Source organism: Lepidothrix coronata, unplaced genomic scaffold (genome assembly GCF_001604755.1).
Source record: "Lepidothrix coronata isolate B3197 unplaced genomic scaffold, Lepidothrix_coronata-1.0 Scaffold54, whole genome shotgun sequence".
Taxonomy (NCBI): Eukaryota; Metazoa; Chordata; class Aves; order Passeriformes; family Pipridae; genus Lepidothrix; species Lepidothrix coronata.
Genome location: NW_016690234.1, coordinates 4,718,077 through 4,790,165, shown reverse-complemented (window position 1 = coordinate 4,790,165; position 72,089 = coordinate 4,718,077). Strand labels below are relative to the sequence as shown.

The following is a 72,089-nucleotide window of genomic DNA, read 5'->3' as shown; positions in this document are numbered from 1 at the left end:
CCACCATCTTAGTGTTGGGAAGATGTGTGAGCTCAAATGAATTCACTGCTTGTGTGCTCCCCAGCACAGATAAACCCTGGCAGAGTTTTGACTACATTGTGTGAATAGAAAAGCAGCAAGGAACATCCTCCATTCCATGAGGTGGCCTGGTCTCACTAGGTCTCAAACTTTGCTCAGATAGCCTGGAAATGTCAGGTTCTGTTAAAATCAGCAGTCAGGGATGCAGGAACAACCTGTGACACATGGTATTTTAGGTGACATTGGATCATACACTGTTTCTATTCTTCAGAAACAAACTTTTTGAGCTGGCCCAAGGTGCCAGAAGTTTGTTACTCATAGCTCTCCAGACTATAATGATCAGTATGTTCAGTACATTTTCCCTGCCAGGTATCTGTTTAATCACTTTTTTTTTCAAAGGAGAATCTGGTGTTGCATATTTTGGTACATCTAACATTAAGAAATTAAACATGTATAGCTAGCTAATAAATTATGAAAATATGTATTTTGGTGACCTGACGTTAAGAAGCAGGATTTCATGTCATCTTCATCCTCTCATTGTGAGGCCTTCAGATTTGAACCCTGGCCACTGATATTTTTTAAGATAATAGAACTATGTTGACTTATCCTGCCAAGCATATGGTCCTTGAATTAGTGGAAGTTTCTGCATAATGTTTCAGAAAACATTTCCCTGATTTTAGATAATAGGATTTTGTTGTGGAACAACTACATGGGATACTTTATCTTATTCACATCTAACACAGACCCTTCTTTTTTTTTCTTCTTTTTTTTTATAAAAGAGGTGCTGAATTATTTTAGAAGAGATTAATTAATTGTAGTCCTTGAAAACATTCCTGTAATGTGCAGCTACATTCTAATCAGCTGCAGTTTGCTAATATTTCAATTTTCATCATCCAGGATCATCCATATGTATAGGAATTTTCTGAATATTCTGTTATTGTTGCTTGTTCTCTTTCGTTTTTAAAAATATTTTAACTAAAAAACGTGGGAGCAAACATTTAAAAAAATGCAGTGGTGGAGCTTTGAAAATTTATTGCACAGCTGGGGGCACTTAAAGAACTTAATTAACAAGCTCCAGCCTTAACATTCTCTCTCTTTAAGGGGGAAAAAAAAAATCAGTTAAGGTTTGTCCAATTAAATTTTAGAAGAGTTTGTTGATAAAAAAAAAAAAAAGCTGTGATTGTGAGCTTACAGTTTAAAAAGAGAAGCTCCAGAATAATGAAAACTTGCAAGCTGATTAATTCAGTGGAAAGCTGCTCTGTGCATAGTTTCCACAAACTCATAAGCACTTGGGCATTTTTAGCCCAAATTTAATTATAGCCTTTGATAATCAGGCTTCGCTCAAAAGAAATCCCCTTCTTCCCATAATACTTGATGATGTAATGCTCTATTATAACTCAGAACTCTTCCCCCAGCACCAAAAACAAGCCGTCTTCATGTCAATAGGAAAAAAAAAAAAGGTGACCTCTCCTCTTGGAGTTTTACATTGCATGTTCTGCAAATTGATATAGATCATCCAAGGCTGTGCTGGTTTTGGGGTTCTTTTTGTTGTGATGTGGGGTTTTTTGGTTTTGTTTTGTTTTTGTTTTTTTTTTTTTTTTAATTCGCTACTGACTGAAAACAGCTAATAAAGGCTCAGTTCAAAGCTGTCTATTTCTTAGTGGGGGGGAAAGATGTTATTCTGACATCATTGCTCTGAATGAGCAGCCTGTGGTTCATACAGTATACGCTCCCCTGGAATGACAAATTTTCTGCCTTTTTCTTGGGGGGAATGTTCAGGCGAAAGGAAAAAATGCATAAGAGAAGCAAAGAAAATTCATTTGTATAAGCTGGCCCCCCTACTGTGGAATTTTCAATTATATATATCTAATTATGGCTGTCAGTTGATGAATTGAGAAAAGACATTTTTTGTCCCCCCTCCTTTTTTTGTCTCTTCGTCATCTCTTCTGTTAGAATGATTATAGCACACTTACACAACTAATTGCCTTACTGCTTATTAGTGATACAATTATGCAGGCCAGACTCCTTGTGTGAACAACCATCTGCAGAGAAAAAAAAAGTGACACTATTCAAAACTATCCATAATTTAACCAATGTTATTCCAATGCACTGAGCTCAGACAATTGTTGGGCCTTCATATTTCATACCCACCCTGGAAAAAGAGGGTTGTGGGTTTTTTTTCTTTTTTCCCCCCTCTCTTTCTCTCTTTTTCTCTGTGCACTGATTCACCTCTTTAGACCCACTGTGAAATGGAAAGAAAGGAAGAGAAAAAAAGTGCTTCATATGTCAACAAAAAGGAGGGAAGTGAAGCATGGCTAATGCCCATTCCTCCTGTGGGCAATTTTTCTTCAAATTTTATACTAATAGGCATTTTTTTCTGCTTTAGAAACAGTTGAGAAAGTGCAGATGTCCTGACCACAGAAATCTGTGTATGTACATTTGTTGGCTTTTAAATGGTCTTAAAGCAACTGATGTACAACACAGAGCAGAGTAGAAAGTTTGCAGTGCATGTAATTGGTTCTTAGGAGAATGCGTAGGGAATGTCCTTCTGTCGCAGCTCCCAGAGTGGTAGGTGTTGGAAACCAAACAGGTGAAGATGCAGGAGTCAAAACAAAGCTTTGTGTGTTGCTGATTAAGCTAATGGGGAATATTTAAATGTCTAAAAGATACTACTTTTAAGTTGTAGCTTAGAGATAATGTCAAAATGGCTTCCCCAGCAGAAGAATCAGAGAAGAGCTTTATTTCTGTCGTTTACCTTCATTTCCCTGTACGGTTGCATTTGTCAAGTCTCTGAAATGTCAGTCTACCATTACTGTGTTTTCAGGATAAGTAGATAGAAAGTAAGTTGTTGTGGAAACCCAGAATTTCTTTTTTTTTTTTTTTAAGTCAGTGTGAGACTACGAAACATACACAAAAGAACAAGCACAACTTTGGTGTCAGTCCCTCTCGACGTGTGTTATAGAAAGCTTGTAATTCTTTTCGTTTATTAGAATATAATCCACCTGTAAAATAGGGAAAATGAAGATATTTACAGTCTGTCTTAGAGGTACAGTTACAATTTTCTTGGAGACACAGTTAAAAATGCACAGTTCTTATATTTCCAGGCTTTAAAAAATGTCAGCAACCATGTCAAGGAGAAATCATCAGATGTCTTGAAAGAGGAAACTTGCCATTCCCTCCTTATTGTTCCCGCTCTGTTTAGTGCTGTTTGACTGTCATCTCCACAGCAAATATAGACCAAAGAGTACATGATTCTGCTTTTTATTGCGCTTCTAGAACTTTTTGGCTCTATAGGTGAGTGTTCTGATATAAGCTGGATTTGGACCACTGGATCTTGGAGACTTAGGTTTTAGAAATTCAGTTGTTCATCTTGATTCATTCATAGTGAGTCTGGTGTCATTTATCTGTAACAATTTTAATGCAGTGCCCTGTTATTGTGAGCATGCCTATTAGAACAAGAATGAGCTCTATTTGTCTTCAAATAGGAATCCTGCTGGTTTGTTCATGGAGTCTCTCAGGGGTCTCCTTTAATCTCAGTGATTTAAATGCACATTCAAAACTGAGAACTCCAAATTCCTTAAAAATGGTTTACTTCAAATGTCCAATTTATATGAGGGGGGAGTTACAAATCCAGCTTCTCATAGTTCTAGTCCTGAACTTCTCAACTTTAAGACCTGTCAGCTATGACAGGAAGGAAGAGAAGCACTGCCTTGCAAATTCATGTTTTACTTATACATCAGTTTCATGGAATGGACTGTTTCTACTTTCAGTTTTTTATTTTTGTTTCAGGAGATGCATCCAAGTGCTTTAGTGGCGTCTCTGCAGTTTGTTTGATGGTGGTGGTATCTGCTCTGTGATTGATTTATCTTCAGTGTATCAGTATAAGTGTTCCTAACAATGCCATAAGAATCTTACATTGGACAAGGTTGCAGCCTGAATAACTCCATTCTGATCTTTCCTATTTGTTCTGGAAAGTAAACCCTATTTTTCTGCATTCTGAAATCAGGGCCTAAATCAGAGGAATGATAGTGGACATGGTTAATTGTTCAGTACCTCATAGAGTACATGCATACCAAAACACCTCGTGTTTCTGACTGTAAAATGTACTATTAATACTTCAGGCAACCTGACCTTCTAAGAAGCTTTACAGATTTCCTTCTTCACATAAGTATGGATGACAAAATGTCTTTGAGCTGTCTCAGCTCTGTAATAACGAGTGCACTGCTCCCGGCAGTTACGAGTTGTGCCTTGAGAGTAACATAAGGTATCACGTCTCTGTGGTACCCTGCAGAGAGAAAAACTGACAATCTAATTATGCAGATTAAAAAAAAAAAAAAAAAAAGGGCTTCTGATCAACATGGTATGACAAAACGTCTGGAAATAATCTGGACAATCACATACCTGAGCACTGGCGATCCCAAAAGACAGATTAAGACTTTCTGATGTTATAACCTATTTCATAGTTCCGGAACCTTCCCCATGATGTTGGAGAGGTTGTGGCAATAAAAGCTGCATTGAACAACAAGGGGGACAAAAACTCTGGTAGTATTTAAAATTGTATCTGCATGCATGCATGCAAGGCAGCTGAAGTATGCAGAGACAGCTTTAATGCTGCCGTGTCCCACACTGTGTGTGCCCTACTTAGCATGCTTCAGAGTTTTTTTGGATAATTTCTTGTGTGCATGTCTGGACTGTCTTGAAGCAATCTAAGTGGAGTATAAGATATAACTTAAGCTTATTTATCTACCAAAAGCACACTGCAAGTAGATTATTTTCTCTTTACTGGTTTTATCTGTCTCCTTTACCCACTCCTAAAAAACATTCAAAGCATGCACAGGCTTAAAAACCAGAAAATGGTTCCACAAAGGGTCTGGAGGTGTGACAATGGCTGAAGGACAATTATTTAAACACTATTCTTTACCCCTTTTAAACTTATTCAGCATCTGTGCTACTAAAATATTTATCGAATTTAATTACTTAGAGGCTGTCAGGAAGAATTATCCATAGGAACCTCTCATGTACAAACAAAAAAAATTAAACTAATAGCAAGCAAACAAAAATCCAAGAGTGAGAGAGAGAAAAGAAGCATGGAGGTTCATAAATGCTAGATATCATTTCAGATAGCTCAAGGTTTTCCAGAGGAGATCTTTATGTATTTTAGAAACCATCTAGAAAAGTGGGTAGGGCACACTGGTGACATGGGAAATCTAAGGAGGGTGGAGGGGGAGAGCTGGTGGGGTGATGTTTGGTTTGGTTTGCTTCTGAAGTTTCTAAAATTTTGATGAATACCTCTGATCACCCAGCTGTTGAGTCAGATGGATGTTGTACTTTCTGCCAGATATTTCATGGTAGATGACAGAAGTTATTGGTTTTCTTTCTTGTTGAAAACCAGCATAATTCAAGGTCTTAATTTTTCATGAAACAGATGCTTTGTTCCCCACTGAGTCCTGTCACTGAGCGTGCTGAGAAGGTGTGCTTCTTTTAGGAGTTCCATTAGTATCCAAACACCTTTTTTGGGTCTCCAATCATTTCTGATGTACCCTATTGGTTTTGTGTTTTGAAGAAATCCAGTGGATATGCACAGAATTCATAAACTCCCTTAGCTGTTACTGCGAATTATGTAATTTTAACATCCTTTACGAGTTCTTGGGGTATTTCCTTTGTAATCCACTTCAATGTAGAGAAACTTCCATAGGAAACATTGGATTGTAAGGGATCTTCCTTCTCTTCAGCTTCAGCTAGAGAGTTGAGAACACACAGGAATAATCGTAAGCTAGTATTTTACTTTCCATTTTCTCCTCCTCTACAGAGAATAAATTATCTATACATCATATTTCCCAATCCTTGTAGCTTCTGGTATAACACTGGGAACCAGCCTCACAAATGTACACGTTTGCTGTCTCTGTTTTGAACTTTGCCCCATGGATTTTGTGCTTCTCCTGTGGCACTCCATGACACCAGGTAGTAACTCAGTTGCATCCATGGGAAACTTGGGTAGCTCTGCAGAGTTTTCTTCCCCGTTCTCCCTTTGTGTGCTGTTCATGGGGATGGATAGTAAGATTGGGAACAGAGAAGTCTGTTTTGCCCCTTTAATATGAAAAGCTGCTCTCAGGGGTTTATGATCTGGTCCCAAATGGCATATTAGAATAATTCAGAAGTAAAATAAAAATATTTTTGACATTGTATAAGATAATGAAAAAAAATAATGGGTTTGGCGGTAAAACAAACCAGCTGAACCAAAAAAAAAATCAATCTCTTTTTACTCAAAATCACTAAGATGGCTCAAAATGTAAGAGGCTCAAGTTTTCTCTGGTGAGAGGAGAACTTTCAGGTGTTTACTTGGCTTTATGGAAATGATTCTAAAATAATGCTAAATATATACTTATATTCTGAGGTGAAAATTTGTATTTCTCTGAATTAGATCTTAAGAGCATTTTTATGGGCACTTTTTCTTGATTTTTTTTTTCCTCTCTCTGCTTCAAAGAGGATAAAACAAATACATGGAACAAACTGATCAAATGAGTAAAGACATTTCTGATGCTTAGATTTTTAAGACCTTACAAAAGTGTAGCAATATCCATTGGCTGGATATTCATCTAAACTGAAGTTAAATGAAGATTGGCTGTAAAATATATACTTTTTTATCATAAAGATTAACTGCTGAAGCCATTTTAGCTGTTGACATGGCAGGTTTGTCATCATGTCTTCAGAGACGCCACAGTTACTTTTGGTAAGTTCAGACACTGTGGATTTTTTTTCACGTTGACCAGATCTAATCTGGGCACTGACATGATTACACCAACACAGGGACCTTAAAGAAGTCATGCACCATCATCAGTATTAAAGTGTGGGGAAAAAATTTTTTAAAATCCTGACAAATGAAATAACTTGTATTGGTTAAGAAATCACTTATCCTGTCGTTATTTTACACAACCAAATACAGTGCTGGCCATAATCTGCTGCCTTTCAAGGAGGAAAAAATACATTACTTATGCAGAGAATGTTTCTAATGTAACAAAGAGAAGGAATAAAAATGCCTTACAACAGTTTTATTAAAAACAAATTCCCACAGTAAATACATATACACTCTAGTACCATGGTGAAACAGCCAAAGACATCACTGTTAAGTGCTATGGGAAGTACTTATAAATTACTTGAAATAAAAAACATTGTTGCCTGGACATCAGGGTTGAAATGCTGCAGTTTGTAATAAATTAACACAGAACTTCACTTCCCCTCCTCTAACAAAGCAGCCATTTGTCTGAATAACCCACATTCAGCTGTGAGTTATATTTTCACAACTGCAACTGCATTCATTTGCAAATCATTCTCCAGTTTTAATGCTGAAGTTTTAAATACCTTAAGAACTAATAAATAAAGCAAAGTAGAGCAAACAGTTGGCTTGTAGCCTAAAAACTGGCCTAATTTCTGGGGGGTTTTCTTTCTTCTTTTTTCTCTTTCACAGTAATTTTGTACATGTCTGACATTTCTTTAAGCTGTGTTTTGTTTTTAGTCTGAATGTTTTTTCACAATATTTAAATTTAGTGAGAACATTTCATATCACCAGCAAAAATAAAGACTACAGTTATACAGGTTTGAATATTAAAAAGCCTGTAAGGATTTCATTCCTTGACTAGTTTCAAATAATCTTTGAGTTACCTTGAGATTTTTCTGTTGTAAGTCACTTTTGTCTCTTGAAAACAGGTTTTTATTTGTATTGATCCTGAGCTTTATGCAGAAATTTTGCTCTGGAGTATGAATCTCTCATTTTCCTAGACTGAAATGTAAATCAGAGAGCTATTCACTGTAAGGGAATCTGCTTTCATTGCCTACTGGGTAAAAATAAATGTGATACTTTATGGATATTTAAATAAAACTCTTCAAAGTGGTATGATAGAAACATTTATTTACAAAAGTTGAGTTCTGAGGTTACTTTCCTGGCATTATTGAAGGCTGGTTTCTATAGACAGAATCTTAGGCTTTGTTCCACTTACTCGTTTTGTTTTGAATAAATTCCTGTGGACATGCCTGAAAGGGTTGGTAGTCATTTTCAGGAAGTGAAATTTAGGGAACAAAGTTCCTTGCAGTGTCTACTTGGGTTTAGAATTGATCAAGTTTTCGTAAAAGAGGATTTGAAAGACTTCTAAAATCTCTTTTCTCCTTTTGTGAGGGTAGCCCATCTGTGTGGTGAAGTGTTGCTTAATGTAAAGAGTGTCCCATGAATAGAAGTATACAACTCTAATGCAAAACCTGAATTTACAAAAATATCTTATGTTCATATTAGCATTGTACCTACTTCTTCAGAACTAAGGATATCAAGGTCAAATATTTGAAACTATTTCTTTTAACTGTAACTGTTTATTTTTAAAAGATTACAGCAGTTTTTGAAGAAAAAGCATTCTGGTCTGAGTTCCTTTCTGTACATCCTGCCCAAAACCCCCCAGTTAAATGCCTGTAAATCAGCTGTACACATACCTGGGTGCTTAAAACTTGGAAATCATCTCATCTCTCTGCAGATTTAAGCAGAGAAGTTGCAGTGTCTTGCTTCATGTAACATCTATGCTAATCAGAGAGTGAAGGAGGCAGTTCCACATACCTCTTCCCTCCTACCCTCCATTTAATTTAGAGTTAAACATGTCTTCTTGCTGATCCAATTTAAAGCCATTCTACTTTTCCCATCGGCAATAGAAAATTATCTATATTCCGCTTAAGAATGGAGAAGGAAAAAATGAAAAAACCTGGCTGACAAGATGGGAAGGGGAGAGACTGCTACTTTTGAGATTAGATTACTTAGATTACTTTAGCTGTGACATGAAACTGCTCCCTGTGAGATACATTGTGGAATTGAAGATGGGTTGAGAAAGTCAATTCATCTTTGAAACTGGGCTTACAGGTATAATGCTGCAGTTTCTCAAGCATTTCTGTAGTCCCTCTATTGAAGAAACTGCCTGCAACTCTTCAGCTAAAAGATTATTTATCTGCTTATTTATTTATTTGTTGGGAAAATTGGGTCTGTTTAAGCATCCATCCTATGGCCTTGCCTCTGATAAGTTCCAGTTATAGTCAAGACTATCTTAAGCAGGCAGTGTTTTTTACCTAAGGAAAGTACCCCACTACATCCACACACCCAGATCTCTGTAAAGTGGTGCCATGTGTACCAAGGATCGTTTTAACGTGTGCAACAGTAATGTGTGATACAATTATTAGGATATACTACAGAGTCAAACCTTACTTACATAACAAAACCAAATAATTCCTTCAATTCAAGCAAAGTTTTTGAGAATAAGTAAAGGCTTGCCTTGGAAATTTGTGAGGCATTTTCCTACGGCATTACTGAGAGGAATAAAGCCCTTGATGTGCACCTTTCATAAATTCTTAGCAATCAATAATATAGAGTAATCAAATTGCAAGGACATTTTCTGTACACACATGAATGTTCATAACAACCAAAAATTGAGTTCCTTATATTTAAGAGAGATTTGTATGAGGATAAAAAAGATTGGGGTTAAGATTAAGAGGTAATGATGTGACAGGCTTTAGCTAAGACAAAATCACTTCTCTAGTTAGCAGAGTAATTTCAGCAATACATCTTCTGTAATTTTTTTTAATCACTTAGTGATTACTTATGTGGTGCTATTTGATTCATTGGCCATCAGTACCTGATTAAGATTCTATGCTTAGGCCATCATTACTTTTCAACAGGCCACCCATATGGTGTTAGTGTTGAGCCAGTGCAAATCCCTCAGCTTAGCACTGTATATTCTGTTAAAGAAGACTACGTGAAATGCTGACATTAGCATATGTTCTCCTCTTATTCTGTTGACCTTTATCCATGGCATTACACTAACACTGGATCTTTGGAGTTGGTCCAGTAAGAAATTGGGTTGAAATGATAAAATTAGCCATCTGTCTATTAAAAACTTTACTGAGCCAGCAAGTTGGAACAAATGAGCACAATGATGCAATGAAATGTAACTATCAAATATTAGGTTTGCTTTCGTTTTGATTTTCTGTGTGTGTTCTTTTCTCTCAACTATAAATGGACTTTCTTTCCCTAAGTCTTGCATTGTGATTTCTTGTGGTTGATTTGAGTCTTTGTGTTTAAATTTGTTAGGTATTAATTCTAGAAGTACTGCTGAAATATATAGCTTCAAACATGGCTGGGATAGTGATAATTAGTTGTTCAAGAGCTACAATTTCCAAGAGCTTGAACACTTTCCCTCTTTGATTGCAAGGGCTCTGCTAAAAATAGGAATTACAGTAGCTTGGACTATAAAGAGCCTAGTGGAGCATTTTTGAAAAATAATTCATTTACTAATTAACAAAATGGTGTTTGTTTATTTACAGTACATAAAATGTTGCTATCAGGAAACAGCCTGCTAATACCCTGGCACTGCCCTGCTGTGCTGACAGCAGAACATCTGCAGTTTAATTTAATACATTTACTAAATGAAGTGGGTAAATAAAGGGATGCTAAACAGCTACTTCCCAGCCTCTGATATTTTTGCTTTTCTCCAGGGGTCAGAAGCACTGATGAATGATTCCTCATCTTTCCCTTTGTTGCCTTTACAAGAGACTCCCACGGGCCAACACTGTTCCAAAGGGTGCAATTGTGATTGATGAAATTACATTGGCCCATCATACCTCACTTTATCTGCTCATCTATCTCTTTAAATGCTCTGTATGTTACTGTCAGGGATTATTTTACTCAGAATATTACTTTATGCCTTTCTGAATGTACTTTTTTGAGTGTGGTGTGTGGTGACCAGTCACAGCAAATGGAATAACTAAAGAATGAGGATGAGTTTTGTCTAAATTCTGGACTAGTGAAATCTGATTTCAGCAGGTCAACAACTCAGTCCTAGCCAACAACATGATTACTTTTACTTTCATAAAAGCATGGTATTGATTTTGGGTGACTGCATTTGCTTCTTTTTTTTTCTTTTTTTTTTTTTGAAAGTATTTTCATTTTCTAGTAAAGTGAATTTAATGGATAATTTGACCCTTTCTTGAGATAGTTCTGGTAGCTTAAGTCACTCATAGTTCTTCATCCTGTTCCAGGCTTTATGTAGGTAGATGGTAAACCTAGAGTAAGAAAAAGATTTGGGTTAATAGGTGGATATTTTACTAAATATGGTTCTTGAACCAAAGGTATTTGTAAAATGTTCATCTTTGCCACAATCTTTTTAACCCAAATCCAGTTTGCCAGGTCAGTGTCAAAAACAGCAGTAACAGAAGCACTGAATTGGGTACTAAGAGGTGCTTAAGCCACTACTTCTTGCTAGAATAACTTATGAATTTATGGCTTGAATCACAGATTTATAGAACATTATTCATGAGCTCTAGGACAAAGCATAGAAGATAATACAGTTTTCCTCCTTTTCAGTTGAGTGTTGTAACCAAAATTCCACTCCTATTATTAAGTGTTCAAGTTTGTGGTTAGGAGTCTAGTTAGGAGAGGAGTCCTTGCCTCAAGCAGCACCTTTGCTGCTGTGTGGATGAATCATGATGTCCTGATGTTAGCTGCACCTTTTAATGGCTAGAGTCAGCAAAATAAAATTCAAAAGTTTGTGATTTGTAAAGTAACTTGGAAACTTTAGCAACATATCTTGAATGGATGTTGAAAATACTGGTCTGTAGATACTAGGTGGATCAGGCCAATAATGTACAGGTTTGCAATAACTGATTTAAAAAAAAAAAATCCAAATAAATATATTGGAATTCACAATATCTAATTCTGAAAGAGCAAGTTAGCATGTTAATGCCTCCTTCCCCTCCCTCCCATTAATCAAGGAATTTAGCAGGCTTATGGAAGAGATGTCCTTGATAGATGGTGAGTAGGATGAAAGGAAGTATTTTTTCATCAGCTAATACTAATCTATTCAGATGTCATAAGTAGTATTGGAATAAGTAAAGTGTATATATTATGTCAAAAATATATTGGATGTTACCAACAGCTCGTGATTAATCCTTGTGTGCCTCCAGAGGTACGTGTGTTACACTGGCCAGGTTGAGCTGAGGAGGAGAGATAACAGCAACACTTTCACTGCTGCTTCTTTGAGATTCCACTACATGGACTCACCTTTACATTTAATATGTAAAAATCTCCTGAGCAGTTGTTTTCTAGGAGGCCTAATGAGTCAGAACTCACACAAGCATGACCTTTCCTTTGGCTGCCACCAGCCACAAACCCAGGCAGTTTGGTCTCTTGGTACAGAGGAGTAATTCTATCAAGTTTGCTACCAGGGCAGTGCCCTGTATTGTCTTGTTAGATGTGGAACTTCCCAGAAAATGAGCGGCACCATGAATCAGGTAGAGAGGGTTTAGTAAGGGTGTCTATTGTGTTGCTGGAGCATCTGTTTGTCAGAGCAAAAATAAAAGTTAATTAATAGCAAAAACTGATGTTTACATATTCATACTGAAGAAACTATTTAACTCGAAGTCTGTTATGTGCACACACATACCTCTATCAAAGATTCTCCAAAGCATGCATATGCATTCTTTTTTATTTTAAGGGAGTGCATAAAAGTTTTCTAACCATGCTTTGAACTTATTCATAAGATTTTATGTGTCTACCTGGAGCAGATTTGAAATTGCTTTTTATAAAATATGCTGCATTTATAAAATGCTTTTTTGGATGCCTTTTTATTTTTCAGTGTTTTTATCAGCCCCAATTCTAGATTTCATAGAGCCTGGGGAATTTACAAAGGAGCCAACTCAGAGTAAACTAAAGTCACAGATATTGTGCATACAATAGTCTGTCTGCTGACGCCAAGCCTCACTTTCCTCCTCCGCTAATAAAAGCCAGTAACAGTTGTCTGATCTTTTGCATCAAAGACAGTGTTTATGAAGTGGCCTGTATCGTTATCTTAAAATATACATATAATTCCTGCATTAAAAGCTTGAGAAGAATTATGAATCAACATTTCACAGTAAATTGTACACAGATTTGAGGACTGAAATATGTTTCATTCATGAACACTGGACCTTCAAAATAGGAGCACCCATGAAACAGGGTTCCCTCTGACTAGTGGTGTTTACTTGCCTGATTGATCTTTAGTGTGTGTGTGTCTCCAGTATTTTAAAAATTTAAATCATAATATTCCTTAGTCTTTCTCTTCACAGATTTTGGGATATTGGATTCAAATCTAAGTGGGGTCCAGCTCTTTGAATAAACAACTTTCAGCTCAGAGTCTTCAGAACAGGGCTCTTTGGGTGTTTTTTTTTCCAGGTGAATACCAATTCAATTGAGCATGGTCATTCTTGGCTTCTAAAAATAGTGTTGAATTCAGGTTGAATTTGGTGAACACATTCAAGTAAAAAAAAAAAAAAATTGAAATATTAAAATGTTGAGTAAATTCTCTGGTATATTCAGAACCAAGATTTGCCTGAGTGTGACAACAATATGTGAGAACAGCTTGTGACATTGTCTTTTTTTATTTTGAAGTAGGTAGATGGTGTTATGGTATACACTGGAGCAATATTTGTGAGGAACTGAAGTAAATGGCAAGGAGCTATTGCAGATTTAGACATCCTGTTGGCCTCATCTAGAATAAAGGCTTTGAGCTTTCATCTCACATCTCTCCAAACTGTCCAGGGTTCTTGGACTTCATGAGTTTGCCTCTCTCCCTCTTCTCATGTATCTAGCCCTTTATATCCAACCTGCAGAAGTCCATATTTTTTTACAAGTAATTAAAATGCCCTACAGGAGACATTTAATGTTGCACCAAAGAGACATTTCAGTTTTTGGGGTTTTTTTGGGGTTTTTTTGTTTGTTTGTTTTGGTTGTTTGTTTGGTTTTTGTTTGTTTGGGTTTTTTGTTTGTTTGTTTGTTTGTTTGTTTTAGGTTGCTGGGACTTTTTTTTAACCCTGATAGTCAAAAAAATTCACACAAATCTTAAGTGTCAAGCAGAACAGCTGCAGTAAAAGGAATCTAAAATTTATTTGCTTGAATCTGTAGTTTGAATTGAAGGTGGAATAGAACTACTGTTTTGGAAAGGTTGATCTTTATTTACTTTGGTAATCACAATGTATAAATAAGTTATTTTGAATAGGCTTCAATGTAGATCCATTCTGAAATTATAGAGTCATTTATTATCACAAATAGTATAACTGCTGAACAAGTTTGGCTGGGATTTCAGAAAAATCTTTGAGAAACTTTAATATTTTTGCCAATTTCTGTGAGATCTCCAAGCGCTTGACTTAGCCAGAAGGGTCATCAAACAGCACAGGGCAAATCTAAATAAGAGAAACTAATGTGCCTGGGGGGAAAAGAAATCTGTCTCTTGCATTTTTGTTTGTAAAATATTGAATTGGGAAACATTTTATGAACAAGGATAATGGGGAGCAGAGGGATAAATCTAGGAATTGTGTATTTTACCCTGAAGTATTGCAAAATAGCTATCCTTGAGCTATTTCCCAGCTAATTTCTAGGCTACAAAGTTTTTGGGCTATCAGCATTTACTGAAATGATCCAGTGTGTAGTTAACTATTTCAGTGTATGATCTTAGTTCTTTCATTATTGTCATGGTAAATGCAGTATTTTTCTTAGAGTGATTTAAAAAATACACCTACAGGTAGAGAGGATGACTTTGATCACTTACTGGTGGTATAAAAATTCACAAAGTACTTAAATTTGTATGCATCTGGTATTCCTGTTTCATAGCTCATGTTATAGTTTACTTATGTCTTAGTCATTTGCATCAATTAAATTGAATTGGAATATTTTTCTCCTCCTACTTTAGCCCTTCATCTTCAGCTGTCAACATGCATATGCCAGTCAGCAGTGTAGCTGTCAAAGCTGACATCAACATCTGTACTTGTATTTTTCTGGTGTCTGTATCTGTCTTATTTCTGAGTATTTCTTAATGTTTGTCTTGCTGCTAAGAAAAGGATTTGCAAAGAACTAAGTTTCTACCATCACTATCTTTAGGGGCCAGTGGAAAGTTGGTTTTCATTTTGGAAACCTGACTTCAGCAGAGTTACTCTGTTCCCATTATCGTGGTAAAATTCTGGAGAGTTATAAGCTTTCAGTTGTTTTTTCCTTGCCATCAAGAAATCCTTGCTTCACTGAGGTTAATAAAAAGATGTTTATTTCAACTTAACCATTTATCCCTTAATTTCATATTCCCCATAATTCAGCTAACACAAAAACTGTGATATTTCTTCTGAAAAGTAAAATTGGACAGCATGTGGACAGGCAAAACTGTTTACAGAAATCTTCATAGTAGTGCTGAAACCAAGTTGTGAGAACATTATTGCTCAAAATATATCCAAGTGATATTCTTTCATTGAAATTAAACACTTCCTCATTTGCTTGAATGGGTGCAGTATTTATGTGATTTCCAGATCACTGAATAAAAAATGAAACATTTCAAACTTATAATTCTCCATGTACAGATTAGGAGAAAATAGTGGAAGCAGCTCAGCAATAAAGCTTTTATAAATAAATAAAAAGCACCTAATTTTCAGAGCAAATGAGAGTGTATGATGAGTGATGTGCTCCTAATGAATACTGAAAAGCTTCCAGGGTAAATAAACAGATGGTAAAAATACTTAAGTTACAAATTTTTCAAACCACAAATACCTAAGTCACAGGTCTGTGCTACAGATTTCAAAGGAAAACTTTGCATCCAGGTTTTCCACGGTGTAAACATTTTCTTCCTCTTCAGAGGGAGATAATAAATTGGTACTTACCTCACAGGAAGGTTGTGAAGTTTATGGAATATCTCAGGTTTTGAAACCTGAAGAGTGCTCTGCAGGTATTAGTAATGCAGGTAGAGAGGAAGTTTGATGTGAGATTTTGTCAGAGGAAAGTAACTTCAGATTGAAGTTGCAAAAGCAAGTTGTGTCCATGTGATCTCTGCACTCGAGGATTATCTTACTGGCCACCAGTTTCTGCAGTTGCTCTAGAAGTGTGTTGGGAGACACAGATACTTGTGTGAAATGGATTTCACTGTGTGTATTAATCCCTGAGTTGCTGCTTGGTTTCGTGTTAAAGAAAAAGCACATGTGCTTCAGAAAATAAAGGCAACATCCGTGAGATGTTGCCGGGTTTTTTTATAATTAGATCTATATTGATCAACAATGCAAAGAGAAAATTGAAAACATTTTTATTATGATTTAGGAATCATACAGAATTATCTCTAAATGTCAGGGTAGTTCAGAGAAATTCTTTTTGCCTTTAGTGAGTTTGGGGAAATCAAATTCCAGTCTAACATGATAATATTTATTCACAGTAAATTCAAAATGCGGATGTATGGATTAAATTAATCATTTAGTCAAAATCTTTTGCAGGTAGGGTAGAGCTTAACAGAGACTTTTTTGTCAGGGAGTTTTTCCTTAAAACTACTACTATACTGATCAATTCATATATCCACATTATCTCCACATCTCTGGGAGAGAAGAATCACGTATCTGAAAGGAACCATGAGATGTCACCAGTGCTGCTCAGAGACGCTGTCAGCTAGTCCTGGGTGGGTGTTGATCACCTTCTTATAATCCAGTGACAGAGATCCCCTTGCTTGTTCCATGTATTTAGTAAATTATGAAGCTCAAATCAATGTTCCACTTAAGTCTTTCAGGGCCAAATCGATAAACTCATGTCTGTTACATGACATATCTATATGTTCAAGTCTGCCTATCATGGTTACATCATAATATCATATGTTCTGAGATGTTATTTCTGGGGTTTAGCATGTTTCAGATTTTGATCAAGAAATAAATACTGGGAAGTCAAATAGGATTTTGTTTCTATTTTTGGGACTGAGGCCTGGTAGATCAGCAAACACTGGTTTACTCCTTTTCCTAGAAGAAATTAGAGTTCCTCTCAATTAGGGGAAAGGATTGAGTTAATTTGGGCTTAGCCAAAGGTGATTTCTCAAGAAATCTTTCTGACATGTTTTTTGCAATGTCTTATGTCTGACATTTCCACTAGGAAAAATGGGAGTAGGAAGCAGTGTCAGACACTCAGTAGTTGTTGAGATTGCTGTTTCGACTCAATTTTTTTGTACAACATTAATTTTCTACCTAGTGCTTTAGCCAAAATCAGAAATAAGTGATGTGCATCTAATAAAGTTTCTATTTGTCTTGGTTTGTTGAGCTTATCTCAAAGACGCTTCGTTTCAGAAGAGTCCAAATGACCCCCAGGGCACAAAAGTAAATTCCTTTCATGGTGAGTAGGACATGAATGTGCTTTTTCTCTTCCCAGGGGGCTGGAGTGTGAGTATAAGAAACTTTTCCTAGGTTCATGGAAGTGGCAGAGTTCAGCTACTTCGAGTTTACATGATGGGTATCCTGAATGGGTCAGATCCTGTCTGCTTCTGAATTCTGTTCCAGACTTTCAGATCTTCTCTTGGCACTGATGAATTTCCACCAGTACACTTCAGAAACATCTGTGCTTCACTCTCTCACAACCAGACACTCCAAACAGCCTGTTGTAAAAGATTCAGTAGCATCTTTGGCTCCCCGCAGGAAAAGTCTGAATTGCTCTTGGTAATAGCTTCAAATCTGCAGCCCCCGACAGGTATTTTTAGGTCTGTCTTGAAGAGATATCAGCTTCCATACCCTTCAGCTTCTTTGTCTGGAGTCACTACAGCTCCAGACATATCATTGAAATGGGGTATAATTGTGGTCTCATGCCTTCTCAATCCACCCACCAATCTCAACTGCCTTAAAGGAGCCTCCTGCTGTGCTACAGGGAGCATTTAGAGCCTTTCTGAGCAAACTTGAGCTGTGGGTTGTGCCTGAATTTAAAGACTGCCTTGGAAAGAGGAGGATTGAAGATGCTTTGTGAAATCTCTCCTAAAGAACAATATGACTTATAATAGTGGAACACTTCGTTTCATTGGAATTTCATTGGAAGTGTATGTTTCACAATACTTATCACTCTGGCATGTGGAATTCTCAGTATTTTCTGTCATTATAGGGCAAATGGTAAGATGTTGTAGGGCTGATTAATAGTATAATAGAGGTCTGAACCATACTGTTATAAAAGTGAGTAGGAATTGGTGAGAAGTAGGGAAGTGATCCAGTAAGCAGCATGCAAATGTTCAAAGAGATCTTTACCAAAAAGGGCAAGAGAGAGGAAGAGCACAGCCCCTTTCACTGCGTCATGTAGGTCAGGATTGTGTCCACACTAGAACACCAGAACATTTATTCCCAGAAATAATCCCTTTGAACTCAGTACAGCTGGTAATTGGAGGTTTGTGTACAGGCTGCATGCAGCTTCACTGGGCAGCTGCTGGTTATCTCATGCAGTTTCAGTTTTTTCCTTTCAACAACTTCTGGATGCTTTATAGATGATTCCCAAAAAAACGAGAAAGGAAGGTTTAACAAGGGGGGTTGGGAAGTCCAGAAAGGAGACTGAGATAGGAAGTTTTTTCTCATTTTTACTACTTTTGTGCAGCCCAAAGGATAAAATCAGCAAGACTGGAAACTTTTTCAACTGGTGCTATATTCTCACACTTAAAATATAACTTTTAATCTTCTCTAGCTGTTGAAAGATGTGGCTCTGGCTGGCTCCTTGCTTCTAATCAATGAATAAAATACAAATACCACCAAGTCTGTCTTTCATCATGCAAGTGAGAAATCTGTATGGCCACTCTAACACATCTTACCAGAGAGCAGCTGGGACATGATCCGTGCTTTGGCAAACTGAAGTTTTTTAACTGCTGGAATAGAGCTGGTTGACTTGTTGGCTTTTTGCAATACAAATTTTTATGACTTCTTCTAATATAAAACAGAAGATAAAGGGGAAACAATGCAAAATAATATATCAACCTGATAGTGTATTCTATTGCATAGTTTCAAAAAATATTTCAGGCTAGTTGAAAAGCCTTTCCATCCATATATATTAAGTTTGGAGAAAGCAGTATTAAAGTCACAAAAATATCAGCTATAAATCAATGCACTTAATATAGCCAGCAAATGAACAATAATGTGGATAAAGTTTTCTGAAGAATTTAATGTATAGGAGTCCATCTCATAGTTTATATCAATTCTGTGTCAATCAAATAAAGCTGATTGCTTGTTGGAACAGTGTATTTTGAGAGGGACATAGCACAAACATGAAGATAATCCAGTAAACTAAAGTGGTAAAAGGACAATATATAATTTTCCAATATGGAAATCTTAATTAAATTTATGTCTTTAGATGTTTTTAGAATTATAGCCATGAACCAAAGCAAATAACAGCGGTAGCAACCGCAATGATGTCTTACATAGATTGGAAGTAGTCTGTTACAACTAGAACTGAACTATTTTTCTCAGGAAGTATTCTGTAGAAACAAAAATATACGAAAACAATTGAAAGAAAATATTTACTCTGGTAGATGAGTTCATACTCTTTCTATGAACAATCGAGTTATTTAGCTTAAATGGCACAAGTGCACATAGAGTTAAAAGTATGTCTTTCTAAATTTCCTGCAGAAATAACAGCACATGAGCAAAGCTGGGAAAAAATATCAAGTAATTTAGTATCAAAGAATATTTTCAGCAGCAGAAGTACCTAAACAGAAATATGCTTTTGTCATCTGAAGGTAAGGTAACATCAACTTCCTACCGAGGTAAATTGTTTCCATGCAGAAGCCCACTGTACTCAATGTTAATCTTTCCATATGTTTCTATGAGCTTTAATTAGGCCATAATTTTCAGTTTGTCTGTCTGCATCCCTTTGTCAGCAACTGGTCCTTGGTAGCTCCTTCTGGGCTCAGTTTATAAAGGTTTTGCAAATTTAAACTGGAATTATAGCATTTGTTTAGATCCCCCATGGCATTAATGGCAGTTCAGCTCAAAACACAGATTCACCTTTAACTCTGATCTTCCCTAGTCACTGTGGGTCTGTTTGCTGGGTTAGGGGAGCAAGGACTCCCAGCTTTGATCTACTGTGGCTTTAGCTAAACTAGTCCCACCTTCAGCCAGGACACAAATGTGAAGGAACCCTCTCAGGGGATCTGCATTTAAGGCTAACAAAACTGTCAGCATCACATCAGTCAGAATACATCTTTTTCTTCACGGTTTGTCCCTTTAGTATCTTCACTTTCTAAGGTCTCCCAGGCAGTGATTGCCTCTTTGTGTGGGTGTGTGTGAGATTAGAGGGGTTGTCACCACAGATAATATTAACAGAAAATTTAAAGTAGAAAACTATGCTGTGATATGGATTTGGGGAATTTAAAAACAACAATTCCAAAAGAATACACTTAAATTACTCCTCTAATAATACATCAGTGGTTACATGCAATATAGACTGGGTAAATGCACATTCTGTTCTCCCTTGCATGAATTTAAATCTAATGCAAAATTGACAGATCCATTCATGCCCATGAAATTAAATCCAAAAAGGTTAGCATAAGCATTAGGTTTAATGATCACTGCATAATATAATTAAAAGATGATGTTACTTGAATATCAGATTTTCTGTATGCATGTTTATTTTTTAATTGAAAATAAACAAAATCAGAGTGCAAAAAAAAAGTAGAAAGGATGTGTGAAATGTAATGATAATGGTTGACTTCTAAACAGCCATGGAAATTATAGTCATCTTATGTGTGGGACAGGAACAAACACCTCTTAATTGCACTTCATTATAACGTACCTTTCTCTTTTCAGTTGTATATATTAATTATAAAAATCATGTTTCAGAGACGAAAAGCTGTACAATAGGGTTTTTTTTCTTTTCCCTCCCTCCCTTATGCTGTCTGCAGCAGGATGGAAGAACAATATCAACTGTCATCCACAGGAAGAGCTTAAGAGCTCTCAAAGACAAATCATAAAAAGAATGAAAGGCTATTATAAAAAAAGGAGGAAAATGCTTTGATTTCACAGATTTGCTACTTAATAATGTTTAAGGTTCTCTCTTCTTTTTAAAAATAACTTCTCATATTGTTTTGTATGTGTTATGTGCAGGTACATCACTTTTTGATGACTATATCACATGACACGTGGATTAGGTAGATCGTTATTAACGGATAGAGGTTGAAGGGATGAGATGGGGGAAGACACTGGAGCAGCCCTCCAGGTCCTATGTCAGTTCTTTGGATAAGTTGTAGAAAACTTGGACATTAATTTCGTGGCACAAAGTAACACTGTCTATCGAGGGGTTTTGGTTTGGTTTGGTTTTTTCTATTCGATTTCATTCTTCGTTTCATTTTCCACTCCATTTCATACTTAAAGACCCTTGACAGTAGGGGTGTGTTTGTCTTACTTGTTTTGTGTTTACCTGGAACCAAACTTTTCCGTGGTTGCATGTACGATTGGCCATGATGTTTCCTTCAAACATGCATTCTAGCTTGTAAAACTGAATAGTCTCCCTGGTTTTGTTGAATCTAGGAGGCATCTTACTGGTGAAGACTTTGTGACTGCTGGAGGTAGCCTTACAGTGTAACTAACCATTGCAAGAAACTTGGTATATTAATGCCTGGATCATAAAGCAGTGAGCAATTTTCTGGTTACACTGGCTTTTCTTCTTTATCCTCTTGAAGTTGTTCCCATTTATTCCATTCTTTTTCCCTTTCACTCTAAACCTGGAGAGTGGTTTCCTGGATCAGGAGTCTGTGATGCTGGGTGTCTCAGGGTGCTTCCTAAGACTGTTTTGTTTCTCCTGGGCCTTACAGCATTTCCTGCAGCCTCTGTGGATCTTACAGATGCAGTGTCTCTGTCAGAGTTAGATACTACCCATGGCTTTTTATTGCATGCATGGCCTGTTGATAGCAGGTGAGGACCTAACGTTGTATGTGTTGTGTGTATAACATTGTGTGTATTCTTGGGGGGGAGGAAAAAAGAAAAAAATCAATGAACTATATTTCCTTAATAACCATCTCTGTCAATGTTTCCTGACAGGGCAGGTGCTCACAGAGATACAGGTGTTTAGATTATGCTGTTCAGTTTTCTGTATGCTCCTTCCAAACTTTTAAACTGCGTCACCTTCAAAGAATAAAGAAAGGGAAGAAAGTTGCTATCCAAATGACAAGTTTGCTACTTCGTGCATTCCTGGAGGTGGATTCTGGCTTCTGTCAGTTGAAGTTTTCCTGCTCATGTATTCGGATTTCAGGTGTTGCTTTTTCAGATAGATGAGGTAACTCCTCCCAGAGCTGCAATAGCCTTTGTTAGACCTTCTGTTTGTTGTGGTGGCAGGGAAATCCTCCAGATGTGAGAACTTGAGGCTTATTAAATTCAAAGTGAATCTAAAATAGGTATGAGGGAGATAGGTACTATCTATAGGTAGCATTCTCAGAATACAAACTCTCACTTTACCATTTGTCATACTGATGAATTCTTTTTTTTTTCTCCCTTTACCCCTCCCAAAAAAACCCCAACCAGTAATTAGTGAAAAAGGTGATAACGATCAAAGGTATGACTCCTTTTCCTCTCTCTTGAACAGTTGCAGCTTACATATTGTTTCAATGGATTGGTGAATTTATTAAAAATAAAATAAACAATAGAAAAGAAAGATGAGTTCTTTGTAGAATTGCTGTAAATCGCAAACAGGAGCTAGACCGGCCCACAGATTGTCCTGAGAGGACAGCAAATATGGTATCTCTTTTTCTTCTCTATCATATGAAGTTCCATAAAGCAGCATGTGCTCCTCTGAATGTATTTGCTTCATTCTTCCTATTGTAAACTTTTTTTAGTCTGTATTATATGCAGAGTAATTCCAAGACACAACAGAATCAATAAAAGCTCTCTGCATTCCTCTCTATTTTAATGTCATTTGTGAAGTAGTTTAACTATTAACATCTATAAAGCCATCTAACTACATGAAGAATAATCACATGATACATTTTTTTTTCCTAAGGAAATATTAACTTTAAGCTGGGATAACCAACTTCCCAGAATTCACATAAAAACATAATGTAGTTAATATTAAATAAAAGGCTTGTGCAAGCTTTTATTTTTACAATATGTGCTGATGTGTCCCTGATTTAATCAGTTTTGTTTATGATTAATGAATGATTCACCTTGAAGATCAAAGTTTGATTCATATCTCATAAAAAATTTTAAGAAATCATCTGTTTAGAAAATAAAAGAAAGCTGCTTTGTGTGTTACCCAGTATTACAAATTTGGCAAAATACACACTGAGCAAATAAGAGAGGGAATTGAAGCTGACAGGACATAGGAAATCTTCAGTTATAACACAGGTGTTACCAAACCTCAGATTGTAGAGGAAAACTTCAGGTATAAATTATGTTAACTCAAAGCATGAAAACTTATCTTTTTTTCTCATTCTCTATGAGGTATTATCATAAATGCTAACTTATGCAGCAGAACCAAAAATTTAATTATGTGGAATACTTTTTATTTTCAATGTATTTATAAGGCAGAAAGGAATATATTCATAAAGAAAGGCAGCTGGAAATGTGACTAAGTTGCTTTTGTTAAAGAGGATGCACAATTGTGCAAGTCCAGAGTTTATATTTCACTAGGGGTATAGCCATTTCTGTGACACTTCACCTACATAAAATATTATTAGGTAACATCTGAGGAAAGATCTGAAGTAAACTGTAACGGTTTATACACAGTATCTGCGTATAAATTCAGAGCAAAAAATTATTTGGTTTTATGATATAAGTGTATCAATCATAACATGTTGGGGGTTTTTCTGATCTGCAGTAAGGATTATTTTGAACAGATCCATGTTGGAGTAGGAACGGGTAAATTTGCAGGAAGCATTATTTATAAATAAACCCTGATATAATGGGAATGCTTTCATGTGCCAGTGACCTGAGATCCACAATATTGTATCTTTTAATTTTCAGAGGAGAAACACAGTCTGAAGATTGTCTGGGGTGGATAGATAATAGCCAATTTGATAGCATTCATTGTGTGATATCTAACAACCTTTTCTGACAAAATGGTTCTAGTACAATGATAGACAGATGACTGTTCTGTTGTCAGTGGGTGACAGAAAATTGTTTATGCCCTAGTCCAGTGATAGAATAGAATTATTGTCCAAGTATTAATGCAAATTTCATGGAAAAATTCGACTCTCAACACATATTTATCTCTGGTTCTTCACTGAAGAGTGGGGGAGCAGGTTTTACATGTTAGTTCTGGCCTGTACAACATTTAACTTTCTTAGATTAATTCTTCAGTGGTAATGATGCATGAGCAACAGGATGAGCAGTTGAAAAACACAGTGCAAAACCAGACTGTGTTAGGTGAGTTGCAATTTGTGCGATAGTTCAACATTTACCTCTCCAGAGAAACGTGTTACTGTTTTCCTGGTGAAAGAAATCCTTCTGTCTCTTGTTTTCTTCATTTACTCATAGACAAGTGAACAGTCAGTTACTTCTTTTAGGTAAAGTCTTGCAAGCAGAGGATTATGTCATTCAAATTGATTTTAGTGGCACTAACATTTTACATATTACTAACATAACCTTCTTGATTATTTGATATGTAACTTGGCATTATATTCTCTCTCAAAGGAGTTTGAGAACTTTTGAAAAAATGTCCATTTTCTGGTTCAGTAAGTTCACTGTTGTTCATGTAGACTCCATCTGCTTTACTTGGATTTTACATTTCATAACTCTTTGTTCAATGTATCATTCGGACTGGTTCACCTTGGTGTTGACATCACAGAGTTCAATGACTTCTGTATGGCTTGTTTCCCCACTTGAAAATAATATAGCTCTGAGAATTTAGAGTGATCTTTGTCCTGTGGTTTGCTTAATATTGTGAGTTTATGTTTTTCTTATTTGTTCAGAACTATTTGTACTTGGATTATTAATCTATAACTAAATGTTACCCTCTGTGTTCATCCTGCTGACGATAACTGGAATCAGACCAAAGCTGTTTTCCTTAAAATTGTGCAAAGCATGTTTATTGGCAGTTTCTTCTTCACTTATGATCTTTTAGGAATCACGTCAGAAGGGGGAAATATTAGCTCAGAGCAGTATTAGTACCTATTAGTTCTACCTTTTTGCAACCAGAAACTTTGGATATTCTGCCTAAACAAAGCCTTAATGGGAATGTTGTCTGTCTCTCTCAACAACAATGATTCAAGCAGAGAATCTGTACTGTCACTTGAACAATTATGGCACTTGAAATGAGCTATGGCCAGTCATTGTCTGAAATCACTGTGTAAATATCATCAAACATTTGTAAGGAAATATCTTGTATCACAAGTGATATGGTTTGAAGCTGGCTCCCTGCCAAGTCTCCAAACCTTACCACCAGAAGTCCCCCCCCCCTCCAAACCTCAGGGAGAAGAGGGAGAAAAAAACTAAGAAAAACCCGAAACGAGAGAGAGACAACCAAAGTGAGATATATAAATATATTTACACTTACATACAATTAAAATATACAATTTCGGAAGGGAAAGGGAAGGGAGAAGGGAAAAAAGGGAACAAAACTAAAATAAAATATATAGATATCCCAATTAGTAACCCAATATCTAACAACTAAAAGAGTTAGCAAAGAAAATAGCTCACTACTCTCCTGGGACAACTGAGAGTTGCTCCGGAACGATTGCCGGCACCCTCTGTCTCCCAGGGTCGGCAAGGCCTAACCAGGCCTCGCTCCCCAACACTGCAGACTCAACAGCAGGGAACCTGCACCTCCAAGCCGCCGGAAGGAAAGAGAGCGAAGGCCTCTCCTCCTCTCTTCTTATAATCTGGTTTATGTAAAAATCGTAGGGAATACTGGGTAAATCTGGACCCTTCCTTGGTTACAAACTGGTCACCAAGGAAGGCCTAGGCCAAACCACCACAACAAGGAACTGGTGAGGAAATGAACCCAAAGGCACTGTGCCATCTCCAGGTTGTCTCCACCTTTCCCTCCTCCAGGGTTCCTCAGAGAGGGCACAAAATCTGGAGCACTTTGCCTTTCCTTGGACTGTCTGTGCCGCTGGCTGTAGGGATGGAAGTCCTTCTGCCAGTGAGAGCTTCCAAGCCTCCCTCAGAGTCATTGCTAGAGTCTTGAACTGTGCACAGGCAGGATCACACGTTTGATCCGCTTGAGTTGTACAAAAGATTCCAGGCTTAGGAGTTGTTCGAAAGTTTGTACCTAAAAACAAACAAACCAAGCATGATGCCAGAAGAAAACTTTTGTTTGGGTTAAGACTTCAGTTTTAGATGCTGTCTGCTGTTCTGAAAGGTTGAACAAATGAAAGTTAAAAAAAAAATCTTATCATTGGTAGATTGAGTTCCTTATCAGCCTCATGGCATGAGGGCTACACAGCTTCTCTGCTGGTACTGTCACTGCAATGTGTGCCATTGTTAAAAGCAGCCTTAAATAAAGGGGTTATAAGATGGATATTTACGTAGAGGTAGAGATCTATATGATAAAATTATGAGATCCTTAATGAGCATGTAACAGTTTGATGTTAGTCATATAGTGTGTTTTCCTTTTCTTTTTCACTACAATAGCGTGTGACGGATGGTATAAAACAGAGCGCCTCAGCTTCCTAAAAAAATTAATCCAGTTTTGAACATCTAGAAGCACAGATTGCTGAAAAAAATAGAGGCTGTGTGCAGAGTTTTCAAACAAATAGAGGGTGGCACACACTCCTGTAAGTCTGCTTCATTGGCTCAAAGTGTGTCACGTTATTGGTAAACCTTTCAGCTCAGGCAAAATTTCTCCTGCCATTAGAGTTTTTCTGAGTAATCTGTATTATCTAATCTTTAAAGGCTCTCCACTGACTTGAAGGAGAGTGAGGAACTTCTGATGCTATGGTTCAGATATCCATCTTAGACATTCAATGTAAATAAGCATTAATCCGTGATAGTGTAAGTGTTGGAGGTTCTTTATGGGTGGAAATTTTTCATACTCTTTTTCCTTTGTCACTGTGAAAGAGTATGGACAAATCTGTTTGGATAAATTTTCCTGTCGTATTTATCTTGAAGTAATCAATCTTAAAAACATGTTCCTACTCACATCCTATCACAAATTTGAGGGAAATTGAAAAAAAATTACTTGCTCGCATTAAAGTTAATGCAGTTGGAGACTTTCATCATAGATTCTAAGTTATCAAGAAAATAGTTTGAAGTGTAAAGAGAGTTTGATGACTTTATCAAAATCTTCCTAATCATAACTGGCATCTTTTAAAGGGCGGATTCCTGCTAAGTGGTCTGTATAGCACCACTGATGTGCAAAAGAACAAGAAGTAAAAATGCCAGAGTTCCTCCTCCTCTCATTTTTCGTGGTAAGTGGTCACTCTTTCGTATTTGCATAATGTATAAGTTTGGTTCTGAAACTCATTGAAGACAGATCAGCATTTTTTAAGAACCCTGTATTTGATGTCTGGCAAAATGTACATTTAAACTAACATTCACCAGTGTGTACATACTGGGTCAAATCCCTTTGTCTTACAAAATATGATTTAAATAGTAATTTTTATTTCAGTAACACAATAAAAAATTACTCCAAAAATGTTGGGGATGGGGTGGGGGAACAACTGTGTGAAAAGAAATTAAGTTTTATGTGCTACTTTAGATGAAGTTTTATTTAATACTTTTTATTGTAAACTTTTCAATTCAAGTCTGCAAATTGCATCAACCATCAAACAGGGTCTTAAACAGAAACTCTCTCATGATTAATAGCTATTTTAGATCAACTTTTGACAGATTTATAAATTAATTACATGCATAAATAAGTGGGAGAGAAGGCACAAAAGCAAGATGGCTATGTTATATTGTGATTATATATTTATGCTGACCTGGACCAAGCAAACTTCCATGTACTTACAATTCTAGTAACTATTTGGTTCTGTTTTTAAAGCAAATGCAGCATAATTGCACTAGAATAAACACAGCCGATTTGAGCTACATAAATATAATTCAGATCATTGCTCATTATGTGATAATGCAACAAATGGCGTGAAGATGTATCAATATGTGTCAAAAATATTACAAAAAACTTATTTTTGCAAACAGAAATAGGTGCCTTAAATCATGCTGAAAATAGGACTTCACAAACCTTTTTAGTTCATTTAGTTTCCCTGAAAGGGTTAATTTCTAATTGTTTTATTAGCAATGCAACAAGCTAATAAAAATGGAAGCTTGTACTGCTTCGTAGCCGAGGCCTTCATAACGTGCTCAGAGCCCTTTAGTTCTGCTCTTGTTTCTGTGTAAGAATCAATACCACAGGCAGCAATTATGTGGTGTTGTTTTTTGGCTAAAATTCCCACACATCTGGGATAAACAGATATTCTATTCGAACTTCCTCTGTTAACTCCACCAGTTTCCATGGAATGACTCTCTATATGCTTGTTAAGTAAATGATTGTTATAAGACTATGGAGACATGGTCGATCAAATTAACCCCTTTTGTCCAGCCTCCAAAATGGTTCCCTTCATTTGCCTAAATTCAGCTGCTTTGGGGAATTTTTTCAAGCTTGAAGGACTCTCTGGATTCATCACATTAGCAAACTGTAACCTGAGAAGAGGGTCTTTGGAGCAGCAGGACTTCTTTGGCCCCCAATTGTTTTGCTAATCAAGATTATTGCCACTATTGAGATGTGGAAAGATAGCCTAGCTGACAAAATTTGTCAGCTTCCCATGAAATAGTTCTGTCAGTTTAGTCAGGGTGCCGGCTAATATTAACATATAAATGAAGTCTCTCCCCCTCACCCCTTAATAGATGCAGAGAAAATATAAACACACACACAAAAAACCCCTCTGTGCTTAAATCAAACAAGCTTCTTTTCTCAGCTCTAGCCCATGTCCCTGGAAATCCTGTGAGTAGTGGAGCTAAAGGGAGGGGGGAGGGAAGTAGAATTTGCACAAAACTACTTTTAAGCCATAAAGCAGCAAAGCCCCACTCCCTGCTGATAGCAACAGGAGATTGATTACGCCTGCAAAAGTACAAATGGTTGCCTGAATGCAAGTGGCAGACCTCCAAAGCAGTATGCTCTATGTGCTGGTTTTACATTTTACAGCAGAGGACTTGGATACAAAGTGGAAAAGTGGAACAGGGGGTATGAAAGAGTTATCTTTGCCCGGAGGTCAAACCCATGAGAGCAGTCCCTGCTGGTCTCAGAGCCGGGCCCAGGGGGATGGCGGGGGCAGCCCTGGCTCGGCGCTGCCATCGGCCCCACGGGCACCCGCAAACTCAATCCTTCAGCACCTGTTTTCTGCCTTTCACTCTGTTTTCTCATAATCAGAATACATATCGCATTTTTCAGCTGACCTACAAGGTGATATAACCTAATGCTCTTTCACCCACTTGCACAAATTTTGCGTTACTTTGTCGAAAGCAAATGTCTTGCATCATTCTGGCGGCAACTCTTTCAAATCCCAGCTGTACCAGATCATAAAGAAGTAATTCAAACTTGCACTCATTTTAACTGTAAGTGGATCTACTGAAAGTTCTCTTCATCCTTTATCCTGATTTAAATATAAATAAATAAATATCTCGTGATATTTGTAATCTGCAAGTCGGCAATATTGGCCTTTTGGTACTAAATTAGCCCTTGAATGGCAACTGTGCAGCAGCTTTGTGTAGTTAGTGTACGCATCGGAGATGACTCTTCTAGCAAGTTCAATAGGCTTTGCAAAGCATAGCTTTAAATAGAAGAAATCCTTCAATCATGATTTGTTCTTGCTTTATGAGAAACAATCAGATTATTCCTTTGTGCTGAACTGTGACAATACTCTAAAGCATGAATGAAAACTAGAATATATGTTCCTTCAGTGGATTACATCAGCCTTCTTGATCATTAGGCTAACATGAAAAATAGATTTAATGTCTAAAATATCTGTCACTGAAGAGAATATTAAGAAAATTACTTGGGAGCAGTTCGTGGGAACTTCAGAGGTAATGAGTTAATGACAAAGCACAGTATTTGTTAAGAAGTTCAAAGCAGATCATTCCTAAAGAGTTCTAGGTGAGTAGCTAAGCTTCCTATTTCATAATTTCTGAAGTTGTCATACAGACTTGATTTCAACTTCTCCAAAAATGTTGTGTAAAATATTGCATTGTTTGACCAGAATGTGGAGCTGAAGAAGCATAATCCAACAGTGTCATTGGTACCTATTGCCCCGAGTTTAAAGGGGCTTGCAGTGTTCATGCTCCTACCTTTGATCTGAACTTTCTCAACTGAGAAAAATAACTGGGAGCCACAATATTAAGCATTGTTTGCAATAGGACAGAGTTAATAAAAATTCAGATCTCAGAATCAATGTGAATTTCCTGGATTTCGGTGGTAGCTCAGTGAAGGTTGATTCCATTGAATCCTGCTACCTCCTGTACTCTGACCCCTCTCCTGAAGGGTAGGAGACGGGAGAAGGCTGAGGAATATCTTACTTATTACCCAACATGCAGTGTGTTGATGTTTTTGTACAAATGAATGAGTCTTTGCCCCAGGGAGTTCACAATCTGTTATAGCTTTTGGTTATCTGTTACAGTATCAGTTCATCAAAACATATATATTTTAACTTTAGGTTCATTCAGCTTTAGACCCTCTCACAGTCTGGCTTCTGTTACAAGCATCAAGTCCAAAACTTTATATCCACCTTTAAATAGTTAAAAGAGTAATATTGACCAAAACTCAGTCTTCTGCTAAACAGCTGTCTTTCAGGCCAGTGCCATCCAAAACTCATGTAAAGTTTCCAGGAGTCAGCAAGACACACTTGACCATGTGCATTGAAACCTCAGTTTACTCTGCATGGCTTTTGCTCACGTTTGTTGCTGGTCACACTCCTTCATTTTGCACCTGCAGGACTTGTCAGGTATATAGTGCCACTAAGAAAAAGAAGTCCTGCCCAAAGGCAAGGGTGTGGAGTTTTCCTCCACTGTGGCAACTGCCCAGCTTGCAGACTTGCCTTGGAAGGGGAGCAGAGTGGTGCTTATAATGGAGCCCTTCATACCTCGGAGAGAACAGCTGCCTCACACTCCAGTGCACACAAACAAAACACCTGCTCAAACCAGAAAAAGCAGTAAGCAATGAGACTGGCTATGTGATGGATGTTGTTTAGACTTTCTCTTTTATCTTTTTTCAAATGTTATAACATGTTTTTTCAGCATTTTCAACGTTTTGAAAAATTGTGCGGTTTTGTTTGTAGAAACATTTTTTCTTCTCTTTTTGAGGAATATTAAAAAACACTGCCAATATTTTGCTTTTCATCATTAGTAAAGATAAACCTCCATAAGGTTGGTTTGGGTAAGCATCCTGCAGGTTTGGCTACCCAGCTTTTAGCCTTACTTCAAACTGTATCACATTAACTTGAATACAAGCAGCCCTTCATTCTTGCCTATCCTTTTACAAGATATTGGACAGATACTGAGTTTTGCCTAATGTGGTGTTTTTCTCTTGTATGTTTGTAGATATGAGGATGTATTTCTTGCACACAGTAACATAGAGTTTCATCTATCCTATTGAAGGGGCTTTTAGTGAAACTCCAAGGGTGCATCAAGGATCTTTGTAAGCAAAATGGCATTTTGACATTTTAATTTTAAGACATACTTTTCAGTGTATCAGGCTGGGAGACAGAAATGACTCTTCAGGAATGGTGGAGAGATAAGTAATTCTACTGAAAATTATTATATGACACTGATTAAATGATGATGAGCTTATATCATAGTATCACCAATAACATACTGTAACTCCTCACTTGTGTGTTCTGTTTCACACAGATTCATCCTTGTTTCTGATAGATTTCCAGCATTTTCAGCTGAAATGCCCATCAGGGCAGGGAAGCTCTCCATAATGGCTGTTGTCATATGGCAGCTGTTATCATTTGGACTTTGTTATACAAATTTATCATCTCCACCATTCATAATAAGCCTGACTGATACCATAAAACCCTATACTGCCACCAACAATAATTGTCATTCTATTTGGAAGTCACAGAAGAGAGATTAAGGACTTAATGTTTAAATTTTAAATGAAATATTCTCTCACCATTATGGGTGGTCTCCTTCCCAAACCTTGTTAGGACGGTATAGTAACTCTACCCAGTGCTATTGCCTGAACTAAGTATTTTAAAAAAAAAAATTGTCTTCAGCTCTGTCAGCCTTTAAATGTTCTAAGTTGAATATGCACATAGAGTGTATACATCAATCAAAATAAGTTTCGACTTCCCTTTTTTATTTTTAGCCTTGTCCTGAATTTTATTGGACTGACTAACTCTAAATAATAAGCATAACTATTTTATTTAACCAAGGGAAACGAGTGGGAACAAGTTCCAACTGACAATGGCTCTCTGCTGGAACCCAGAGAAGCAAATGCAAGCAATGCAGTAAGGAAGATCAAACTTGTTACACTGCTGATATTCTAAGAGTTTGAACTCAGACTCCCTGCTGACCTCAATTTTACAATGATAATCATTTCCTAAAATGTCTTCATTTTGTAAATGAAGCTGTACCTCCCTCTGAAGCAGGGGTTTGCAAAGATTAAATCATTTACATTTCAAAGTGTTCATTTTTTTGCCAGTGTGAGAAATACTCAAGCAGGAAAATGAGTGCTCCTTTTAATTTTTGAAAGCTGGGAGAGCATTCATAGTGAAAATAATCACAGCCTATTACAGCAGCCTTGCTTGCCCATTCCCACTTCAAAAGGATGAGCCTATCTTTTCCCCGCCCAGCAGTGAATGACCACTTAAATGAGTGATGGCTTATTAATACTATGACTCAGCCTCTTCTCGATAAGGAGAACAATAAGGGGTCAAAGCTTGAGCATCCCTTACAGGAATTAATGAGAACATGTTGCTGGTAATTTGGTCTTTTGGAGATTACATTTAAATTAAAAGGTTCTTGTGTCAGGCTTAATGGTGAGACCAATGTTGTCACTATTTGAAATCCAGAGGCCGCATTTTTGTCCTTTCCACCTGTATAATTTCACTGACTTTATTAAGGTTGCCTTGGGGGTTGGACACCATTTAAAGAAAAAAAAAAATCAGAGAAACTGACAAAAGGAAGTTCTCAAAAAGTAACCCTAAAAAATTGGTCATATTTATTTGGGCACAGCGTTGTTTTCAGAGCCAGGACGTGTTATTACAAAAACAATGAAATGCACATAGTTAAGATATGTTGCATTAACATTTCTTCATAAGACCTGGAACTGATTCATTTCCAAAGAATGAAGCTATGTGAACAATAATTTACCAGGCAGAGGTGTTTGTGTAGTTGGGGGGGGTGGGGGGAGCTTTTCTTTGGTTCTTCATCCTTCTTTCCATTAAAGACTTAGCACCTGGGATGTCTGGTTTTATCCTTAACTTTTTTTTTTTTACATTTTATTATTGATGTTGAAATTGTTGTTTATGCTTTGAAACAAGAAACACAATGGTGGGATCAAAGTTGTTTAAAGGAGTTAACATTACTTATATTGTTGTGTATGTTATTAACTACAGCAGAGAAATTCAACCCACAGCTTTTTTATTATCTTTTTCTTGTAGTTGTGAAAATACTGCATGTAGCATCTTTTCTGACCTGAAACCAATGAAAAGATGTTCTAGGTAGGATTACAAATATAAACCAGTGTTCATTCTGCTAGCTAGTGCATGGTGCATTGCATCTTCAAGGCATTTTTAAAAATGTGAATTGACTATTTATAAACATTTCAGTCATAATCCTGAGGGAAAGTATAGGTAGTACAATTCAGCTATTTTCTCGTTGTGCAGTGGCAATAAAAAATGTAGAAAAATGTGCTGTATTATTATAAAAATAGGTAAAGCATAAACATTTGAATTTTTATGGTCTTGATATGTTATTTCCTATGTATCTAGAAGTAATATAATAATTTTCTTTTTTTTTTTTATCTTCTGCTAAGATGATGTTACTAAATTTGTTGGAGAACTCCTACAAATCTTGAAAGATCTAAAACCGATACTGTGCCCTAAGAAAAGCAAATATGATTGTGCTGAGATTAGTTGAAAAACTTACAAAAAATTAATAGAAGAGTATTCATATAGAACACCAAGCCACAGAAAAGATTCTCTATTCCAATGTAAAAAATATTTAGATTTGCACTGGAAAATGGAAAAACGGGTTCCAGCACAAGCATACAAAATACTGAATAATGTCCTAATGAACCCTCCTTATTAGGCATTAGCTCAGCCTTTGTGTGATTCTTGGGGAAATAAAATGTCATTTTGACCAATAGTGTCATGAAATTAAGAATTCAGAAGGTGCAGGGAGGCTAAGTATGTATGGTATTATGATGGCAAGAGACATTGAATTGTTTAAATCCTTCACTTGTCTGTAAAGATGCCTAAAAACTTATTAGCTGAGAAAGTATTAGTTAAAAAAGCACTAGTTGAGTGCTTACAAAAACTATGAAACTTGCTTTTCATAGGACCTCTAAGCCTTCTAGGTTTTATGGAGTTAGAAGTCTTCCAGATCCTTTATCAGGATCCTTGCTGGGGCCCCAGTGATGGTTTTGGTCCTTTATTTAGTCAGTTAACCATTGATTACTCTGTGCCTACTCATGATGCAATAGGCTTGTACATATTGCTCTTGCCAGGGGCAATGAAAGCTTGTACCATTTGGAAGTATAAAATATGACTACTCCATAATCAGGAGAATATTTCATGACTTGGAGTCTTAAGCAGCCCCTCTTTGCTATGCAATAACTTTTTAAAAGAATGTGAGCCAGAGCAATGAGGAAGAGTTGTAAAAAGAGGGGACGACTGGGGAGTCCCGTTTAGTTGGTGCCAAGGAGAGGGGCTGGCAGCCCCCAGCACTGGGCACTGGGAAGATGGAGCTGCCTGGAACTGCTGCCAGCCAGAGCCTCCCTGGGGGGTGGCTGGCTTGATGCAGAGGACTCTTGTTTTGTGGCTACTGACTGACTTATTGTTCCTGAGAAAAGTGGCAACAAGCCAAGTAAAAGCCCTTTTTGTCCTTTACTCCCAACAGGGGACTTGGTAGTGGTTTGTCATGTGCCTGGGCATAATCCAGGCAAAGTCCCCATATGCAATTAAAATAGATTTTGCTACTGTATGTGTTTCTTAGGAAGTGGTACTCCAAGTTACGGGTACTGCTCATTCTTTTATTTAATGTTTTTGTCTGATTTCAATGCTTAATTTTCTTGGGGATTGTTTTTGTCTTTTAATCAATACTCATTTCTCAATATCAGCACTCTTTTAAATAATTCTGATGGAGTATACATTATATAAAAAGAGATATAATTTATAAATAGTGATGTCTATGAGTAGCCATCTCTCCTTAATGTAAATTCCAATATATGTCATGATCAGAAATCTCCAGCGAATAGGTTTACCATTTAATAAAAGTATTAGCAGCACATACTTAAATCTCACAGATAAATTATATCCCTTTTGAACTGTCATCACAGTAGTTTGTCATTATTGTTCTTTATGCCCTTGTAGCCTTTGTTAGACTTATATTTGTAATTTTTAAAGTTATTATTATCATTTTCTAAGGTACTTGAATGTAGTAGGCCTAGTGGTACCAGAAAATCAATCTTAGCTGTTAATCTGTAGCTGATGTAAGGTTTTGTGCTGTTTTCCACAGTTTGAATATTGTGTAAGAAGGCTATAGTGGGATATAGATATCTTAGATGATCATGATAGATATATATGGCAGACAGAGTCTCACAATTATTCATGCTGAGTAGTGGTTCTCCAGTAGATTATTTCTGTTAAATCCAGTGGAACATTACAAGAAGGCAGAGGCTGTGCAGTGCAATTTAACAGATAATTTGTTTTAGCTGCCTTTTCTTGCAACAAATCTATGTTTTGTAGTGCAATATTAAGAAACATTTGAGAAAAAAATGTCTTCTGTCAGAAAATATCATCTTGTTAAAAACAGAAAGGTTCATACAATGCTTTTAGGTTCCTGGAAAAAATATAATTGCATCCAGATTACAGTGCTTGGTCTAAGAGAGTTGCCTCTGTAATAGAATACACAATGTTGGGATTATCCCCTCTTATGTTAAAGCACGTTTCGCTGCTGTAAATATTTCTACAATATTGTAGAAATATTTCTGCAATAATTCTATGTTATCTCTGCATAATTGTAGAAACTCTATATTAAAAAGTTAATAGAAGTTGAGGAAATTGATACAGAACATATCTAGAAGGTGGTTAGACTGTTCACCCAGAATCTGCAAGTGGGGAGGGTATTGCCACATCCATGTGATTGCTTTTTCATTAAAACTTTAAACCATTCCCTTTTACTCTTGTACAGGTATATGGACAGAACTGGTGGAATGTGAGACTCAGGGGATAAGAAAGATGTGGCACTCGATTCTGCTTTTTAAAGAGTATCCTAATTGTAAGTATCTTCAAGAGTTGTTTATTTCTTATAATTTTAACAGCCCTACCTTGCTGTGTAATACCATTAATATGTACCTAGTGCAAGGTATTGCAAGAAGTATTCCTTTTTCTGAAGGGGGAACCTTATCCTGATTGCTTAACAGAACACTTTCATTAATGAAATGGTGCTGCTTATCACAAAATCAACTTTGTTCATGTTTGCATTATTGTAGCTTCAAAATGCTCCCTCTTTATCCGTGGTTCTTTCCTGATGATATTGGAAGTAGCATGGTTCCCAAAAAGATGTTTTAGCATTTCTCTTCTGAGTAACTATGAAACACTGAAGTACTTTCTATTGATTTAGATTTTGTATCTCATAGGTCCTGTTCCCTCAACTGAAATATTTAACAGGGGAGTGTCTGGGAGTGGTTTATTAATGAAATGTATATAGTCTAGAATGTAGTGCACTGTTGACAGATTCAGTAGGAGTCCCCATCTGACCAGTAAAGACTGGCAGTGTAAAGCACTCTGAGGGCAAGGCCAAGCACAAAGCAGAATAATTTAGGCCCATTTGCCTATGTAAAATTCCTGCATAACTGATTATATTTCCCTTCATGCAAGGAGAAATGCAACATACTCTCAGCTGTCATCTGCTAGGGAACCATCTTCTGGAACACACAGCCAGTTTGATTGTGGGACACTTAGTCCAGGTGGAATTTCTCCAACTTGCTGGAGTTAAATTGTTGCCAGGATTGTGTCCTGCAAATAAATAGAGGAAAGAGATAGTCCTGCTGGAGACCTGATTCTCAAAAAAAAAAAAAAAAAATTTTAAACAAATGGCATTTCTGAGAAATTAAGTAAAATGTTTCAAGATAAAAGAATGTTTGAGAAATTGAGTAAAATGTTTCAAGATAAAAGAATGTTAAATATAGCTAGAAATAAGAGAGCCATATGTTGAAAGCATATCAGCTTTGAAACCATGCACTTAACCCTGGGACTCAACAAGATCTCACATTTTAAATAAAAAATTTAACTTCCTGAAAAGATAAAGTTCATTCATCTTGAGGGTAGCCTAGAAAAAAAATAGGGAAATGTAATCCGTGGAGAAACCCTTCACTTAGATAAGCATCTTTGACATTAGGAAAAAAAGAATATAATGTGTAAAAATAAGATGGGTTGTATCCATTCTTAAAGAGCTCTGTTGTTACATTTGTACATCAAAGTAGGATTAGGGTTATTTTCTGAGTGGTTTTTTTGGCTAACAAGTACATTATCTTACAAAACCATTGCCAGAAACATAAAATCTTTGTTCAATGGGAAAGAAATGCACCATTTTAGCACTCCTATTTGAAACATTATACAGAGTGCAGGCTGTTCTAAGTTCAATGCAAGTGTTACATAAATATACCCATTAGAAATTTGGTCCTCTAGAAGGAGTTTATTTGGATGCTTCTAAATAATACTGATAAATGTCAACATTTGAGCATAAGACAGTATGCACAGTTTGTCCAACCATCATCTATGTTCAATTGAATTGATTTTATTTCTTACACAAGCTGAGTTTTCATCCTGGAATAAGTTTTCCAGTAACAAAAGGGCAGATCAGGAAATGTGTAAAATGGATCAGTGCCCAAAAGACTAAGTTATACATCTATTCTTGGAAAAACATGAGGACATGATGTCTTAAAAAGAAAGGCATAAATTACAGAACATAAATTAATTTGAACTTGCATGTTGAGCCACATTGTCTCTAGAAATCCTCAGCATGTTACTGACTGTGACACGTAGGCTCTGCTTTGGAGGTCGTTACCTTAGACAGGGAGGGCCAGTGAGTGCCATTGGAATAGAGTGGCCAACTTCCCCAGGGATTTTACTGATTTTCATGGAGGACTCAATAGTCTCAGTGTGTTGGCACGAGAGGGTGTTCCGTCTTCATTGGAACTTTCTTTCATTCAAGAGGCATTCAAGTTCTTGCCATTTCGGACACGTTTGAAAACGCTTTCCAGGTAAAACTGTTGAGTTTACATTCCTTGTTTCAAAGAACCCACATGTTGTCTGTGCCTGCACAGGCTAGTCTGACACCCTTTTAGAAATCAGGTTTACCTTTTCCCTTTTGTACAGAACACTTCATAAGCCCCAGTAAAACTGCAGCCATGGTGGAGAAACAACACGTGGTGCCAGTGGTAACAGCCTCTGAGAAACAAGGAAAATTTAAGGAATTAAGAGTACAACAATCTCTGATAAAACCTGCCCGGTTATTTAGTATCATAAATGCATTTTGGAACAGTGTCATGTTCATTATATACATTAAAAGAAGCAAACACATATTTGATTGTCTCATTAAGAGCAAAAGTTATATTTTTCAATAATGTCCATGGCACTGGATCCAAACTGTTGGAGAATTGCTTGAATAAATGCACTGTGTTTTCATGATGTATGCTTTCTCTAGAAGTTACCCTACCTTCTGATGATTGAGTCTAACCCTCTTTAACTACTTTGACAAGATTATTGCCTGAAGTAACATTTTTAATTAGCATTCTTGTTTGTTTACGTCTAGAGATTGAGGGGGAAAATAACTAAAAGCTTTGGAACAGCTCTTGAGTCTGCACTTGCTCTAAGCTGGAAGAAAATAATTTTTAGTATATGTTTAAAATTATGTAACACATTTCAGATGTTGGTTCCGATTACTGTTAAAATGACATTCAAATCTGGGAGTGTTTCTCGCTGGTTTTGTCCTTTTAAAAATTTCCACTGTGCTTTTTTTCATCTTTAATTAAATTTCAATTCATTTTATAATAGCAATTAAAGTATTTACAGCAAGAAATTCTATCCATTTGCAAAACTGCAATAAATTGTAACATTTTCACAAACAAACAAACTTTGTATAAGGTTTGCAAAGTCTTTTTCCTGCATTTGTAAGGCATTGAAGGGTAGATCATCAGCTGGTATAAGTCACTGTCATTCACTGGAGTCAGAAGAGCAATTTTGATTTACAACAGTAGAATTTGGCCAATAATCTAATTAATATAATCAAAACCATGTACAGACACCAGAATAAACAATACCAAACAGTAAGGCAAGTAACCTATCTTACAGTGAAAATAAAATGAATGTCCCAGGCTTCTTAAATCACTGTTTCATTACATAGCTTTGCTTTCTATCATCTTTGATCTCCTTCATTTCATTAGAGCAAACTTCTCGTTAGAGGCATGAATGTCTTCCTATGAAATGGATCTCACTTTCAACACTGATATCTACTGACTTTTTCCAGTTTCAGCTTTAGTCTTTTTATACAGTACTTAAAAAAAGAAAAAAAAAAAGGCAAAAAACAAAACAAATTATTACATCATAAGTAGAGGAACATATGGCACATCCAAAAGTGAGTACACAATAAATATGTTTCTAATAAATACTTTGGTGCTGAGTAAATTACAGAAGAGAGCAGACAATAAACCACCATTCTACTATTTATGCCTTTTCTTAGCATGGTAGCAGTTATTAAATTAGTTTAATCGTAGCCAAGCAGTTGAGGTGCAGTAGCACTGCTTATTACACCAGCCATTATCATCTCACTGTTACCTTGGGCTTTCCTCATCTGTTTTGTATTCACTGTATTGCTCAGATTCATAGCTTGCAAGCTTTCTTATGTTATATAAAAAATGGGTATATTTGCATGTCACAACTGGGCCTTGATATATGATTATGGCCTTCAAGGTTTTTTCAAGAATATATACTGATTATAATAATTTCAGGGCAATGGAAAAAACTCATTTAGCCTCAGGATAGAACACTGTGTAAAAATTTTACCCTGTTCAGCTTGTATTGATTCACAGCTGCACAGAGAAAGAGAGAAAGCTTAGAAGAGCATGCCCACTACATACCAATTTTAGCAATGGTTGTACCCATAGTAAATTCTACAAAGTTAGGGCATTTTTTTCATTAAGTTATACCAGTTTAATTGTGGGTTTTGTGAATTCTGAGTATTGGGATGAATCAGGACATTTTCAGTGGGCTCCCTCACCTGTAATAAAAGTAATGGAAGACCTGCATTTTGAAAAACTCTGCATTTGGGAGCAGATTCTTATATCTGCAGGCTGGACAAGTGAGGCTTCTGCAAATACACTGTCCCATTACAGCTTTCTAATTAAAGATCAGTTGCAGGAAACGGTAAATTTAAAATAGTGGTGACAAATATTAAAAAATCCTGGGGAAAAAGGAGACCATTGAAGATAAGGAGGCAAATATCCCATTAGATGAAATAGAACTAAATGCTCTATGGTGACTCTAAAGCATTGTGCAAGTATTCACAGTGGGCTATATGAAAAAGATGAGTGTTCTAACATCAAGGGGTATGAATGACAAACAGATGCTAAACAGACAAATGAGCTATGGCTGAAGGAGGCCAGTGCTGTTGTATGCTGAGGGAAGAGAGAGGAGAGGAAGAGGTGGATAAAAAAAATATAGCCCCAGAGAAAGCTGAAAACCATGCTGAGAAGTAGTCTGGAGAAGATCACAGGAAACAGCTTATGGAATTAAAAACATTTGGGAAATTACAGCACTTAGGAGGAATTAAATATAAGAAAGTAATGGTCATCTATGAAAATAGAAACTTCAAAAAGGAAGGGACTGCAGCACAGAACCTGGAGGAGAAGAGCTAGAAAATGAGGAGATATGATCTCAGCATGAATAAAGAGACATGCTAAGGACCCCGTGCAACGTATCAGTCTCTAGGAAGACCTTTCATGAACAGTTAACAATAGACTTTGGCAAGAGAGAGCAAGGAAATGTCTGAGAGACAGGCGTATCTGACTGAAGTGATGGTCTTACATCAGTCCCATCATGACTGGGAAGAATGTGTATCAGATATAAATAGCATCTTAATTTATTTCAAGTGGTTATAACTTGCTTTTCACTGATACTCCTTATTGTTAATTTGTTAAAGATGCTGGAATATATAGATAAATATAAGCATAATTTACAAAGTAATGTAAATTTACATTGAAAGAGAAGTGCTAAAATTGTGCAAATGTATTTTTTATATTCCTGATGAATTAACCATATTGAAATTATTATTTTCAGACTCAATTCTCCCATTAAGCCAGTGGAAATATTTGTCCTGTATTCAGATTTAAGAAATGGACCCAAGCATAGATAAGAAAATGAGTTCATAATGAGAACAGATGCTACAGAGACAAAAGATATCTTTAAAAATCGTATATGGCTTAATCCCATGGCCATTTGCTGTGTGCATTTACAGTCTAGCTTTTAAAAGTATTTAACAGTTGTTCCTCTCAGCAGTGCAACATGTGTCTGATTTAGGAGCTGCATAGTCAGTGCTCACCTCCCTGCCTCTGTCGGCCAGGTAACTTTTCTGTGTGTTTGCCAGACCATTTCTGTACCAAAGATGGTATGAAGTTTCATGGGAGCCCAAGTTTCATCTCATTTCCTTTGTGCAAATAGTTCCGAGGTGCAGGCTGCAGGATTTGAGAATCTCATTGAACTGGACAGGAATCAGGCACCTCAGTACCTTTGTAGATCTTGGTCTAGCCTAGAGTTTCCTGAACAGGGCCTGGATCAGCTATTGCTTAATACAGTGCTTTTTACCACCATCAGTATGGTACCAGTTTTAAGTGCTTATTTATCTGAACAGAGCTTGCTTGTTAATTTGTTAAAAGTTTTGAGAGATATAATCCCAGAGCTGGTTAGGCTAATGTAGAGTAACTCAGCTACTACTCATTTTTCTTCTTTCAAAATTATCCAGAAGGTGGGAAAAGTAGTTTAAAATTACTTTAAGAATGGGTTCCAGATCCCTCATATGTTGGGCAAAAGGGATGAAGCCCACTGGGGAAAGGGGGGAGTGACCAGCTGTGTTTGGAGAATGCAAGTTTTTTCAAACTATGGGGATGATGGGGGAAAAATGCTTTAATTGCGGGTTCTGTGAATGATGATCCAAGTGTGCCTAAGAGCAGAACCTCAGATTCCTAGTGGAAAAAATTCTTGAGTATGTGTGTGTTTGATTTTCTACATGCCTCTGAGGTGATTGCCAAGAGAGAGCTTTTTACCTTTTAGTTTTGTACATCCTTGCCTGAGATTATGAATTGGTCATACCATAACAGCTTGTTTTAAAGTTACAAAGTCATCAAATGCTTCTGTAATCATAGTAATGGTCATATCTTTCAGTTGTATTGCAAAATGGCTGTGTAAACTGAGCATCTATGTAAAATACATGAATGAATTCAAGAAATTTAACAAACATCAGAGTAATGAGAAAATTTGGGGAAAAAATAGAAAATCACATGAGCTACTTAATTCTCATAAGCTCACATTTTAGAAAGTGAAGGTGTTGCAAGTTTGTCAGGGAGACTGTTACAGTGATTGATTTAAAGTTGACCCAGATACACTGCTGCACCAGTGAGCACAGTTTGGAAATGTGCATTAAATGCAGTTGATAGTGGAAATAGTAGGATCGGAATATGAAAGAGAGAAGAAACCAGAGTCAGAGGTTCCTCTAAATTCCATATGGCAGCAACAAGTGTGAGGCAAGCTAAGCTTACCTCACACAACAGAAGTCTCAAGTGTTGAATGCCAAGTTAGACCCCAAAAATAACATTTTTTTCCTCATTCACTTCAGCAGAAGTTTAGTAACTGTGCAGCTGGAGAGACAAGAGGAAATGAAACAGCAGCATTTCTCAGAAAATTTAAAGATAAGATGCATGCGTGCTAATCAGCCAGTGTTTATGTCCTCCTCCTTTGTTTTTCCCTGTCCACTTTCCCGAATTAGAAGGGTACCCTCAGGGTTCTGGCAGAAGGAGTATTCAAAAGAAAAGTACAGCTGCTTTCCTTAGAAGTTCAGCCAACTTTAGTGCAGCTAGAGCCCTTACAGAGTGGCATCTACCTATCCTGAGGAAGCTGAAGGTTGTTTTACTCCCAGAAGAACATGTTCTACCTTATGTTTCTTCAGTATTTTTCTTAATCCATTACTACTTGCAACTTTGCTTCTGGGTAATAAGAGCTCATTACAGTGCTCTTGCCTTGATGATTCAGAATCCTGAAATTAAAATAACTTGGGCTCTAGGATTTCCACCAGTTGTGCTGAGATTGTGGCTCTTTTCTCTTTCTTAACTAAAATACTCTACATGTTCCAGTTTCAGGTGACATGGAAGTCGTCTTGACCTAGAGCTCTAGAACTGTGAACAATCTTATCTCTACTTAACCTGCAAAACCATCAGATATTTCTGGGCAGAGAATACAAAGCTACATGGGCCAGCAACATGACAAATGGTATAATATGTTAATTAAATCAGCATAGTACAGTACCATTGTGTTCCTGGGTAGCCTTTTTCATTTTGAGCACCTCAACATGCACTCCAAATTTTTAAGCAACCTACAGCTTAACTCTGTAATGATAATATTAGAAGTATTGTTTTTACAAATTTTACAGGATGGTTCTCGTGTTCTGTACATTCACAGACTGTTAAGTACAAAACAGGTAAAGAATGAGGATTTCTAAGCCTTTTGAATTTAACTTGTTTTGAAACCGCATCTAGTTACGATATTTTTTTCTGTATGGATTTAATATTTTTTAAATACTCCATGGTAATGGGTTCTGTGCAGGTGATACAGTGATGTTTCTAAAAGTAATTGTAATTGTAATCCATTAAAGTCTAGCTAGTGCAATATCTATCTGGTAAAGTCTGGGATTCATGAGACTACAAAATAATTATTAAGATAATAGTGTAAAAAATGAGCAAAACCAAATTGTATAATATTAGCTTTGATAAATTTTGTTCCATAAAATTAATTTTTGAAGTAGACATTTAGTAGGTTGAGCATATGAGTATCTGCCCTACAAAAGTATATTTTCTCAAATTAAAAATATCTTTCTTACAGAATTGGCTACAAGTGCCTTTTCTTATCTCTTATGGTTTCCAGTACTATGTAAATTCATAGCTCAGAGGAATGGTGTAATCCCACATAATGAGTTGCATGATATACTGAGCCAGTGTTAATGTATCTTAGTTTGAGAGAGGATTTTATTACTTTTCCCAAATATTATTTTGTTTTTTCAGCATTATCATAAAACCTCATTCATATAACATTAAATATCTTCTTTAAAGCTTACAAAGGCACCAGAACTGAGGGGATATGGACACAATGCAATCCTTAACTCACCCCTATTGTGCAGGAACAGAACAGGAGCCTCAAAGCTGCTGGGGGTCTTACATATCTCATATGTGCTGGAACAATGAAACAAATTATGAACAGGGCTTAAGGCTCAACTCTGAATTCTTGCCTTTGTGAGTTTGTGTCTCATGCATGGAGAGCATTGATTTTGCAAGGTACTCTGAGATGTGGCCTGTCTGTCTGTGAATAGAACCAGATGGATTATTTTCTGAAGTTTGACATTCAGACAGGGATCTCTTCTTCTTTGGTCTGGCACTTTTATTAAGTCTACACAAGTAGGTTTTATGTATTAATTCATTAATTTCTGTAAAAATGTAATTGTACTGATAAAAGCATGAGTGTTAATCTCAGACACTGCAATGCTGTTCTGTTCTGCTTTAAAATATGCTAGGATAAAAAATGCAGTTATGTTAATGTGCAGAATCCAAACCCACCCAGCTTAGACTGTACTTAAGAAATTATTCTAAGGTCAAAGATGCATATTCAGAGTTACTTCACAGAGAACATCTCAAATGGTAGCTAGTTTTACAAAATGTTTCAAATTTGTTGAGTTGGTTGGCAAAAGAAATACGTGGCTGATATAATGACAATGTATGAGTGTTCACAGCCCCTGCAGTCCCACCAGTGATACAGAGCCAGGTCACATTAGATGCCATGGATTGAATCTGCTTTTGGATAACCTCCCTGGGTTTACTCCAAGAGGAAAATACTACTCAGGGTAACAAGCTAAGCCTTTAGCTGTTCAGAAAACAAATGCTGTATTAAGTTTAATTACTTCAGCCACCTACTAATGATCTGAAAAATCTTTTAACAAACCAAGTGTTCTCAGCTAGGCTGTTGCCTTGGCTGCATGATCTTTCTCTCTACAGCCGTGTGGAAGTGCAGCAATCAGAGTTTAGATTATTCTTTTGGCAGGTAATGAAACATAGAAGCAATTTCTCTTTACCCTTTCACCTTAAATTTTGATTTGGTGACATTATCAGATTGATAAAGATGAGCTGAATCTGTCTCTGCCAATACAGAGAAGTGAACAGAGGGAGAAGTTGTCATTACAAATAAAAGAGGTCAATAATTATGGACCAAATCCTGATTTGACTGAAGTGACACAAATGGCATGACTTTCAGCAAAATTAATAGTTGCAAATCACTGACAGGAAGCCCTAATAAAATGTTATTTCTATTCATAAGTTTGTTCACAGTTCATATTTGCATTATATAAAGCAAACTTGAAAAATCCTTAGAATATAAATATATTTAATAGAAATATTAAATTTTTTTTCAGACTACTGTGAGGAAAACATGGTATGTTCATGGTGTATGTAAAAGAACAGCTGTTAGCATTCAATTACATATATATGTCATACAGAAACATGCATCTCAGTACAAGCATCAACAACTGGATGCTGTTCTTATAACAGTAAGTGGAAGCCTTATCCCTGAGTCACAATTCTGAGACTTTGAAATGCAAGTTTCTTAGAAGGTAAAAAATGGTGTGGATACCTTGACCCCTCCTCTTTCTGACGTAGAAAGATTGAACATCGTGAGGTTTTTGATCCTTAAAATGCAGTAAGTGTGAGTCATAAAGGATACCATATAACAGTTCTCCTAAGAAGTAGATGCAGGACACCTGTTTATAGCTTAGGGAGCTCTGCTTCACCACCTCCTTGGCCATCCTTTCAGTGTGATTTATATACATATGTGGAACACACTTAGAAACTTTTAGAATGCAAGGCTTGTACAGTGGGATGTTATTAACTGAACAGTTATTTTCAATTTTTAGTATAGCTACTGCATTTCAGAAAAGTAGATGGAAGCTCCTTTAGTTTTGTTTTAATTACAGCTCCATGACAGCATTTTCTCAACTTCTAAATAGGTCTCTGCTTTTTTTTTTTTTTTTCCTTTACAAGTGAAAAAGAATCACTGGCCAGTTCAGAGAAAAAAATTTTCTTTAGTCTCAAGGCTTATGTATTCACTAGGGAGGTTGGACTGTGCTCCAGCAAACAGAATTAATCAGCAAGTCAGTGCTTTCCAGAAGTAATGTGTAACACCTTGTTTTGTTCCTTGGTTCAAAAGGCACTGTCACTGTTGTACACCACTGTGGGTTTTTTTTTTTTAAAGCTATAATTCATATGCAAACTAAGGAGGAATTCATGATTTCATAATAAAATGTTGAAACGCTTTGATCATGAGCTGGAAGGAGGTGTGAAACAGTGCTTCAGAAACAGACAGATATTTGTGTAATCAGCCTTTATGTATTGCCAGTTCAGAATAATAACATATAAAAAGCCCCAACTTACCTCATCTGCCTGGTACAGCCAAGGCATAAATAAAAGAGAACAATGGAATTACTATTACTCACTCACTGAGCCCCAGCTACATCACTGTATTCTTTATAATTGCTGGCAAGAAGATTAATGTTTTGTTAAATATCAGAGTAAGGTCACAAGGGGGCTTGCAGGGCTGTCTAAACATCCAGGTTTTAAACTTCCTTCCTTCCTTCCTTCCTCTCTTCCTTCCTCCCTTCCTCCCTTTCTTTTTCCCTTTTCCTATTTTTTTATTTTAATTTCACAGATATGAACTTTCAGCATTTCCTTTAATTATTGTGACTTCTACATTTTTGCATTTGAAAACTTTTGACAACACAAAAACCAAGTAAGGACAACAATTGTATGACTGATAAAGCTTAATCACCATATTGATAGGAAGATGGTGGGGGTTTGTGTGTTACAAATAGACACAAGTTCCATTTTGCCTGTCATATCTCTTCCTTCATGTCTGTTAGTTCTGTAGTCAAATTAGGATTTTTTTTCTCATTATGTTAATGTCAGTTATCTTAAGTAATGATCTATTTGGTTTAAAAACAGTCTTTGTAAATGTCTATTAATTTATAGTTTGTGAACAGCAGGACAACAGTAGTTCAGGTGAAAACCTCATAGTTTTGCATATTGAGGAGATTTTTACCTTGTGAACCTCCAGAGTATCTGTACCACCAGACTGAGGTTGCCAGCTCCAATTTCGGATCTTTTGCAGCAAACAAGTACTGTCAGTTTTCCTTTGTACAGATAAAACCTCACAGTTATCAGTCTCCCCATCATTATATAGAAATAGTAAAAGAAATATTCCATCATAAATTATTTTTTGGGGAGGGAACTAAAACATCTGATCCATATGGTAGAACAGCTTCTCTTGGAAATACAGGCTAACATAGAAGATTTCTGGTAAATATAAACACAGTCGTTTCTAGTGAAGGAGCAAAGAAATTATAGTCATCTTAATCTCTTGTTTAGACTATTGCCAGTCATTTGCAAAATGCAAATATCTTCCTCATTTGGCTAAGATTATCCTCCCAATTACACAGGAGCAGTCTGGGCAGCAGCAACCACCAGGCTCATAAAAAAATGTGTTTTCTGTCTAGCCCCAGATCCACCTAGTGTATCTTTGGAGAAGTAATGAACCTCTGAAACAGGTTTTGGCCCTGGAAGTGCTCAGTGTGGATCCAACACAAGGGCTGTCCCCTGAGTGCCCTATGACTCTTGGAAAAGTGTTTTTTTCTGTCTTACTCAATTTGCTGGTATAGAAATGAAAAATAATGAAAAATCTGTTCAAGTTTTCCTAGAGGTCTGTCACAGAAATACTGTGTCAGTAATTTTACACAAATAGGTGTTAGAGTGCTGTTGTAAGAATCCTATTCTCTACATTCTTGGGTGTGGAACTGTGAAAATTAGCTATAGAAACTACAATTTGAGACCTAGATTGACTAATACTTCAGTTTCATCCTTTCTTCTTATCACCATTAAGTATATCAAGATGTATTACTACATCATTGAAAAGGTACTGGAGTTTTTCCCTTATGTTACAATCCACTGGAATTCTAAGAACCAGGAAAGGAGCCTAGAAGGAATGGGAGAAAACGAAATTTGTTAAAATTGTAAAAAAAAAAAATTAAAAAGGTAAGATCATTTGCGGGTCATTTAATTTGTAAGAATTCTTTATGAACCATCACAATATTGTGAATTAATTACTGCATCATTTCAGTTTGTAGTTCTTCCCTGGAGACATGAATGCTCATCCTGTTTATATCAGCCAAAGACCTGGTGCAGTTTTCTCTTTTTAGCAACAAGTGTAATGAAAAGTATGGGCTGGAGGACTTGGCAATCTTGCACCTATTTTTGCAATAGAAAAATTACTTAGTATCAATCAGTAAATGTTAAATTTAAATCTGTGCCCTCTGATGCTGCAGCCTCAGTGGGGCTTGCAAAGAGCCAGAGTGCCCGATCAGAAGGTGCTTTGAGTCTTAACACTGAGCGTGGTTTTTTACTTGGTTCTCTTCAGAGAAATCTACAGGTTTGCACACCCTGATGTTGCACTTACACGTTACCCCATCTGTTCTTGATCTGGTTTATCTAGAGAGTGGAACTGAAGCCCAGACCTTCGGAGGGAAAATAAATGAAGTAGGAAAACAGTTTTAAGGAGCAGGTCCAGTTCTTTAGTTCTTTCTTAGTGCTGGAAATTGAGACTTTGACAAGTTTTTCAGTCTGCTTTCAAAACATTCAACCCAGTAACACAAATCTTCTCAAACATGGGGTTTCTTACAGCTTCCTCCCTCAGAGATACCAGTGAGGTTTACTCACCAACTTTCATCAGTCTGGGTCACACAAGTCTTAAAAGTGCCCTTTATTACTTGCATATGCTTGATGGCAAAGCTCATCTCTCAAAAGTCCTTTACCTTTCCTCGCATCACATTTCCTTCCTTGTGCATGTTGCTTTGGTGATGTTTCTGAGAGAATCAGGTCACTGAAACTGTTAATGAGATTTAACTGAAGAGGCAGAACCTAGGTTTAGCCAAAATTCAGGGTGGTTTTAGACTAAGCCAAAGCTGTGAACAATGAGTTGAGACCTACAATTCAGAGTTATTGCAGTTCTTTTAATCCTGGCTCTTGTCCAGCTCACTCCTTAACCCAAACACTAGAAAATATGCTTCTTAGCCATCCTCAGTGGCTCTTTAATGTACTGTGGATAAATTTCTTCTGCAGTTTCTCTGGAGTGGCAGGAGACAAGCCACTCTGCCACTGTAACATCACTGCACTAAGGGTCCCTGAAGGGCAGCTTCAGTCTTTCATATGTCATATCAGAATCAAATACTGAGAAACCCTGAGGACAAAGTTTTAGCTTGAGATTTTTTATACAGTCAAGATCAGAAAGGAAATTAGTGACCATGTCAACGATGAGAGATATTTTTCCAGACTCTCGTTTCTCAGCTCTAAACGTGATACATACAAACAAAACCCATGTTTTTGTTCTACATATAAAAAATAAAATTATAAAAAAGTTGGTTCAAAGTCATGGTCAATACATGGTCAGTGAATGAAAGTATTAATCAGTAAAATTAAATAAAACATAGTAGAACATCTTTAATATAGACAATGCTTTATAATTTATAGACACAGTAGGCACAGCATTTATAATAAATGTAAATATGTAGAAGTATGTATGGTGTGAATAGGAGAAAAATAGGTGGAAGAAACAACCCTAGAAGTTATTTATTAAAGACATATGATACACTAAAACTTAAAAGGTTAAAAGAACTGTTCATTCTAAGGACCTATAAAAGGTATTAACATGTACAAAACCCAAGAATATGAAATTAGTTACTCTTACTTTAAAGGAGAATTTTCCAAAGGCTGGGATGCTTGTGATTGATGTTGGAAAAGCATAGTTCTGCTTATTTTTTGATCCATTCAGCTGTACTTTGTGTACTGGTTTGTAACCTTGTGGATTCAGACAGATGTGATGTCACCTCTCACTGCTCTCATCCAGCCTGTCTCTGCTGCAGTGAAGTTAAACCACTGGAAAAGAGCACTCAGGAGCACAGAAGAGTGCCTTAATTGAAAAGAGGTACATTTTTCAGTTGAACATTCCTGCCGTTTGGAACAGAAGACAAAAGACAGCTTGCAAAGACCTATTAGTAAGCTCCTTGGGGATGTTTTCTTCTTATATATTTTGTGTGATTTTACTGATTTATAGATAACTGATTTGCCTTGAGAGACACCTGTGTAACACTCGGATTCACCTCTAGGGCCAGGTTTGGTAAACACCTTGCATCATTGTTCCTGATGAAGTACATGACATACCGAAGATACAGATTTCAAAGCAGCTGCATTACTTAAGACTCTGTGTATCAAAGCTAATCTTATCAGTAAAAAAAAAAAAATCATATGAGATTTGTCAGCATCGGGAAAGACGTTAGGTGGCTACTTTGCAGAATTTGGGCACACATAGGCCTTTGAAATTCTGCAGTACTCACTGGAAGATATGACTAGTTTTAGCACATGGGAAGATGCCACTGGCAAAACCTATAGTGATGTAAATCACTCATTTAGATGACAAGTATGTTCTCTTAATTATAAACAAATTTTCTATAAAATCTTTTATTTCTTTTTAAGCTTCAGATTGAAAGAAAAATTCTGAAATGGAAAAGAGGTATGTAGATCTCTTCCACAAAGATGACTGGGACCTGGGTTTTGTTAAGTCACAGTTGCCCTTAGAATCTGACTCTCTGAATAGTTTAGTAGGAATAAGCTTTAATTTTAGTTGCAAGTTAGACAGCTTTTATATCTCTGAGCAGCATTCAGAGGGACACTGTAACAGGCTCTAAAATACCATGGACCTCCAACAGCCTAGTTTCCAATGGTCATCACATTACTTCTTTCATAAGGTCAAACTTTACAACCCAGCCACTACCTCTAGAGTTATTATATCCATTTCATCCTTCCTGTACATGAATATGAGACCTACTTTTGCAGAATTACAGTTTGGAAAAATAGACCATGTGAAATGTAACTTCTTAAAATGCCACAAAAATATACTGTTACATGTGGGCAGAAATCAATGACAACTACAAATATTAAAAAGAAAAAACAGAGTGGAAATAAATAAAAAACAATCTAACTGTTGAGAGAGGAAAGCAATTATGACTAAAGCTAAAATAAAAAGAAACAGTATTATTAACTACTGGAGGAGAAATAGTCTAGCATTCTGAAAATTAATTTTTTTCCTGTCATTCCATAGTGAAAATCAAAACCAAAAATAAATAGCAGAACTATGTTGTAATAAGAGGTTAAGGAATACATGTTAATTGGTTGCATGGGACATAACCTTTTGAATCTTACTGTGCTCCAAATTCACCTACAATGTTTTATACCTGTGGGGGGGAAAAAATCTTTTGTCCTTTTTTCCTCACAGCTAACAGTAAGGAATTCAGGGGAGCTGCCTGCCCACACGTGATGAAAGGCTCTGTGACTCACCATGGTGAAAAAGTATGACAAAGTCAAAAGGAAAAGAATCAAGTAGGTTATATTGATTCAAGGTGGTCTGGTAAAACTAGTTGAATATGTGTAAGAGAAATTGCAGGTGGAGGAAATAAGGGCAAGGATAGGAAACCTGGTGGGGTTAGAAAGGGTGGATCCGCAGGCAAGTCTCAAAATTTTCACAGTATTTCTCATCTGAAATATTCTGACTATCAGAATTGCCAGATCTTTATAGAGTTCCATCATTCCTTGGACCCTGCAGTCTGGCAGGGTGCAGTCCTGGCTGTCTGTGAAAACCTCTGCTCCTCCACCCCGATCGGTGTCCGGGCTCGGAGGGTCCCAGCCCTCGCAGGAGGATCTCGCTGAGCAAGGATGGGGTGTATGTTACTGGGTGTGCACACTGGAGGGTGCTAGTATTTAGAGAAGAGGAAACTAATTGTGATGGGGTCTTCCTGCAGGCAGAGATCGAAATGGAAGGTCTGAGGTTCTGTCATCTAGTTGCTGTCAGAGAACAAGCTGTGACTGTGTGTCCCTACCCTGACTTTGCTGATCACCCAAGCCTGATAAACTTTAAGTAATTTTTTAATGCTTACTCAAAAATTTGGGGTCAGGTTATGATTTGCATTGTTTATATTACATGTGCTTAATGTACCTATATGCAAGCCTGTACTTATGTGATTTTCCTATTAGTGTATTTGTCCTTGTTTATATGTGTATTTATTTGTTTTCCTCAGGCTATTTTGAATGTCACTCAGAGTTAAAGATGATGTATGGCACATTCCAAAGATATGTAATAAAAGACAATACAGCATATTTCTTCCATGCCATTCTGGCTTACATAAGAAAATATACAAAACAAATAGTAAACAAGGAGTCATTTGGATTTAGATTATGCATGAATAATAATATGCAGCTTCATCTCAGATATAAACAAAAAAAAACAGGTTTGACTGCTAATGGGCTTAGGAAATATTTTTCTTTTTCAAAGGAAATTACTCAATGTAATAAAAACATGCTTTTTAAAATAAATGGATTAATTTACCTTTTGTTTCAAGACAGATAAATAATCATAAATACTGTACTTAGACCTAAAGGAGGTATAATTTTTTCACATGTATTTGGTGATAGAGTTTGACCTTGGCTTTATGACACTCATTTCTCTTTTCTTTAAAAACTCTTTCTGGATTTTATGGCTGCTTCTTTACCTGCAGTCCTGCAGTTCTGCTGGTCACTGCATCTGATTCAAAGCATATCAGTGGGAAAACTCTTATTGGCTTCACTGGACTCTTATATCAGGCTCTGTAGATTAATTTGATCCTTTTGCCTGTAAAGTTTATTGCAAAACTTCTACAGACTTCAGTGTCTCTTCTGGCCAGGACTTTTGTGTATCATTATGTGCCTACAGTCACAGCTCATTTTTTCATTGACTTCTCCAAGTCAGAAAGTTTTTCCCACACGATGATGATTTTTAAAAAGATGCAATTTCAAAAAGGTTGAGGAGTTGTTTACTTTTTTATGCACCAGTAACATATAATTGCTTCCCAACTGTATGTTTTTAACCTTAATACCAGAGGATAAGAAAATAAATAGCATTATATTTACGTTTCAGATTCAGTTTAAGTGTGTGAGTATAGAAAGAGAAATTTTTCCTTTAGGTTACGTGAATAAAGCTCCATAAGTCTTTGCAGGATTGAGCTTTTAATTTGTAAGCCTGATCTGGCTGCACGAACAATTGTAATAAAGTTTAATGAACATTATTAAAAGTTTATATGCAGGCAAATAGGGTTGCACATTTGGAGTAGTCATTACTAGCCTCCAAAAGAGAAGTGGCTTGAGGTAGCTCCAATTTTCCGTTCACAGAAATAGGGGCATCAGGACAGTAAGGGGGAGAATAGGATCCCCTCATCTTCCAAACAAAACACAACAGTATTGTGGGATCTTTAATGGGAACCAGAAGTGCTTCTTTTGCAAAGTAAAATAAGAAAGAGCACTTCCATAAAATATTACTTCAAGTTTATACCTGAAGCACAGTACATGTGCTGTAATGTTCCAATTCAGTAGTTTCAGAGTGCAGATGGAGAGCTCCGGCCAGTCATCCCTGAGGAACCAGCCCTGTCACACCATGTGCAGTAAGAAGGGACACAAACAACACACAGTTCCCTGGTTTGCACTAAGCCATGTCATGGAACTGTTTCCCAATCACTAATTTTGCTGCCTCGATTGAGAAAATATTACAAATACCAGTAAAAGACTTTCACTGAAGGAAACTTAATGATACAAAAACTGCTTAGCTTCCCCCCTTCATTGCTTTGGCTTATCTTTATCATACATAAGCTGCAACAAAATCCTGCTGTAAGATTTGCTGAGCAGAAGGTAGCACAACTCGGGTGGTTATTCCTGTGAACTGGGTTCTACACCTGTAGCTTAAAACCGAATGTCTGAGAGGGTCTGACCTGGAAGAGATAATCATGTCAATAAATTGATTTTTTGAAAAATCTCATTGGTTCCAAGAGAGGTTAGTCCTGCAAATGAAGTTACTCATGTACTTAACTCTTTGCCGGATCAGGTGTTGTAAACTCTCTGGGGGAGGACCCGTGTTTTTTTTTTATTTGTCTGTAAAGTGCCATGTATACCTATGGCACTGTATAAATAAATAATAATAATAGAAACAATAAAAACCATCTAGGGATTAACCAGGCCTTTTAAAGAGGCCAAATGTTCTTCACATAAATCTTGGATCTAATTTGAGCTCTAATAAGCTCCATTTCCTGCTTTTCCAATATTTTTAAGCCGCGTTGCAATAGCTATCTTTTTTTTTTTTTAACAGGTGTTTTAAGAGGGCCCTAAGGCAAGTATCTAATCAACCTAATGGAATTTTCCATGCAGTTAAGTGTTTTATTCAGCTCAAAACATTGTCTTTGATTAGACTTACCACCTTCCCTTTTGCCCTTTTACATTATTTTGGCAGGCTCTGCAGGTGGAAAAGCTCCATCTCCACTGCAGCTCCATGATGTGTGAAATAGCCTCTCTGTGCGTGCCTGCTTGGATGCCTTTGAGCTAAAGGAGAAAACTTCGGAGCCAGCCCTACAGTCCCAGTCCAGCTTTGGATCTGCCTGTGCTCCGTTCTGGCCCCATGACAGCCCTTTGTACAAGGTACTCAGGTCAGCTTTTAATGAGGGAACTTGTATCCTGCGAGTGACCCCGTGGTACGGGGTGTGATCCAGGCTAACTATCCCGCAGTATCTGCCTGGAGTCTGGGATAGGCTTTGTTGAACCCTGGTTGCTGTGCTTGTGCTGAGTCTGTACTGGATTAATTAAAGCTGGCTCATGTATGCCTGTGAGAACTACAGTCCTCTTAGATGGCAGTGTAGCTTTTTCTGTAGAATGTGGCCAGCTCAGGTGCTTTAAACAAATTCTTTTAGCCTTTCAACCTTTTTTTTCCCCTTGGTTTTCTAGAATGAAAATCGGTTTAGATCATATGAGGGTGTAACTTATTACATTATGCTTAATATTTTCCCACCTCATGAGGTGTTGTGAGGATTTTTAAAGTAATATTTATACAGCATTTTGAAGATAAAAAGCATCGCATAAGTGATAATTATTATCTACATTTATTTTCATGCCTCAGTTGAAACATCTTTTTCTCTTTGTCTAAGATACTTAATTTTTCTTCTGCCTTTTTTTTTTTTTTAATTACTATGTTATTTAACTTCAGATGAGATTTTGGGGTATAATTTTGGAGAAGAAAACTGCTGTACAGATTATATTGTACTGTGTCAGATAGTTCTTCTCTTTTTTGTTTTTCATCCCATGATGAACTGATGCTTTCACCAATCCAATCTGCAACCAGAGGTTTATTCATGCCAGAACAGAAGAATAGTTTGATTGTTCAGGAAATCAGCCAAGACTCAGAAGGCCTAGATTTTCTCCATTCTGATGCAGGTTTCTTGTTTGACATTGGAAAAATCACTTAATTTCTTCATGTCTCAGCTGGCCATCTGCAAAGCAGAAATGGTGCTTCCCTACTGTGTACTTGGGTTGTAATATTACTTTTCTATATGAGGCAGTGCTCATAAGGGTGATAGAAGAACCAATATACTTCAAAAGGCATTGTTAATCTCCTGTGTGCAGATCACTCATAGGATCCAGTGACCTGCAAAATGGATATGGGGCCTGTATTTCAGAAATACATACTAATTTAACTCTCAATTAACTATTAATTTGTTATTAATAATATTGTGTTTGTATTTATATTGTATTTATTATTAATATATTTATTCATTAAAGAAGACAGCTTCTGTCGTCTTTGGAAAGAATTGGTAAACAACCTTTTCAAGATAATTAATAGGCATATCTCCATGGTCCCTGTCAGTGTCTGCTTTCAAAAAAGAATATATATACAGTGCTTAGAGCTTGGCCCCCAGAAAAACTATCATGACGTTGTTAGTGTGAATATTCCTTTGGAAACATACTTCTATGATTTTGTGTCAGAAGTTGTTTCATTCTGTTACGTGGAGACCATTTCTCCTTGCTATGTTATGCAAAGGTATATCTTCATCTGTCTCTGACATGTGATATTGGTTGCTATGATGGGCCATATATTGGTAATTAGATATGGAAACATGCATGTCCATCCTCATTTCTAGGAGGAGGTTGTTACATTCAATCTGTTCCCTACTATACGTGGTAGGGAGGAAATATGAAGTTATTCTATAACATATGATCAGGCAAAAGCTTCTAAACGTAAACAGTCATGATTTTTTAGTTTCTTGATCAACATGCAATGCTGAAAATGAGGGTAACGTAGAGATAAAAAATTATCATATTTTAATTTAATTCAGTTATGCTTCTCAAATAGTTCCTCTATCCCAGTGGGAATGATCCATGGCAAGATAATGTTACTTAATAGTTTTATTTCTAAAATGCACCTCCTTTTCTCTGTGCATGCAAGTGCTTTACAGCTTCAATAAAAACCATTGTGAAACAGACACTAAAACATTATCCTAAGAATCATTTCGCTTCTCGCCTTAAATGTAGCCATTAAAGTAGTAAAAGGAGGTATACTACACAAGTAAAAATGAAAAACAGAGAAGTTTGTATGTGGGGATAACAGATCATTCTAATCATGTTGAAGTTTCTATCAGTTGCAGTTTCACTGTCTTGAAATTGTACTGGGTAGACTCAGAATCAAATTTCCCCCTTGAAATGGAGTTGGTTGCTTGAGGAGCCAGACATATTCTGAGTGTATTCCTTTGGAATAATGAAGTTATAACCTGTGAAAGGCTGTGAACTCTTTATACTTTGGCAGCTGTTAAAGTTCAAAAAAATTTAATTGATTATTATTGGAAGCTGATCCCATAATGTCCAGTTCTGATGATCTTCCCCTGTACATCCAATGTACAGGGAAATGTGTGCTTCAACATAGTCAAAGGAATTTCCTTATGTAAAGGAAGGAATTCTTTGTAATTTTTTCAATTGACCTTGCATTTCTAGTGAATATAGGAGATGTAAAGGAGTAATAGAATGTTTTTTCTTCTCATGACCCATTCGCATTCAGAATCTAAACTGCTCTCTTCTAAAACCAGGTTAGCTCTAGGTTGTTTGTTGAGCTTATTCTAGAATAACATCTCCACAGATAATATGTGGTTGTATGTTATTGCCCTAACATGAGATACTTGTCACTTTAACATTTCTTTAGAGGTGTCCCATCTCATTCACAGTATTAATAAGACAGGTTTTGAAGGTTTTATTAATATTCTTTTAGAGGCTGGTACATGTTTCCTGTCTTTCCTGACTTTTCACTGTGGCTGGTACTTGATTGTCTCCCTATTCTTTTTTTAGATTTAGATTCTATTAAAAAGGCCAGTAGTATGGCAGTAGATCTGCACATGAAGTAGTGTTCTCTTAGCTGATGGTAGCACTGACTCCTTACAGAAGCTTGTTTTCTGTAACTTATGTACTATTTGTGATACAAAGAACAGAGTATTTTATTGTAGTTTCCTACCTGCTGACTTGTAACAAATGTAATTAAGTTGCCTAAAGACTTGCTTTTCAACTGAAGCTTCTACAGAGCTGCCAAAGGTGAAAATGCCTCAAAAATTAATTTGTTTGCCTGTCACAGCGTGTGGTGATGTAGGAATCATAAGACAGTACCATGAATTCCTGAGTGAGAAAAAGTAGGTAGTTCCCACCTAAAATTCTTTTGCTTAAAAATTAAGCTAAAAATAGTAATGGAAACACACTAAGAAATAGTCAAACCTGAGATGTTGAACAGAGCCCCCATTACCTTAATTTTAATTGTAGACTTGGAAGTTATTAAACTTTCAGAAAAGATACCTAGGAATAAAAAAACAGGGCAGTAAAATATCAGTATTACATAACCAAGCATGTACTTACTAAACATAGGAGTAATTGTTATCATACCAGGTAGATCTTGGAGTTCAGGGGTTGTGTGTAACTCTGGATGGTTGGCAGGAGACAAGATGTCAGGAAGTTATTTCCTAGAGGTTAATAACCTTGTGGTTAAGTGGCTCCATTTGAGTACATTGATAAGTGTTTTGATGAGTTTGCCATCCATGAGCCCAGAGCAGGCCCATGGAGCCCCTGAGAAACCCCACTTTGGGCTGAGAGCAAGCTGGAGTCATGAATCCACTGCAGAATCATTTTGGTCACAGAAGTCCTAGGAGTTGTCTGTGGTTACTGCCTGGAATGGTACCTCACTAGAACACTTTCCTATTGTAAAAATCTTCACACATAACCCTAGATTTGTTTTCTCCCCTTCACTGGTGGAAGTCTTCCATTATCTTCCACTCTGTTTTCATCTTGGCATCTTTTTCATTACAGAAATGCACTCTGTTCAAACAATTCAAGTCAAGTTCTCCAGAAGATTAAAGATGTTTGAAAGCAAACCCCAAATCTGCATCTAAACTTTGCAGTTCTTAAAGAGAATAAAACCAAAATGCACGGGTAACTTGTTGGCTCAGTAGTATAATTAGCAACCTTCTAGCTGAGTTCAGCCGAGCAGATTTGCATCCCAAACATCAATAGCTGCAGCCACCGGCAAGGTTTGAAATAAGAAGCGGGATGTGAATCCTACATTATCAATTTCTGTTGAAAAGTGAATTTAACTTTTCAAAGCATTTTCTGCTTACATTTTATTTTTCTTACCGTCCCAACTAAATTTATCTTTCCTAAAACAATCTGAGAATTTAAATGAGTTTCCTGTCCATGCACATTTGTAATTTTTTGTACCACTCATTTCTTTTTTGATAGCACATTGTTTTATTCTTTCAGTCTTAAAAAAAAAAAAAAAGAGAGAGAGAGAAAAGAAAAACCTGCCACAAAAGTGAAATTTTTTTTTTTATTGCATTTCATTTTAAGTCGTCTTTTTAAAGATCTGTCATTTATACAATGACAAGAAAACTTTCTAAATTGGAACTAATTTATGAATTCCTTCTTTTTGGCATAATGTCACTTTGCAAGTTAAAATGATAATGACTGGAAAGATCAAATATGTTTATCTAAAAAAAGAAGAGGGGTTTTAAGAGTTTGCGCTCATTAGAAATCTTTGCAAAGTCTGTACACAGCAGGCATTATAGATTTTTTGAGTCCAAAAATCCCTTAGGTTAAAAAAAGCTGTAGCTGAGAATGGTAGAGTTTGAAGAGAGCCCAGAATCCCTTTGTATAACAGCTACAGATGGATGAAATAGCTGGTTTTCGTGTATATGATTGTTAGAATGAAGCTTGATTTTGTCACCAAACCAATCCTTCATACTCCATATATGTGAGTGGATTCTTCCTACTCACCCTTCCATTCATGTGCAATCCTGCAGTGGCACAGATATCCACAAACCAGAGTGGCATCGGCACCGAGGGGCACAACTGAGTCTTTGCAACTGATAAAGTACAATTCTGTGTTGATTTTTAGTAACTTCTCCTTTGTGACAGAGTGATTTAGGAATCTGCATCCAAATGGCTACAGTGGAACTTTGGTACACGGGAAAACTTTCTGACCTCTGTCTTTTCATTATACGGATTTTGATGCGAAGGAAACAACTAAGCTGTAGCAAATGAAGTAGAATTAATACCATTATGCTCACAATATGCCCACTGCCTGGGGGCACTGCTGTCGACTGATCTAATAATACCAGAATCGCATCCTCACACCGTTGTAAAATGCATCCATATGTTTCTTATCAAGACCACTGGTGGCACAAGTCCTTGATCCGGGCAAGTAACAGTCTTTAAAGCTGTAGAGAAGAAAAGTTTCATTTGGTGCTGTTGCTGTGCCTTGTATTGTTGCTTCCTCTTACACTTCTGAATTTGTTGTTCCTATCAGTAATGTTGGCATGTCACCATCTGTTCTCTCCTCCAAGATGTCAGTTTGTGTCTTTATCCTGTGCTTTAATCTCTTGTGATGTGCTCTTCACCAATGAAGTGTTTAAAAGTAGTGTGAAGAAGGTATTAGTCTATGATATAAAAAGGAAGAAATCTGTTTCCCCCACTCATTTTTTCAGTGAAAGTGTAAGGATTTTTTTAAGCAAGTACTTCCAAATAATTATGAAAGAATTTTGAAAATACTACAAAAAATGTCATATGAGATTTTCTAATGCTTTGTCTAGGCACACCGGAGTCAGTGCAGATTTCAGACTGCAAGTGAATAAGGAAGCAATTTCTGCCTTATATTACCAAAAATAGATGGGCTCATAGTTTCACCTTAATCTCATTTTCCCTGTAGCTTTCACACTAAAAAAAAATTCTTTTAGTACCTGATGCAAAAGCATCCAAAGATTAGAAACAAAAATAGAAATACAAATAAGATAAAAAATATTCAGACAACATTTTTTTATCTTTAAATTACTCTAAGGATTGTTTTCTCCTTTGAGATTATGAAGGAAGTTCCTATCCAGGGTTTTCCTTTGACACCATGTGCAGCTGAACAGTGTGTCACTGAAGGAGGTGTCACAGTTGAGTGGTGATCTCTGAATGTCTGTCTTATTCTCAGAAGTTTCCACTGTTGTGCCCTGATTGTGCTAATTTTTTTTTTTACTAAACACGACTTTTAAGAATCCGTTGTTTCAGAAATGCTGAAAAAAAAATTAGTGAATTAGTATATTAGTCATGATATAACCCAGAGACAATCAGTATACTTTGTCTTTTTTGTCTCTAGAATAATTGGAGGGTTTTTTTCATCCTTTATATGCAAAATTTCTAAGGCATTCCAGAATGATATGTGACAAAAGCCCTCCTGTACATGCTGTACTCATCCTGATACTCCTGAAACATAGGATTCAATGCCATTCTCCATTTTATACTCAGTGTCTTGAAGATGAAAGCATAAATAAGAAGACTACAATTAGTTAATGTGCCCATGAGCTGTTATACAAAGCCTCAAATCTCTAGTGAAATATGAAAAGTGAACACAAGAGCAGGTGCTGCAGCTGCTGGCATAAAAAAAGAGGTTTCATTGCTGTCACATATTTGAAGCACAAGAATATGGGAGTGTCTATGATCAACATCATATTAAAAGCCTTTTCAAAGAAAATAAGTGATCCCAAACTGTTTGGATGCTATCCAGATTTCTTTGGAAGCGCTCTAATATGAGAATATTTGAAAGCAAATCTCTAGACAAAGATTTAATGTTTATCTTTTTTCTGAGATCAGAAATTTATCTTTCCACTTTACAGTGCTCAAAAGACTTATGGATGTGGCACTTGGAATATAGTTTAGTCTTGAACATGGTGGTGCTGGATTAGTAGTTGGACTCAATCATCTTTGAGGTCTTTTACAACCTTAATAAGTTTATGTTTAGCTGTCACATGTATAGGATTGTGTTCTTGACTTATGTTCTTTATTTCAAAGATAATTTGAGAACGGTTGAAGTACATTGAGGTGGATGCTATTAAGGATCCAAAGTGTTTGTGCAACACATTTGGAAATCTTTTCATGAAACAGAGAGACTGTAAAAGATGATTATAGAAAATATTCCTGAACTAGATTGGGTCAGTTCATTATCTGTAGATGTGGGTAAAGATGTCCTTGAAGTTGTATATTTAAAACTTTTTAAGTTATTTACAGATGATGGTGGGACAGCATTTAGCTTTTTAATGAAGTCCAACAAACCTCTCTATACCAGAGATAAATTTTTACTAATCTTTCCTACTTTTTTTTAATCTATTAAGCTAATTAACAATATGACATATAGGACAGTGAAAATTCAGTTCCAGCTCCTCTTTGAGAACCGAATCCTGTTCCCTTTCCTTTCTGCCTCTCCATTTAGAGAGAACTTTATTTAAGAGCATTATTTAAAAGACAGTACAGTATTAAATAGCTTGTGCTATTACTGCAAGCATTACATTTGTAGAGGCATGACAGGGTGTAAAAAGAATTAGTTCGTGGTTGGTTCTCCTTCTATACTTGTAAGAAGGAAATGAGGTAGAAAAATTGTGACAGTTTTCTAGGAAGATTATCTTGGTGGTGTTTTTCTGGGTTTTAAAAGGAGGAGGAAGACTGATAGAAATCTGAAGTCTTGAACAGTTACTTCTTGCTACAAAAATCATCTTCATATATTATATTTCCTTCATAGAAATTCCAGTATCTGACTACAAGTGGGGTCACAAGATAAAGGTTTTCCTGAAGACATACTTGGATATCCCTTGATGTGAATGTTGAGGTATTACAGTGGTGTCAGGGCAGAATCACACTGATGTGTCTGAGAAAATGGATTTGGCCAATTATTTTCTTTAGATACATGAATAGAAACTTCAGTGAAAGTTTTAGAATTCTTCAGTGTTATGACCAGTTCTTTTATTCTATCAGGCAAGTGTTAAAACCAGTAATTTCGGAATGTTCTGCCCCCAACTTGCAATATTGACATTATATTGTGGTATTGGCATATCATAGTATTGTAATGCTGACCATTAGAGAGGTTTTACCTCTCTCTCTCTTTTGTTTGAGATTTCTATTTATCTTGACAAATCTTTGAGTATGGACACCTCTGGATATTATTTTAATATGAATTCTTCAGATTTAGCATGAGTACAATTTATTTCTGCAGTACCATTGTGCCAACAATGGTCAAGTGCTGATTTGAATGGATTTCCAAAGAAAACTCTGCCAAAGTCATTTATGTTTGGTGCAGTTATAATAATTGCAATGGAACGCCCAGTGGAATCACACAGCAGGTTAGAGTTTAAAGACAGTCAGGCTGCCAAACCCTAGTGCTTAACAGCATAATTTTTAATATTATTTCTCTACTGTTCCTTTTTGCTTTTAAGAAATGTGGCTTAACAAAATTCCATCATAGGCTGGAAGGTTTGTGAAGACAGAAGGTAGTTAGCAAATGGAATTATGTGCAGAAAGGCTTTAATCCCTGCAGCCCTTATATAAGAACATCTGCTTGAATTACAGTCCATACATAAATTGTGTGTGTGCTTGTTTTTGTCACAGATCCTTCCCCTCCAACCTCTGCTCCCCACATCTTATATGATACACTGCAAAAAAAAAAAAAAATCCAAAACAAAACAAAAGCTAATTAGTACTTCCAGCCCCCCCATTAGTGAAACTTGATATGTTTACTAAAAAAATAATTACGACATTCCATTCATAAATCTTAAGCAATGTCAGCATTATACTGATGGAATTATGATGTCCCAGTACAAATTGTCTGACCTGCTTTATGTTCCCCAGCACATAATTAAGGTGGCGGTGTGTTAAAGGAAGTAATTTTGTTCAAAGCTTTGGCACCAGCCGTGCAATGTCTTTTGCTCATGTTACTAACAGTTACCAGTCAATGTCGGGAGCTGCACCATGTTTGACTCTGAGATTAGACATATTCTTGTAGCTCTGAGCACAAGGCTTTGAGCAACACATGCAAAATTTAAAATAATGTTCTGCGTAGTGACTTTGTCAGGATTTGGGTTTTGCTCTCTTGAGGATTTGCATGAGGAAATAAATTAATGAATGATGACAAGAAAAGCTTAAAAACAACAAGCTTTAAATTTTTTTCGCAGGTAGTTTGAAACATAACTTGTTTCCTTTCTTTGCAGTCTTTGAACTTTCTTGCTCTTTTCTTTGAAGATAAAAACTTGAACAGGGTCTCTTACAGGCTTTTGAAACTTGTTAGCAAACTGAATTTTATTGTCACAGTGCATCTTCTGAATATGGATACCAGAGGACTACAGCAGTGTACATTTCGGGAGAGAATGCCAGTGGCAATATCAGATCCCCATCCTACAAACAGCAAAGACTGTGTGCCTCACTGAAGTTCTGAAGTAATCACGCTGACACTGAGAATCCCAAAGTTCCTTTCCAGTTCAGTCATACAAATGTCTTCCTCACCATTTGCAGTCACTGACCACGTCTCCAAGCCTGTTGACTGTAACTTGGCTCTGAGCCTTTCTTGTGTATTCTGCAGTGACTTCCAGGAACAACTCAGATTTGCAAAATTTCCTTACAGCTTAGATTGTAGGATTTGGTTGAGCATAAAAAGGTCAAAAAAAAATGCATAGTTACTAACAAGGTAAATGTGATTAAATGCACTCAGGCTTGGGCAGATAACAGGGAAGTTGTTACTGTTACTTTAGTATAGGATTTGAAATACCCAATGCTTTGAACACTGTGAAAAAACTTCTGACTTATTTATTCTTTTTGAGATGTCAAAGGAAATTATATCTATGATGAGTAATTGTAGAATCAGCAAAATAGCTGCACTGTGTAGGATTAATAATAATGATTTGATAAGGCTTATTATAAACTGCAGTTGGTTTGTTGCTGAGGAAAAAACAAAAACTTTTGGTTTAAAATTTTCATAATTTTACATAGGTTATGTATTTAGAGAGCTATGAATACTATTTCTGTTTATAAGTCAAAAATACAGGGACTCCAATTCCTCCTTCAGTTAGTACATGGTATAATGTTTACATTTGTCAAAAGCAAGAAATAGTCAGCTCTGTGTCTGGAAGCCTGTGCTCATATTTGTGCTTGGCTGAAACTTTCCCCTTACAGTCAGGAGAACCTTTAACCCAGGATTAGTTTTAATTTGTCTTTCCACCTAGTTACATGGCCTGAATGTATACACTCCCATGTCATCATTTATATTGAGCCTGCCATATTTTTACATAACGTTCTAAGATTTCAGTAAAGCTTGTAAGATATATTTTGATATCATTGGACCTTCAACACAGTCAAAATAGACTAATAACCCAAAATATACATTTTAAAGCAATTTCCCTGCTGTAAGATGGTACAACACTGGCCTTTCTGCTCAGTTCTCTAAATGAAAACACACTGAGTAAAAGATCATAGAGATTCCTTGAAACTTGTATTGTTCATTTAGTCAATATGAATGATACAGGCATTTAATTTCATCATGCTTTTCTGCTGTTGATTCAAACCTCCTCCAGCTTAGGCTCCTAAATAAATTGAACACATCTAAACATATACAAATGAATTATTGAAAATTGTGGATTTTATTCTTCTTATACCAATGCCAACCTGGTTTTTTAAGTCTGTTGTTTCTGAGGTCTGAGAAATATGTCATTGGACAGATTGTCTTGTGAGGCCAAAATTAGCTGCTACTCTTTCCTGTAAAATATTAATTGCTGAATAATTTCCATGCAAATACACTAGCAATTAATAATTGCATTGCAATGACTTGGCTGTTTATAGCCTGTAAATTGAAGCATTAGGTGTATGTAAATATCTTGACTACAGTGGGAAATGGAAAGACGCTGCTTAGTAATAAAAGCTGTCTTATTCAATTAGCAGAATGTTACATATCCTGTTTCCTTCTAAACACCATAAGGTCTCCTAAACATTCACAGGATTGGTGTTGACTAAGCAGTCGGTTGCATTGCAGATCACAGGAAGCCTTGTAGTTAAAATTCCCATTTGAAATAAAACAGGACAAAAATTTTACCAAGTGTGAGTAGGGCCGTGGCTGAGCTGTTTGAAAAGCAAAGCAAAGGAGTTGGGGGGAATCGGGAGGACATTTGTTTCTGAGGAAAGTTTTAGAGCTGCTGAAACAATTTGACGAATAGTCTGAGTAGTTGAAATGCTTAATTTTGAAAATATCAAAATCAACTGGTTTGATATTTCAAAATGTTTTAGTTTGTGCATTGTAATGGAAACTGAGGAAGTAAAAGGCCAAGTTCACCGAAGTACCTGGGGACTGTGTCCTCCTACCAAACAAATGCCATGAGATGTCTTGGCTCAAGCATGTCTCAGTCTTCCTGCCTTCCAAGAGTGCCCTCACCCTTCCAGGAGACAATGTGTGCTTTAATTCTTTTCTTGACTGTGTTCCACACTGCGTGGTCATCCTGTGTATCACTGAGCAGAGAAGGAACCATTCTCACATTCGAGTAGTTCAAACATATGGTAGAAAAGTCTGAATTTCTGCCCATGCACTGAGTCCAGCAGAGGCTGAACTAAGGGCTCTGATGTCTCAAGGAACTGTATTACCCCCACAACTTGAGCTATTTTTTGGAGTGTTGAAACATCCTTAGTCCTCACTTTTGTTTGGAGTATTTAAATGATGAAGGGAATGGAGGTAATCATAAGCCATATTTGTAGTGTCATTGGGTAATAATCCTTGAGTATCTAATTACTTTTTTTCCCCTTTTCTTAGTTTCCCCAAATTAAACTTCCGTATGTGAAGATTTTTTTCAAACTTATTTCTGTGTTTTTAACTAGTCATCTGACAAGAAAAAATATTCAGTATTTTCACATTCCTTCCCCAAATGGTTAAATCTTCAAATACCACAATGTAACGAGATTCCGTATTTGGACTGATGGAACTTGCTGGAATGTGCCAAGGATCAGAATTTATCTTTACCTCTATTAGGTTGCTGGCTCAATAGGTGTGAGTAAGCTTAGCTCCATTCATGTCAGTAAGGTGTGCTGTTTTACACTAAGCAGGGGACTGACTCACTATATTTTGACTTGTATCAGGTAAATTACGAATAGGTGTGCTAGTAGGTTTGGGGTTTTCCTCATAAATTTTAGTAAGTCCTTAAATGCTGTTATGCATCTACTTATCTTAAAAAGACAGAACTACTTTCATTGACTCAAATGTCATATTCATAAACGTAAGATAATTAATGCTGTAAGTTTCTGAAAAACTGAGATCTAGGGTTTTAAGTCTGGTATATTTTGAAAAATAATAATATCTGTGCTATATATGTTCTTGTGTAAGTTGTGTCTGTTTGTGTGCCTGTAAAAATCTATATTGTTAAAAAGCATCTTTTCTTTCCACCTCTCAACTGATCAAGAAAAAAAACCTCAAAGTAAAATTATCTTAAATTATATTAGTCTGCATTCAAACAGTGGTATAATCATGTCACTAGTTCCTGTGGGATAAGGAAACAGCTCTAAAAATCTTATTTAACTTTTTTTTTGTATTGTCATCTACAACTGGATAACTGAAGACAGTGAGTCAAAACTGTTGCAGACTTCATAAAAACTGAGGAATTTATGTATGTAACAGATTATTTCATAATACTGTCAATCTGCCATGTCCTCCTATTCTGTATGAAAAAATCTTCCCCATTGCAAAGCACATTGTCACTTTTATGAAAACAGAAAGAGTGCATATTTATTTTCCAAAGTGTTCTTCAGGAGTTTCATAAGGGTACTTCATAAAATCTTTGACTGCGCCCTTTGTCTTTTTTTTCCTCATTATTTCCATCTGCTGAAAAAATATGTGTGAAATACCACTAAATCAGAGTGCCCATGGTGCATCAAGCTGCAAAGAGCAGGCCACACCACTTACATAGTGCTAAGAGTCCAAAATCCTCCTTTTTTCAACCCCATTGCTGATACCATTGTACTCATGCGTGGTTAAGTTTAAATATATATTGTGGTTCAAATTAAGATAAAAATGGGCTTTTCTGAGTCAGAACCTCTTAACTGCTCTTCCAAAGTCCGATATATTCAGAATACTTTGGATTACTTTCAAGGTACTTAAAGGTCAAGCCTTTAAATGCATAGGGAAAACTGTTTTTTATTCAGCCAAAAGCATATAATATGAGACTTTTTTGCACTGAGATAGGCCTGTTAAATTATGTCCTGTTACAAGGTTGCTCAGTTAAAACTCAGGCTCTGATCTCTTTCTGTAATGCAAACAGGGAGTCAGGTTTGCATTTGCAGCCCAGGAAGCCAAACATATCCTGGGCTGCATCCAATGCAGGGTGAGGGAGGAGATTCTTCACTTCTTCTCATGAGACCACAGCTGCAGTGCTGTGCCCAGCTCTGGGGTCCCCAGCATAAGAACAATGTGGACCTCTCAGAGTGAGTCCAGAGGAGGGACATAAAGATGGTCTGAGGGCTGGAACAGCTGCTGTGAAGACAGGCTGAGGGAGTTGGGGTGCTTCAACTTGGGAAAGAGAAGGCTCTGGGGAGACTGGGCCCTTCCTGTGCCTGAAAGGGCTACAAGAGAGCTGGAGAGGGACTTTTCCCGAGGGCATGGAGTGATAGAACAAGGGGGAATGGCTTTAAAATGAGAGTAGGTTTATATTAGATATTACTAAAAAATTCTTCACTGTGAGGGCGGTGAGGCCCTGGCACAAGTTGTGCAGAGAAGCTGTGGATGCCCATCCCTGGAAGTGTCCAAGGCCAGGCTGGATGGAGCTCTGAGCAAACTGGTCTAGTGGAAGGTGTCCCTGCCCATGTCATGAAGTTGGAATGAGATGATCTTTTAGGTTCCTTCCAACACAAACCATGGTATGATTCCATGATTCTGTGATTTAGGTGCATGGAGATGTAAGTTAGTATCTCCAATGATTGTCACAGGAATTAAGCCCTTCTCAAATGTCACTAAATGTGCCTTTTGAGCCTAGATGGTCACGTAATTTTGGATCCCGCCCTCTATAAATCTAGCAAATAAGTTTTCAGTCAGATATGATTTATATGTTTATATGTTTTATATGTTTTTTCAGTAAGATATGTTAGTTATCAGAAGATATTCAAGGCATATATTGTACATTTTTCTTAAGTTACAGTAGATTCCTGGCAGCATATATATAAAAAAAATTAATGAGCCATCAGTCTAATAAAAACAAATGGGGAGCTCCAACTGATCCCAGTTTGAAGTCCTTTGCTGGTATATTTATAATATCCAGGTGGTTTAACAGAAATTGAGAGATTTATACAGAAAATGATTTCACAACTTTTTCCTGTTTGACTCGGCATATTTATGCCTAAGAAGTTAATTTATGTTCTTAACAAGTTTGCACACATACTTTTTTGTATATAAAATGAAATGTCCCTTTTAAGAAATGAAGTCAAGCCTTTACTTTTAGTGCAAATCTTTATTCAACTCAGTTTTGTACTAATTGTAAACATTATGCATATATGTATAAGTCAATTTTGAGATTTTTATGAGAATGACTCCTAGGCAAAATACTATTTTAATTTTTTCTTGTTTTTCACTAATGATTTGATTGTTGTTTTTGACAAATTTTTTTATAAACGTCAACAATACTATGTGACTGAAATAAGCATACTGTTGAAATGAGAATATATCTAGAGGATCATGATGTTACTTTCATAGTGTTTCTTCTGCTTTCACTTGAAGTCAGAAGTCAGGGTATAACACCAGTTTAGTAAGATGTGTTGGGGATGTTGTAAAACAATGCCATATTCATTGTTTGGTTTGTGATGGCTCATGTATGGACATTATTTGAGAAGGCAGAAACAGAATCTCAGTTTCAGCTTTGATACAGATGTGTCCTTGAAAAACACAAATGTCTTGATGCTCAGGACCTGCCTGACATCCAGTTCTGTGTGATTTAGGGGCTTTTTTAACTCTTTCCATGAATCTTGGTGCACCATCTGCTACTGGCTGTTGCCAGCTGCCTTGTGAAAACTGAATCCAGCCAAAGGAGTGCAGGTGGTGGCTTGTGCAGAACCTGTCCATGGTGGCTCTGTTGTGGGGGCCAGGCTTTGAACCAGTGCTCACTTACAGGCAGTTGTGAGCACAGACAGTGTGAGCTGGGAGAACTCGGACTGTGGGCACTTGGCCATGACTCAGTTCCTCTTGGTTTGATTCCTGGATCACCCAGGATCACCCAGTTACACTTTGGTAACTGTGAGCTTTCCAGGAAAGCAGCAGTGTTTTCCTGTCTCTCAGCAGAATTATGGAGATGAGAATCATTTTGTGATAATAAGATGTTTGTTTGCATTCTACTGAGGAACTTAAAAACACTTCATATAGATAACTCAACCTCTTCTTACCTATCATAGGGCAGAAGTTGGTGCTTAAACTTCTCCCCTTTGTGAAAATTTGGTAACAGTTTTGTATGCTGCCTCCTAGCCTTAGTCCATTGAAGCAACACATCAACAGGAGGCCAAGAACAAAAATATGTCACAAATCCATCTGCTTTTAAATCACTAGCATAGGCAAACAGGCAAGATGTGGAGCTTTGTGTAAACCATTAATATTTAGTTTTAAGTAATTCCAGATTAATATATTCTATTGGTTTTTCTGCATATAGGAAGAATCATATTTTTGTGTAACATCATAAAATACAAAGTATCATTTGAATCAGTTTGGAAATGTCACAGACAATCAGCAAGCTGACTCAGTGCTGCTGGTCATTTTCTTCTGATTCCATATTCCAGAAAAACCCAACAGACACAAGCCATGTATTTATGGGAAAATATTAGATGCAGTTCTTTGATCGGTGATTTTGAGGAATGCAGACTAGCTAATTAGCATGGGTCTCTCTCTGACAGAAAAATCTCTAAAACTTGTTGTAGCTCAGTGTGTACCTTTGAAAAGGCGAGTGCTGGCATAAGCATCTTTCAGATGCACTTTCTATACAGGATTGTTCTGAAATGTATAAGCCATGGGAGACTTGCACTGCTCCTGCCTACCTTTGCTCTCAGGATTTGTCAGTGTGGTATTGTCCACAACCACTGACTCTAAGCAGTTTTTGGATAAACTTTAGTCCCATTCCCCCCAGCCCCTTAGGCAGGTGCAGAATTTATATCCAACCTCCTGGCCTTGAGGCAGGAATGCTCCCCAGTGAGTTATCCTGACACTGCAGTACATCCTGCCATGAGTTTTAACATCACTAGAGACAGTTTTTTTCCCCCAAAGGAAATAATGACTTGCAGTAACACAGCTTGTTGTGAGATCTTGTTGGAAATCCAAACATGTGGCAATTTACGAGTGTCAGCAGAATTTTTTAGACTTGTGTGGCAATCCGTGCTGTGCGTTAGATGTTGGAATCTGACCCTTCGGCTCTGCCACAGTGGTGTCCCAGGAAAACCATGGAGAGTTGCCTCTATGCTCTTTCCTATTTACTTTCTTTCCCTAATATACTGCAACATAGTTTACCTATAAAGCAATTTGTGCATGTTTTTTCACAATCCAAAATCCTGCTCAAGGCCTTTGTATTTTATTTGACCAATCAATTTTGATTATTTATTTTTTTTCTTTGTACACTTCATGGTTTCTTTACGGAATTCTTGACTAACTGGATTAGGGTTGTAAAGTAAGAGGCAGAAAATGGTGAAGGCTATAAATTTTTTCTTTCTGACCTCAGTCTTGTAATAATTACTATTTTTTTATAAGAATAGATTTTTTTTTTCCTTCAAAAGATGAAACTCAATTTTAAAATCCAATTTGAATATCTGTGTTCTACCTAATTGGATCTGAAAGCAAGACAGATCTCAAGCTGTTTCATGACAAAACAGTCTTTGCATTCAACCTTGAAAAAGTAAAACAGGGTTTCTGGTTATTCCCATTAAGAACAGCATAAATAAACCTGAGCACACTGCTGTGTAATGTTCAAGTAGAAAATAGTCTTGTTACAGACTGACTTGTCTGAAACTTGGGTTTGGCATGTTTAGCATGTTTTACATCATCAGTTGCTGTTACAGCTGTTGGCACCAGCTTGCAACATGATTGAGAGGTTTTGATGACCTCAGTTTCTGCAGTTTATTAAGTCATCCAAACAAATAAAGAGGTTCTGTCAAGTAGCTTGCTCACAACATATGCCTTACCTGTATATTTTTATGGTCTAGTATAATTGTAATTTGAATTTTAAGTGTCTGTTGGTGAGGCAGGGAGAAGAGAAAGCTCCTGTTCTGTGGCTGAAAGGAAGGAAAGAGACAGGTGCCTTGGCTGCCATCTCTATGAATACACAGTGAAGAAAACAATGATTTTAATAGCTCAAGATTTGGTCATATTGATAAAATAGGCTTGTTTTCATTCTGAAAATCAGTACCAGTCTATTATTATGATTACAGGGATTGAAAAAATTTCATAGAGAAGCAGAAACATGTATGGATTGCATCAACTGCAGGAAACAGTTCGAGAGTAATGTGTTCATCTGAAGGAAGCAGACTGGCTTTGTGAAAGTACATTTCCTTGGGCCAGTGGCATATCCAGTGATTCCTAGTTCTCTGCTAGTACCCAGATGTTTTT

At 36.7% G+C, this 72,089-nt stretch overlaps 1 long non-coding RNA gene across 2 annotated transcripts; it reads left to right on the top strand.

Moving 5' to 3' along the window:
- Nucleotides 1–25,644: 25,644 nt before the first annotated feature.
- On the top strand, nt 25,645–43,526 carry LOC108497968. 2 transcript variants are annotated; one of them, XR_001875026.1, is made up of 4 exons: nt 25,645–25,774; nt 27,064–27,158; nt 36,100–36,186; nt 43,313–43,526. It is a non-coding gene; the product is annotated as an uncharacterized LOC108497968 (long non-coding RNA). The 2 variants fall into 2 exon arrangements; XR_001875025.1 differs by having other exon boundaries at nt 25,686–25,736.
- The last annotated feature ends 28,563 nt before the right edge of the window (nt 43,527–72,089 follow it).